The sequence below is a fragment of the Myotis myotis genome, unplaced genomic scaffold (assembly GCF_014108235.1).
Source record: "Myotis myotis isolate mMyoMyo1 unplaced genomic scaffold, mMyoMyo1.p scaffold_m19_p_11, whole genome shotgun sequence".
In the NCBI taxonomy this organism is placed as follows: domain Eukaryota; kingdom Metazoa; phylum Chordata; class Mammalia; order Chiroptera; family Vespertilionidae; genus Myotis; species Myotis myotis.
This window is the reverse complement of record NW_023416315.1, coordinates 36583281-36648246: the sequence shown is the minus strand read 5'-3', so window position 1 is coordinate 36648246 and position 64966 is coordinate 36583281. Positions and strand designations below refer to the sequence as shown.

At 41.3% G+C, this 64966-nt stretch overlaps 2 protein-coding genes across 5 annotated transcripts in view; both read right to left on the bottom strand.

The window, feature by feature from the left end:
• PON1 (paraoxonase 1) overlaps positions 1–24279 on the bottom strand; it is a 33165-nt gene extending 8886 nt beyond the window's left edge. The window contains exons 1-6 of the mRNA XM_036328142.1: positions 24119–24279; positions 9968–10038; positions 8182–8237; positions 6837–7005; positions 4181–4307; positions 674–874 (exon numbers count right to left, since the gene is read on the bottom strand). Coding sequence (XP_036184035.1) covers positions 674–874; positions 4181–4307; positions 6837–7005; positions 8182–8237; positions 9968–10038; positions 24119–24192 — 698 coding nt within the window. The 5' untranslated portion in view covers positions 24193–24279. The remainder of the gene's footprint in view (positions 1–673; positions 875–4180; positions 4308–6836; positions 7006–8181; positions 8238–9967; positions 10039–24118) is intronic.
• A 14399-nt stretch (positions 24280–38678) lies between these two features.
• Positions 38679–64043, bottom strand: PON3 (paraoxonase 3). 4 transcript variants are annotated; one of them, XM_036328127.1, is made up of 9 exons: positions 63886–64043; positions 62234–62304; positions 58238–58293; positions 51968–52133; positions 47478–47604; positions 43935–44135; positions 42813–42894; positions 42131–42259; positions 38679–38991 (listed from the first exon to the last, which is right to left on the bottom strand). In XM_036328127.1, the coding sequence occupies exons 1-9, from the start codon at positions 63957–63959 to the stop codon at positions 38806–38808; spliced, it is 1092 nt and encodes a 363-aa protein (XP_036184020.1). In that variant the 5' UTR covers positions 63960–64043; the 3' UTR covers positions 38679–38805. The 4 variants fall into 4 exon arrangements, with proteins under 4 accessions (XP_036184020.1, XP_036184024.1, XP_036184022.1 ...); XM_036328128.1 differs by having other exon boundaries at positions 38848–39526; XM_036328131.1 differs by lacking the exon at positions 62234–62304 and having other exon boundaries at positions 63886–64001.
• Positions 64044–64966: the final 923 nt, after the last annotated feature.

The following is a 64966-nucleotide window of genomic DNA, read 5'->3' as shown; positions in this document are numbered from 1 at the left end:
CAGTGCTACCCAAAGTGTGGTCACCAGATTAATGCTGGTCTGTGCATTGTTTCAGAGCCACCGCCAGCTAATAATGTAAATCAGCTACATCACTAAGCCCATTGCTGAGTTGGCTTTTTCTTCCCATTGTAACACTTTTTTGATGAAGGAAGCAGTACCTTGATTTACATTTTGGTGCAAGCTCTTTAACTTGTCAGAAACCAGCACTACTGGTATATATATATATATATATATATATATATATATATATATATATATATACACCTACGTACTATTAATCTCATTATACACTAAAAAATCTTCCCTCAAAGCAAAGCTATTCAGTCATACTAAGTGATTATCACAGTATTATTTAGTAGTTCTAAATATTGCAGTATTTTTTAGCAATACTAAACAATAATCACAGTAATATTTACTAATACTAAATGCTTATTCACCCTTTTGAAATGTACTTCCCCTACAAAAAGATTTTTTTAAGTATGTCTTCACAAAATAGGAAATTTTGATTTGATAACTTTTACCTTCTGAAAATTTGCTATTTTACATTTTTCTTAATTTCCTCTTACTAAGATAACATGTTAAAATGTATCACATAATTTAGAAAAAGAATATCTTCAAAAGGTATCTAATGAGAATATGGAGAAATGCATGACATTTTTAAAAGATTCCGTACTTGCCGTCAGGTGAAATGTTGATTCCATTCGCAAAATCAAATCCATCCACCACCACTTTAACTTCATTTGGACTATAGTAAACCACATATGACCATGATAAACCCAAGTAGACCTCCCAGGATCTCAAGCAGGGGTCAACAAAATAGTGATCATTTGTGGCATAAAAGTGCTCGGGTCCCACCGCAACAATATCATTCAAACTGCAATTCAAACACACACATAGGACATACACAGATGAAGGGATTGTACATTACAGGGTTATGCACAGGCATTCCTTAATGTCTATTCCTAAGTCAAGATGTGGGATGGAGCCTTCACATGACCTGTTATGGAAGAGAATTAATATGAAATCAGCCCCACCTATACAATCCTCAAAGGCAACAATTACTCTAAGAAACCCTAAGAGGGCCCACGTTTTTTCTCAGTGGTTAGAGCGTCAACCTGCTGACTGATGGGTCTTTGGTTCCATTCTGGTCAAGGGCACGTACCTTGGTTGCAGGCTTGATCCCAACCTTGATTGGAGTATGTATGGGAGGCAACCAATGGATGTGCCTCTCTCACATCCATGTTTCTCTCTGTCTCTACCCCACCGTTCTGCTCTCTCTAAAAAATGTCCTCAGGTGAACAAAAAAAAAAGAAAGAAAGAAAAGAAATGCTAAGAGGTGATTACAATGCAATATAAAAGTCCTATTTACTGTATCTTAATAGTGCTATGGGGTGTGTGTGTGTGTGTGTGTGTTTAGATACTAAAATCAGTAGACATTAAATTAGGCCAGGAATCATTATCAGGGCAAAACTTATTTATGCTCATATAGCACTTATTCTCAGAGAGAACATCCAAGGCATCCTCAAACAAGAGAAAAAACAGTGGCATCACTGTGACTTGCATTTTAGTTAAAGCTCTGCTACTCTTGCTGTGTGACTTCAGGAAAATCAATCATCTCACAAGTCAGGGCCTCAGTTTCCTTATCTGTAAAAGGAGGAAGAGATGGACTGATCTCTTTCCGCTTTACAGAGTCACTTCCAGCTTTAAGGTCTCATGATTCTAAACTGAGTAAAATGTCCGTGAACAAGGCTACTCAGAAATAGGATGCTATGGTGTGTTTCTTTTCCTTTCAGATTTTGATTCTCTCTATGTTACTGAAAATCTAAGATATATGAGTCTATTTCTCTGCTTTAATAGGTACAACAGCAAACACATAAGTGAGTCATTCTTTGCTGATTGAGGTGACAGAAGCTTCCTGGAGCTATTATCTGGGAGAGAATAATCTCTCCTCTATTGCGGAGGCCCTAATGGCCAGCACATCAGCGCTGACGTTGCTCTGGGCTCCTGGGCGAGTTAGATAAGTGCACAAAGCCTCAGTTTTCTCATCTGTAAAGAGAGGTTAAACGATTTTCCCAAAGTCATACAGCTCATTAGTATAAGACTAAGGGTCAGAATCTTAATTTGTGGAGTTGCCGTGGGAATTACAATGAACAATGCCTGGCGTGCGCTTTGCAAGGAGCCTGCCACTCACTAAACCCTCAATCAATGGCAGCCACTATCACTAAATGAGAAAAAAAAAGAAAGGTCTAGGAATTTAAGATTAGTCTGTACAGGCTTCAGGCATAAACCTGCAAGTTAGAGGCTTTCTCTCTCTCTCTCTCTTTTTTAAAAGGACATTTCCAAAATTAATATGCTTTACAATCACTTGCTGATTTTCATACAAAGGAGCAGAGGAGAATGGTTTCGCATCCATTTGAATCCTGACTTGCTTGCTATCATCTGTGGGGTCACAGCATGTCACTGAACTCTGAGCCTCAGTTTTCACTCTATACCTTCAAAAGCTGCAGTAAGAATAAATTGCAACAATGAATGCAAAGCCCTTGGCACCATGCCTACCATATAATTAAATGACCAATAATGACCATTGTGTTCTTATTAATAATAACATGCTTAAATCAAAAATTAATGCTATAAACAATGACTAAATACAATGCGGAAAACATACAAGGGTAGTCCTTGGGTGGAGAGAGCAATGAATTGGGGCACTGGAGTTATTTTCAGTTTGGTTCTACATTGCCAAAGACCAATATTTTTGCAATTGGCCCAGAAAAAAAATCCTGGGAAATTAGACAAATCTGAATCTCCAAGATGAGATGGTGAAACAAATAGGTTTTCACTATTTCATAGTGGCCCAGATCACCAGCTCCAGAGTCAAGCTACCAGGAATAAAATCTCAGCTGTACCATTTACTGATGGCGGCATCTGGGGCAAGTTAAATACTCCAGGCTGCAAGTATTTAAAATCCAAACTGGTAAAAGAATGAAACCTAAACAAGAAGGCATTTGTAAAAAGTTAATAAAATAACCTGTTTAAATTGGTTTATTGCAGCACCTAACATAGTTAAAGCTCATTATGTTACTCCTACTATATATACTTTTCCCTAATTTAGATCTTGGTATTTGGCACATTCTCAGTGTCCTCATTCTCTTTCTAAAACATATTAATGGAACGATTGTATGAATAAACTCTCCCATAAAAGCTCTTCTCTGAATTTCCACTCATCCCTGGGATGCAGAAGAAGACCTGGGCCATAGTTCCTCATCGGCCACTATGTGATTGATTGACCTTCATCCAGTGACTCAATTTCTCTCCAATCTGTTTCTTCACCTTCAACACCACCAGGTAAGAAAGGAGAGGAAAGGGCACTGGTAACACTGAGTGCAAATTATTTGCCAGCTTCTTGGCTAGGTACCTGCATGTAAGTAACAGGCGGTTTAGAAGAAATCTAGATTTACAAATACTGAGGTAGTTGAATACTGCATGTAAGTCATTCAAATAGAGTTTGGGCTTCTAGAAAACCATAATGATTAGAGGATAAAAATTGTTTGGGAAGCTAGTGTCAGATTATTATCCCAAATCCATCACTTGCCTCATGAATCAAATCCTAAGGTAAGCAAAGAAGTAGGGTTGATGGGGGTCCTTGCCTGTGTCCTTTTTCCATTTGCTATGTGGTCCGGGAGCCCAGGATGGAGCTGAGTGTTACCACAGACCTGCAATTTCATCAATCATGTGCAACCTCACTGAAGTAGAGGCAGTGCAGGAAGGTCTTGGAGGCCTCTGCTTTCAGATCTGCTCTTAGGCATGTGTTTCTAATTCATATAAACATCTAAGATTCCATTTTTTAAAAAAACATAAAAATAAATAACAAAAATAAATACATTCAAGATGCAAAATTCACCTACGAAACTGGTTTGGGTTTGAAATACTAAGTCTGTTTTTGGCAAAGAGCAGAGGCCAGGGGTCATAAGCCAGTATCCAGCCTGCCTGGGAAAGGGGCCACAGGGAATGGATCTTCTCTGAGGGGCTTGGAGCCTCAAAAGTTTCTGCAGAACTGAACATTTGGAGGAGTGTGTGATAATTAGAAGGGAGGGGTGAAGAGCCATTATCCTCCTTATCCCCCAACCAAAAGGAAAAACTAAAAATGAATGAAAGGGAAATAGAAATAGATAGATTTCAGTACCTAGTTAGAAGTTCATGTCTGATAGTTTTGAGATGCAAAAGTGATTTTTCTTCTTTTTGAAATTTAAACAACTCAACGGTGGACTTAGCATCTGGATGGTTCACAACCAGCAGGTAGACGGTATTATCTGAGAAGAGATTAAAAAACAAAAATCGAAACATTAACTGAGCTCTCAGCTGTCAGAACTATCTCCAAAAAGCAATTTCAACCCACCTCCAACTGGTACTTAGGGTGTCAGGCAGATGGACTATTTTCATCTCTTTGTAGAGAGAAGCATTTGCGATTGTTCCAAAGAGAAATGACTAAAGGGGGAACCAGTGACAGTCTCTGAAAACTCCAAACTCCACCAGGGGAAAAATAACCTTAAATTAAGAATGAGCAGTGCTTGATACTAAAACTCCAAAGAGCTTGTTAAACTTTCTCTTGCAGATGGTCTCAGTGAGATGCAGAGTTGAGATAAAAGAGGTGGGGAATACTAATATGAGAAGGTGTGTTCAGGTATAATTTACACAGTGAAAGATGATAAATTCCATAAAAAGAACACCTGCAAGATAGTGTCAAAGGGAAGCCACACTGTGAGTCCGTGTGACTTTGGGACATGAAAGACACCGGTTTAAGTGGCCAAGAACGTGGCAAGTGAAATTAGATTATAGTCTTTGCCTTAAGAACCAGTAAATCTATGGAAACCTTTGACATGACCAAGTAGGTTTTTAAAGGAAAACAATGGAAAATTTAGTAGGTTGAACTGAACAGACTGGAGCAGAGAGGCCAGCTAGGGGGTTCTTCATTCCACAAACAAGTATTTATTTTAGTTGGTGTTAAGTGATACAAAGAAAATAAAATGGAATAAAGGGATGGAGTGTAATGAAGTTTTCTTCATGGGAGTGAAGGAAGTTCTCTCTGAGGGCTCCCAGACTATGAGAGGGCGCAGGCCGGGCTGAGAGAGCCCCCCTCCCCTGAGTGTATAATTTTTGTACACCGTTCCTCTAGTTTTTATTTAAAAGGATGAACACACAACCCTAGCTGGTTTGGCTCAATGGATAGAGTGTCATGCTGGGGACTGAAGGGTCCCAGGTTTAATTCTGGTCAAGAGCACATGTCCGGGTTGCAAGCTCAATCCTCAGTAAGGGGCATGCAGGAAGCAGCCGATCAATAATTCTCTCTCATCATTGATGTTTCTATCTCTCTGTCCCTCTCCCTCCCTCTATGAAATCAATAAAAATATATTTAAAAAATAAAAATAAATGAGAATACACACACCAAATACTATATTTCTTTGCACTTAAAATATGTTTTTAAAAAATATACTGTTGATAAATACATAGAGAGATCATTGAAAGGGAAAATATATGAAGGGAAGTCATATGGGATAAAAGTGAAGAAGGGAAGGTCAGAAGATAGAAAATCATTTTGCAACATTTGAGTTTAAAGTGGCTACAGCAAAGTGGCTATACCAAATAGAAGTATCTAGTAAGGTGAAGGAATGGAACTGAAGAGCTGATTAGAAAAAAAGAAAAAAAAATAGCCCATTGGGGTGCTCTCCTAGAGAGAAGGCACAGTTTAGTTGTGACGCGGTTGACCTTTCTGACATGGAGAAAATAAAGAAGAGGCAAAAGAGCAGTCTTTCGGAAAATGCTCAGAGATTTCTAAAACAATGAGCAGGAGAGAAAACCTGCAGAGAGAAGCAAGTTACTTGAAGAAGCAAGTGGTAAACAGCATAAAATAAGGTGGAGGGAGGGAGGGAGGAAGGAAGGAAGGAGATAGGAAAGGAGTGGAAGGAAAGGAAGGGAAGGGAGGACATGAAGGAAGAAAGAGGGGAAGAGTTGAAAGGGAGAGAGGTTTGTTAGTAAGGACTGAAGACTTTCAAAGCAGTGATTTTAGCCACCCCCAATGGGTAAAGTCTGGAATAAGGACTAAAGAAGGGATTGTGTGATGAGGAGGTAGAGGCTGTGGGTGTAGACATGGCCCTCAGACCTAGCCTTACATTTTTATCACCAGTAGAACTTTTTGGAAGTACTGCCTCCCAGTCTCCCCTCAGATGGACTGAGTCAGAATATTAGGGGCTGGGGCCTGGGCATCAGGCTGTTTAAAACTTCACAGGTGCTTCCGTGTGCAATTTGGAGTTAAGAATTAACGTAGAGACCAAGGCAATGGCTACACACACACACACACACAAAGGAAGAAATTGAATTGAAGACGTAAGGGATGGAGAGAGGGGTGGCAACATATTAAAATGTGGAGACACAGTATGAAGACAAAACAGTAACCAGTGGACAGGGAGCCAAAGCTGACCACGGTGAGTTTCTGTCAGTGGATCTACAGGCTGCAGGTGCCTTATGTTAGACAATCTATTCCTGTACATGCCTGTAAAATGGTTTAAAATGGAAAACCCATCCTATTAGGGCTGACTACAGTAATTACAGGGATGTGAATTTTGGTAGTAGTTTTAAAAATTAGGTGCTTTAGGAAACGTAAATATTTTAACATTCTCAGGTATTGAAGTAGTTACCATACATTTATTTAATGTAGGGGGTAAGTTTAAAACGCATAATGAAAACATTACCCATGATTATACTTTAGTTGGCTGAAAAGAAATACTCATGGGTTAACTTTTTAAAATCTGGTTTTATTTCTAAGAAACATTACATATTGTTACCTTCATCTGTGAATGTGCTGATCCCATGCGGGTTAAATGAAGACATATTGAATTTACTTCCAGAGATCCTCAATTCTAACACTTCTGGATCTTCCTCATTCAGGTCCATCAAAAGTATTTTTCCAGGCTTATCAGGGTCAAAGCTCTTTATTCCAGGGTATTTTAATCCCTTATAAATAATGAAGGAGAAAAAACAGGCCCATTACAAATGGTGATGGAGGTGGTAGATGGCCCGTGATTTCACTTTGTCTGCTTCATGCAACAAGGTCACATGGGGAGCCCCTTGGGTGGTTTGTGCAATGGGCCCACAAGAGCTCTGCAGACATCATGCTCCATCAGGGAACCCCCTCACCCACAGGCACAGACCCATGATGAGCAGCGAAGTCATATGTGTCTCATATCACAGCTACCAACCTCTGAGGAAGATAGAAGATGGAAGAGCAGGCCACAGAGGCATTTACTAAAGGCGTTTAACAACATCAACAAGGACTATGGAGAGAACATTGTTTATGGTTTTCAGACCATCCCCTGCAGGTTCTTGAAAGCATCTACGCACAGAGGTGTAGGGGAAGTCTAGTGAGCCTTCCCTTCAGTGAGGCCAATGCAGCTCTTGCTTGTTTAGACATTGGGGCCCTATATGAAATTTTGCTTAAAATCTGTATTCTGGTGCTTTGAAAAAGGTTTGCCAGAGACTGTTGTAGAGGCTGACAAGTCCTCCATCTTCTTAAGAGAAAACTAGACTAAATAAATTACAACTGGCAGCAAAAGGTCTTCAGCAGCTGGATGACTTGTATACCGTATCCTCTGAACTCCCTCATCCAAGCCTCAATGGTCAACCCCTTTTGTTTGAGCTGTATGACTACCACAGTGAACTGTACGCACGTTTCCACAAACATGGTGGACTCTCTCTTCAAAGTCAGGAAATGATGGAATAACCTATCAGCAATTTTAAATTAAAGAACTTACTCTGAAAAGTATAAAAAGCTAAAAGTCTAATTGACATGTGAAGAGGTATAAAAGTACTCTAACTTAGCCAATATTTGAGGACACCATTTAAGTGCTTCGAGGGATAGACAGTCGAATGGGGAGCCACTGTAACTCATTGGGCTCACAGATTGTTACAATGGAAGATAAGATAAAAGAAGAGTTCAGTGTGCACACCAGGATACAAATGTGCATGGAACACATGTGGTCATAATTATAACACCAGTGTGAATGCATATACAGTTTGCTTTGGGAGCCATAGGGCTGCTCATTTTATTTGAAGTTAAGCATCGGTATAGAGAAGGCTTAAATGAAAGACTTAAGCTACTGGTTCTAGAAAAGGGTCTATTGAAACACTTACAGAGCTAATCAAAGCCAGTCCATTAGGAAGTATCTCCAAGTCTTCAGAGCCCGTTTCTGCCAGGAAAGGGAATAGATAACATATTGTTTCACACTCTTGCAGGAAGCTCGTGGTCCTTTTTTTTTTTTTTTTAATCACTCCTAACTTGAAAAGGGGGCAACATATTTAGCTCTCTTTCAGAGGGTCAAAATAAGTAATCCTTTCCTTTATTTGTCTAATTGACCAATGTGATTATATAAAAATTAAAAGACATTAATATAATTAAGTGTAATTAAAATTTACACTTAATATATTTGTTTTAAATAGATAGACTAGAAGTTTTTCCTCAGAGTCTGAAATCTCATATAAAGTTCATGGAAATTCACAAAATGTGCAAAAGGTGCAATAATTTGAAAAATGCTTGCTGTTTATTTTAAAGACACAGAGTAAACTACCAATATATATTGATTCTTAAGAATTCCAAATCAAATAAACTCTTTGAAAAACACATTGGAAACATAAGCAAAATCTAATTGTGTCCGTTAAAATGGGAATATATTTTGTATGCAGAGTATACATTTACTATTAATTATAAATGTCGCGCCCTAACCGGTTTGGCTCAGTGGATAGAGCGTTGGCCTGCGGACTGAAGATGTCCCAGGTTCAATTCCGGTCAAGGGCATGTACCTTGGTTGCGGGCATATTCCCAGTAGGGGGTGTGCTGGAGGCAGCTGATCGATGTCTCTCTCTCATCGATGTTTCTAACTCTCTATCCCTCTCCCTTCCTCTCTGTAAAAAAAATCAATAAAATATAAAAAAAATATATATCGGTAAAATATCACTAAGTCATACTTTAAATACGTGTACATTTTAAACATTTCAACCAGTCTAGAAACAAATGAGATCTTTTAGTTTTGTATTGATACTCTTAGTGGAGAGTTTGTTTTTCAAATATCTAGTAATATTTACTATCAATATTGTATTTGTTTTATAGAAAAAATTGCACTATGAGATATCTGACCAAGCTTTACATGCTAACTGAATAAGTCATTTGGTCTAGCCTTTCTAACCTTAGGCAACTAACGTAAATAATTCTAAAAGGAAAAAGAGAACAAACAAACAAAACAGAAAACAACCTAAGTATGGATCTCAAACAAGCCGTCCACGAATAACAAAGCTGGTTGGTTGAAACCAGATGGGAACTCAAGTCTTGTGACACTCCCTGTTGGTTGCCTACCAGCTGCTCTTCCCTTGCCCTTTTATGTTTGCTGACTGAGCCTGCCTCCTAGAAAGGAGGCCTGATAATTACTTTTCCAGCTTCCTTTGCAGCTAGGGCACCAGTCAGGTCGTTTAGCTCTGACTAATGAGATCCAAGGGGAAATCTGCTGAGAGCTTCTGGGGAAAATTTTCCTCCCTGATATTAAAGGAGAGAAGCAGGAGGAGAAGCCTTGTGGTAATTGCAAAGGTGTGGGAGGGCTTTCTAAAAATCGACCCTTTACTCACTGCTGTTTCTCCCTCTTCTATCTCTCCTCTGCCACGTCCTCAGGCTATATCATCATATAATCAAACATTCCATTGTTTTTGCTAAATGGACCAAACAAAAACAAATGATCAAAACACCACCGTCCACACCTTGGCAATGTGTTAGTGAAGGCCAAAGTAATTTATTTTAAATTACCTGATTTAATAGTACTCTTCTGGTTCACAGTTTAATTTTTGAACAAACTTTAACAGGTGTCCTAATTACATAAATGGCAAGATCATACTGCAAGTTCAAATAAGATACTTCCTTCTCTCACATACTTACCTATTCCTTTCACTAAATTACAGTTCGGAAGGTCTACTGGTTCTACTTCTCGAAAAGCTGTAAGCCGTTTTCTGGGGGGGGAGAAAAAAGGGAATAAAATATACATAAAACTATTCAGAAATTACAACTAAGTTGCAAAGGTAAGTAGCCAATAAATTTTTCCTTAACTGTACTTTGCCTTGGTTTCAACACCAGGGTTTTTGGTCCTCAGAACTTGAGCAATTCTATGAGGCAGGGCCAGAGCCAGACACATGGGGTTTCTTGGCACAATATGTAGTATTTATTAGGCTGAGGTAAATAGATACACAAAGAAGATACACAATGAGTATCCTCTCTGGGGCTCTGTGCACTCTGACGGGAACAGGGACTATTTCATCAGCCCTGTAAGGAGGCCTATGTGGAAATTTGAATTAAATAAGCAACATGGTTCCAATTTATTTCATTGATGTTTTAGAGCTGCTGACAGATGGGCCTCCAGCCCGTCTGCCCAGTCTGACTCCAAAGTCGGGACTGGGCATCTGCTTTCAGGTGTGTGACTTGAAAAATGCAGGGGTGCTTAAAAGGATTTATAACTTCAGAAAATCATACCCCAGGCCAGCATATAAAGAGGCATATCACACAAACATACCCAACGGCAGTGTATTAAATCTGAGTTCACAAGCATCAAGGGGGACATTGGAGTGAAGGACAAAGGAAAAAAGAACAGTTGTGAGAAGGAAGTACCAGCAGGCTGCCTGAGTAGAGCAAAGCTATTGATGAGGCATTTGAAAGAAATGGACTAGAACATTAACATCGACAAGATTTAAACAATAAACATTCTTTATAACTAATGATACAATATATTATCATAGCCATAGTGAGCAGCAACAATTACCTAAGAATCCTGGACATCTTATTTGGCTAAAGAAATTATCAGTAATTACCTTACTGATAATTTAGTCTCACAGAAGGAGGAGGATGGGCTAGAGGGCAATGAACAATTTGGGTAAAATACCTACCAACCTGGTGCACAATGATAGGGATTTGGGGGCAATTGATCTTTCATTATTCATTCAGAAAAAAAATGTAGCATGGCCCTACTACAATACCATTGGCTATCAATTTCACCTTCTAAGAGGGTCTGACCTAAAAGGCTAGGAGTGAGGTCCAGAAACTGGCTTTGTTAAAGCACCAAGTTCGTCCTGATGTACAACCAAGGCAGAGAACCACCAGCCTGGCTGCCAGAGATCCAGAGAAGAGGAAGGCCTAGCCTGCAAGGAGCTGGTGGTTCCCTAAATGATGAACATAAACTTAGAAAACAGACTTTAGCCTCGGCCAGTGTGGCTCAGTTGGTTGGGCATCGTCTCCATACACCAAAAGGTTGCTGGTTCCATCCCTGTCAGAACACATGCCTGGGTGGCAGGCTTGATCCCCAGTGTGGGAAGTACAAGAAGCAGCCATGATGTTTCTGCTGTTTCTCTCTTCTCCCTTCCCATCTCTCTAAAAATCAATAAACTATTCTTTAAGAAAAGAAAGAAAGAAAGAGAGGATGAGAGGAAGAAAGATGAAAAGAAAGAACTTTAGGGAAGGTAGGCATCTGCCCCAGGACATGAGAAACTAAAAGGCATTTCAAAAATGGGAATCTGACATACAAGCACAAAAATTCACAATAGAGAAATAAAAAGGGGAAATGAGGGAACAGTGGCTTGAAAATTTTTAGACTGAAATCCACATTAGGAAAAGCATTTTGCATAGTAGAAACACACATCACACACATCCACATACCACACCCATCTGAAATAGGTTCACACACGAATTCTTACCCTAATATATGTGCTAGGTACATCCTTAACTTTTCTATTTAATTCTATTTCGTTTATTTGAAAATACTGGTCATAATCTGCTGCATGGATTTTGTGACCCACCATTTTTAAAAACACTGGACTAGAGAAAGTTCAGTGAATATTCATACAATGCCCCAAGGAACTCAAAGGACTGGTACAAGATGTTAAGGGAGAAGATATAACCAAGGGCAGTACAAAGAGTGGCATGGAAGAAGAGAACCAAGGATGTGAAATTGCTGAATGGGCCAAGTCTTGTGACAAATGTCCAGGAGAGCCAAATTAGTTCTTCTTAGAGTCAAAACCATACCAGAAGAGTGGGCATGCTGCCTGGCCCCTATTCTAATTCTAGCTTCTCTTTCATGGAAAATCATCTCAAACCTGGAAAACAGAATGATCACATCAAAACGAGTCCTGGGTAGGTAAGGAGGCATTAACTCAGCACTAAGTGGCTTTGAGTTCAAATCTGTGGCCAAAACAAATCATATCTCAACAGGAAAATCATTGCTACTACACTTCAAGTATGTATATTCCTTAATTTAATCCACAAACAACTTGCCAAGGTATTACTTTCCCTATTTTACAGGTGACTACGATTAAGTGGCTTTCCAAAGCCGCAAAGTTATGAAGTGGCTGAACTGGGATTGGAGCTCAAGTATGAATGCAAAGCTCACATTCAGCCCTCTACCCAAGCAAATTTTACAGAGAACAGTGCGTGAAAGCTGTCGGAAACACAGGAGGACAACTCTGCCTTGTGTTGCTATAATCCTTCTCATATTTTTCTCTTCCTCAATGATTAGAAAATATCTTGTCAAGAGCTTGATTAAGTCCAAATGTTCCAGGTCTAAGGGATAAAGTGCAATGGCTGAGATGTGTCCCTGATTCATACCCCTCTGAATTCTGGCTGGAAATCACATACCCCTGCTGTGAATTATTCTTTGCAACGTGCTTGCTCTTACAAGAGAAAGTGAGGATCTTTAACTGTGGATTAAGAAATTCAATCTGGAACTTCCCTTGGGGCCAGACTCACCCTGATCAGTCTATTTTCTGCATACTCCTCATTCATTCATTCAATGATTCCCTATTGGGGCCTACTATGGGCCCACCTGCTACGCTTCATCCCAAGGGCTCGCTAGGCTCACCGGGCTGGGCGTGGTTAAGTACTGGGGGGGTGATTGAGTACTCCTGGTGTGTGATTAAGTAATTATGCTGAGGAGGCTCTGGGAGCCGAGCCCGCCAGGTGCCTGCCCTCGGGGTGTTCGAAGAACGAGCTGGGCCAGAGCCTCCGCTCCTGCCCAGGGATGAAGCTGGCAGCCTGGGCTCCTCACAGGCCCCCCCATGGCCAGGACCCTGCCCCCCTCACTCCCCCTGCTGCCAAGCTGCTGTGGCTGCCATGACAGGGGCACTGAGCTCAATCCCGGATGGCTGTGACGCCATTGCCCCATTTTGCTTCCATTAAAAATGTCTGTGTATTTCCAACCGTCAGCAACCAGCTTCTGCCAGCGGAGGCAGCCTGCGCTCTGGGCGAGGTCACCTCTGAGGAGACCAGGGGCTGCGACAAAGGTGATTGTGAGCACAGGGGCTGAGATTGGGGCCACACGAAGGCTCCGGGGTCTTCACGGCCAGGCAGGCCACCATGGGACCCGGCTCAGAGGAGAGGGATGCCGACCTGGGCGGGGAGGGGCCCGGGTGCTGAGATGGCGCCCCGAGGATCGCCCTGGCTCAGCCTGACTCGCTCACGCTGGCATCGGCCAAGCCCCCTGGGCCACCGCTCAGACACCAAACAGGAGCAGATGAGCCCGCCTCAGCGGGTCTCCCGTGCTGTGCGCTCCCCCTCCTGCTCCAGAGGGAGCCACCGAGGCGGAGGGGCGGGGAGGGCGGTGTGCAGTGTGGTCTCACCAGGCTCCTCCCAAAGCCGGTGCTGGGTGTTCGGGTGGATGTTGGACGAGAGGTCCGGATCGTTCTTCCGGGAACACACAGTCCAGTGGCTCTTCGTGGTTCCCAACAACAGGAATGCAGCTGAAACTGACACCCATTTCTCCCCCAGATGAGCACACCACCCGCAGGCCAGAGGCACTGGGCTGGCTGGGAGCAGGTGCTGCACCCCGAGGTGGGTGTGGAAGCGGCAGCATCCGGGAGAGATCTGTCTTGTCCCCACAGGTAGGGAGACACAGGGACCTGGCCCGCAGCCCCAGCTCGGTAACTCGGTCACACCGGCCACCTGCACAGCGACCTACATATACCATGGCTCCCGGGGCAGATCCCGCAGGGCGGAGGGTGGGAGGGCCTGGGTTGTTGCGCCCGGGCTGCTGGGACACCAGGCAGCTCCGAGCAAAAGCTAGAACGAGAGCCAGAGCGAGCTGCGTGCTGCTGTGAAGGTCTTCAGAGCATGAGGCTAAGTGAGAAGCAAAATACAGAGCTGCAGGGGTGGGGGGAGGAATGTGTCAGCATGTGCTTTTATTACATAAACAAACAAAAAATGATACAGCTGATGAGGGAACTGGGTGTGGCAGACATCTTTAAGATCATGCTGAGCTTTGAACTTCAAGCTATCACCCGGCCGGCTGGTGTGGCTCAGTGGATTGAGCATCGATCTGTGAACCAAGAGGTCCCTGGTTTGATTCCCAGTCAGAGCACATGCCTGGGTTGTGGGCTCGATCTCCAGTAGGGTCGTGCAGGAGGCAGCCAATCAATGAGTCTCTCTCATCATTGCTGTTTCTAGCTCTGTCTCCCTCTCCCTTCCTCTCTGAAATCAATAAAATATATGTATGGCTATCATCCAGCTCATCAAAAAGTTAAAGCCTCGGTAATAGCTTGAGATTCAGGTCAGTGTTTGCTGAGGGTTGGAAATACACAGACATCTTTTTGTTTTTTTGTTTTTGTTTGTTTTTTAAAAAATATATTTTTATTGACTTCAGAGAGGAAGGGAGAGGAAGAGATAGATAGAAACATCAATGATGAGAGAGAATCTTTGATTGGCTGCCTCCTGCATATCCCACACTGGGAATGGAGCCCACAGCCTGGGCATGTGCCCCAACTGGGAATCGAACTGTGACCTCCTGGTTCATAGGTCAATGCTCAACCACTGAGCCATGCTGGCTGGGCCTCACTGTAGTTTTGATTTGCAGTGCCTTAATGACCAGCGATGTTGAGCATCTTTTCATGTGTGTATTGACTATTTATAAATCTTCTTTGGAGTGATGTCTATTTCGATCTTTTTCCCATTTAAAATTGGGTTATTTATCCTTTTTTTTTGAGTTGTAAATTCTTTATGCATTATGGATATAAGGCCTTATCAGATTAAATAATCTGCTAATATTTTCTCCTATGTGGGTTGTTTTTCCACTCTCTTGATAATATCCTTTGAGGCACAAAAAAATAATTTTGATGAAGCCTAATTTACCCATTTTTTTTTCTTTTGTCACTTGTGCTTTTGGTATTATATCTAAGAAACCATTGTCTAATCTAAGGCCAGGAAGATTGACTCCTATGTTTTCTTCATATACTTTCATTTTTGCATTTAGGTCTTTGATAAGTTATTTTAAAAAAAATTTTTTCCTATTTATTTTTATAATGTTAATAGAAAATGAATGTCTTTTATTTTCTTAAATAAACCCAAAGATTTCTAAAGTGCCAGTTTATGGAAATCTTTTTCCTGGTGTTAGGGTAGCCTGTTGTAATTATTTGAATGCATCCTCTTTAACAGTAATATAACTAACTTCTTTTAGCATCCACTCAACTGAGCGCATGTGTGTTTTTTAGGATGTGGAAAAGGGATATTACAGTGACCGAGATGCTGCAGATGCTGTTAAACAAATCCTGGAGGCCGTTGCTGTAAGTATGAAGTGACAGCTGTAGTGCAACTCCCGGTAATATCTTCCTTCCTTTTCTAGAATATTTTTTATTTTATCTTATTTTTTTAATCTTTAATTTCTTTATTGGTTAAGGTATTACAAATGTGTCCTCATCCCCCCACTAACCCCCACCCCCACCCTCCCCCCCACTCATGCTCTCATCCCCCTGTTGTCCGTGTCCATTGGTTTGGAGATCTCCTCCCCTTACCCCCTCCCTCCCCTACTTTCCCTCTGGGGATTGATAGTCTGATCACTGTTTCTCTGTCTTTGGATCTGTCCCTGTTCATCAGTCTATGTTGTTCTCTATATTCCACAAATGAGTGAGATCATGTGGTATTTATCTTTCTCTGACTGGCTTATTTCACTTAGCATAATGCTCTCCAGTTCCATCCATGCTGCTGCAAATGGCAAGAGTTCCTTCTTTTTTACCGCAGCATAGTATTCCATTGTGTAGATGTACCACAGTTTTTTAATCCACTCATCTGATGATGGGCACTTAGGCTGTTTCCTAATCTTAGCTATGGTGAATTGAGCTGCTATGAACATAGGGGTGCATATAACCTTTCTGATTGGTGTTTCTGGCTTCTTGGGATATTTTCCTAGAAGTGGGATCACTGGGTCAAATGGGAGTTCCATTTTTAGTTTTTTGAGGAAACTCCATACTGTTCTCCACAGTGGCTGCACCAGTCTGCATTCCCACCAGCAGTGCAGAGGGTTCCTTTTTCTCCACATCCTCTCCAACACTTGTTGTTTGTTGATTTGTTGATGATAGCCATTCTGACAGGTGTGAGATGGTACCTCATTGTTGTTTTGATTTGCATGTCTCGTATAATTAGTGACTTTGAGCATGTTTTCATATATCTTTTGGCCTTCTGTATGTCCTCTTTCAAAAAGTGTCTATTTAGGTCCATTGCCCATTTTTTTGATTGGATTGTTTATCTTCCTTTTGTTAAGTTTCATGAGTTCCCTGTAAATGTTGGAGATTAAACCCTTATCGGTGATATCATTGGCAAATATGTTCTTCCATGCAGTGGGCTTTCTTGTTGTTTTGTTGATGGTTTCCTTTGCTGTGCAAAAGCTTTTTATTTTGATGTAGTCTCATTTGTTTATTTTCTCTTTAGTTTCCATTGCCCTAGGAGGAGTATCAGAGAAGAAATTCCTTGGGCATATGTTTGCAATTTCACTGCCTGTGGATTCCTCTAGTATTTTTATGGTTTCCCATCTTACGTTTAAGTCCTTTATCCATTTTGAGTTTATTTTTGTGTATGGTGTGAGTTGGTGGTCTAGTTTCATCTTTTTGCATGTATCTGTCCAGTTTTCCCAACACCATTTATTGAAGAGACTATCTTGACTCCATTGTATGTTCTTGCCTCCTTTGTCAAATATTAATTGAGCATATTGGTTCGGGCCGATTTCTGGGCTCTTTATTCTATTCCATTGATCTATATGTCTGTTCTTGTGCCAGTACCAGGCAGTTTTGAGAACAGTGGCTTTGTAATACAGCTTGATATCTGGTATTGAGATCTGACCTACTTTGTTCTTCTTTCTCAGGATTGCTGCAGCTATTCGAGGTCTTTTTTTATTCCAGATGAATTTTTGAAACGTTCATTCTAGATCTGTGAAATATGCCGTTAGTAATTTAATGGGGATTGCATTGAATCTATAGATTGCTTTGGGTAGTATGGACATTTTGATGATGTTGATTCTACCAATCCATGAACACGGTAAGTTCTTCCATCTGTCTATGTCTTCCTCTATCTCTTTTTTTCAGTGTCCTGTAGTTTTTCGTATATAAGTCTTTTACCTCTTAGTTAAGTTTATTCCTAGGTATCTTATTTTTTTTTGGTGTGATGGTAAATGGGATTGCTTTTTTAGTCTCACTTTCTGTAAGTTCACGATTGGTGTAAAGAAATGCCATAGATTTCTTGGCATTCATTTTGTATCCTGCTACATTGCCAAATTCATTTATTAAATCTAATAATGTTTTTGATGGAGTCTTTAGTGTTTTCTATGTATAGTTTCATGACATCTGCAAATAAGGACAGTTTTACTTCTTCTTTTCCAATTTGGATGCCTTTTATTTCTTCTTCTTGTCTAATCACAATGGCTGGTACTTCCAGTACTATGTTGAACAGGAGTGGTGAGAGGGGGCATCCCTGTCTTGTTCCTGTTCTTAGAGGAAATGGTTTTAGTTTTTCCCCATTGATTATGATGTTGGCTGTGGGTTTGTCATATATGGCTTTTATTATGTTGAGGTATGATCCTTCTATTCCTACCTTGCTGAGAGTTTTTATCAAGAAATTGTGTTGGATTTTGTCAAATGCTTTTTCTGCGTAATTGATATGACTATGTGATTTTTATCTCTCAATTTGTTTATGTGATGTATCACGTTTATTGATTTGTGGACATTGTACCATCCTTGCATGCCCGGGATAAATCCTACTTGGTCATGGTGTATGATGTTTCTGATGTATTGCTGGATCTGATTTGCTAGAATTTGTTGAGTATTTTGGCATCTATGTTCATGAGGGATATTGCAGACATTTTTAATGGAAGCAAAATGGGGCAACGGCATCACAGCCATCCGGATTGAGCTCAGGCGAGGCAGGGCGGGCGCTGTGCTGGTGTCATGGCAGCCACAGCAGCCTGATGGCAGGGGTGGGGGCCTGGCCGTGGGGGGGGCCTGTGAGGTGTCCAGGCTGCCAGCTTCATCCCTGGGCAGGAGTGGAGGCTCTGGCCCAGCTGGTTCTGTGAATACCCTGAGGGCGGGCACCTGGTGGCTCCCAGAGCCTCCTCAAGGTAATTACTTAATCACATCCCTGCCAATGAGTCTTGGGAGCGGCGGGTGAGCCTAAGCCGGGTCTGTACCCAAGCTTTTAATGCTGAAGCTAACCCCCTTTTATCTTGTTCTGTCAACAGTGGAGATAGAAGTAACTTTCCTAACTTAAATAACCATCCTGGAACATAGTTCTGAGGTTACTCTTTAGCTTTCTCATCTTTTCCCCCTCTCCTCCCCCTCTCCTTCCCCTCTCCTCCTCCTCTCCTCCTCCTCTCCTCCCCCTCTCCTTCCTCTCTCCTCCCCATCTCCTCCCCCTCTCCTCCCTCTCTCCTCCCCATCTCCTCTCCCTTTCCTCCCAGTGTACAATCTTTAAGCAGTGTACTTCTGACTTTGAGACATAAACAACAATTTCTATGTTTTTAAGTTTTTATTTATTGATTTTAGATAGAGAGAAAAAGGGGTAGATAGAGAGAGAGAGACTTTGATGCTCCACCTATCCATGCACTCATTGGTTGATTCTTGTTTGTGCCAAGACCAGGGAGCCAACCCACAACCCTGGTGCATCAGGACTATGCTCCAGCCACAATCAATGGTCAGGGTCAGTAACAATTTCTTTATCACTCAGAAAGACAAACATATTTCTGCCCCTATCAAAAAGTTGGTTAGATAAAATTCAAAGCTTATTTTGTGAATCAGGAAAAAAGAAGTCAAGATTTTTAAGTCTATTGAAAATAAACTTGATTTTTATTTTGAACTAGATCAATATAAACATACTGGAGGCCTAGTGCATGGATTCGTGTACCAGTGGGGTCCCTCAGCCTGGCCTGTGCCCTCTTGCAATCTAGGACCCATCGGGGGATGTCAGGTAGTCAGTTTCAGCCCAATTCCTGGAGGCCCAATCCAGAGAGGAGGGAACCCGATCCTGTGCGTTGAGCACCTGTCCCTTGGTGGTCAGTACATGTCATAGTGACCGGTCGTTCGGTCGCTTAGGCAGTTATATATAGAGATAGATGGAAGAAAGGAAGGTAGGAAGAGTAGAAAGATGAGTATATTTCTTAAGACATGTGTGAATTATGTCATTAGTTTTTCCTTATTACCATGTCAATTATAAATATAAATTTATGAATTATATTACATTGATGTTTCTTAAACTTGCCTTGCTAACACCAAGGGTGATTATTTAAACATGTAAATTAATAGGTTCCTTTTCTGCTTCTATTGCTTTGAAGATCACCCAAGAATTTGTGATTCTTATGATAGGCAGTAGAGGAAACATTTCTTAAGACATCAAAAACAAAACACAGATTTAAATTGCTTAATTTTCACATATTTTTTTCAGTTTAAATGTTAACAAAGGACTTACTATATGCCAACTTACACATTTGAGGGAAATGTGAATTTTATAAGTCAGTACCTACTTTCCAAATAGACTATTCTAGTTAAGGAGATAAGCTAAATATCTCAAGAATAATTATATAAGGAAGGTAATATATTCGATCTTGCATTTATTAAATCATTCACTTAGTGAATATATATTCACCAATTACAGAATAGGCATTGTGTCAAATTAGGGGGCTACACTGGTGAGCAAAAATAAGCACAAGTCCTACCTTTTTGGAACTTCTAGTCTAAAAAGGAGAAAGTCGCCCTAACTGGTTTGGCTCAGTGGATAGAGCATCGGCCTGTGGACTTAAGGTTCCCAGGTTCTATTCCGGTCAAGGGTATATACCTTGGTTGCAGGCACATCCCCAGTGGGGAGTGTGCAGGAGGCAGCTAATGGATGTTTCTCTCTCATCGATGTTTCTAACTCTCTATCCCTCTCCCTTCCTCTCTGTAAAAAATCAATAAAATATATTTTTAAAAAAATAATAAAAAAATAAAATAAAAAGGAGAAAGTCATTACACAAATTTGTAACATAAAATGCGGTACACATTATGAAAGCAATGAATGATTCCATTAGTATGTACCACACAAACAGTGATTTAGTCACAGGTGCTGAGAAATTTTTTTCTGAGTAAATAAATTTGAGGTGAGGATAAGGAAACAATAACAAGATGAAGGAAGGAAGGCAACTATTCCAGGTCACAGGAAGTGCATGTGCAACATTCCTGGGAAATCCTGGTGCACATAAAAGACTACGGTGCTTTAAGAGGAAGGGGACAAATAGTGTGGGGTGAGGTTGAAAAGATCAGATTACTCTCTTAAGGTACATCAGACCCTCTTGGAAGGGTCTCTTAAGATACATCATTCATTTTTTTATTTTTTATTGATTAAGTCATTCATTTTTATCTTTATTTTTTAAAAAGTGTTCAGAAATGGGATGGCTTGTTAAGATTTGCATTTTAAAAAGATTATGTTGGCTATGGTGTGGAAAAATGACTAAAGCAAGGAAGTCTACATTTGAACAGGTGAGTGGGAAGCTTCAAAATGTTCCAAAGGGAGAGCAAAATAACCTAAACTAGGACAATTGAGATGGAGACTAAAACAGACAGACAATGTGTTCGATAGCCAAAGCAACAGACCTGGATGATTAATTAGTCACCATCAGCTGTGGTAGGGGTTAGGGGAGGAGGACATTTCAGGGATGGCGGTGACTGACTGAGATAGGGAGTGGTAGCAGAGGAACAGGTTTGAGGAACAAAGAGGAAGTACATGAGGACAGTTTTGAACATGATAAATTTGAGATGCCTTGGAGATATCCCAGTAAAGCTGATTAGGTGAGTAGAAATTCTGATCCAGAGATCAGAGAAATCTGGAATGAAAATAGGTCATTGTGAATCACCAAGAAATAGATAGTAATAGAAACTCTGATGCAAATGAGATTGTCTAAGGATATAAAGAAGTAAAAAAAACAACAACAACAAAAAAAACACCTTGTGATACAGTTGGTAAAGAGGAGGCGATAGCAAAGACTGAAAAAGGAAAGAGAAGTGCGATTCAGGGCAGGGAGTGTACAGGACAACACAACATGGAAGAATTATTTAAAAATGGAAAAGAGCAATCAACAGTTTTACATATGAAAAAGGTCAGTGAAGATGAGATCTGAAAAACAGCCATTGGATTTAGAGACAGGAATGTCACCGATGACATTTTGTCAAAGTGATATGGCTGGAAGTCAGTTAGTCATGGATTAAGGGATGAGAGGTTAATGGCGACAGATTTCTAAAATAAAAAACTTCTTTTTTTCTTTTAGAAGACTGATTATAAAGATGAGAGGTAAGGCATGGCAGTGCTGATTTCAAATGCAAATCAACATCTCAAATACAAGATTTCCCAATAAAAACATGATCTTTACTTTGTTACTCATCCTTTTAACTTCCTTTTACATTTCTCTCCTATTAAAATACACCACATGCCTCTCTCTTACCGAAGCTAGTAATCTTGCTCTAACATAATCCCTCTACCAAGCTTTCAGTAGTCCCATCCCTCCTTGCAACAGGTTGAATGGTCTCTAATACTGTGAACTCTCCTTCCCCTCTCCCCAGATGAACACATTCTCCAGAAGATCCACCACAGTTCTACCATTTAGTTAACAACTTCAGTGAATAATTGTTTCTTAAACATAGTTTGCTCATCTAAAAGGAAAGAATTATGAATTTCCATGAAAGGTGAAAGAAATAGTGAATATGAAGTGATCATTACATTTCCTGATCACTATAGATGTCAATAACTATCAGTTAAATTTATGCGTGATGTCCCTTGTGACATATTAACAACAAGATAAACACTGGCTAGGTGACTCAGTTTAAATTCTTGGTCAGGGAGCATAGCTAGGTTGCATGTCTGATCCTGTCGGGGCATGCACAGCAGGCAACTGATTAGTGTTTCGATGTTTCTCTCTCACATCGGTCTCTCTCTCTCTCTCTCTCTCTCTCTCTCTCTCTCTCTCTATCTCAAATTAATAAAAGCATATCCTCAGATGAGGTTTACAAACAAATAAATTAAATAAATAAATAATAGGCTCCAAATAGAATGACTTATGTTAAGCCCTTCAGGGGTCCTCAAACTACGGCCCGCGGGCCACATGCAAATACAAATATTGTATTTGTTCCCGTTTTGTTTTTTTACTTCAAAATAAGATATGTGCAGTGTGCATAGGAATTTGTTCTTAGTTTTTTTTTAAACTATAGTCCGGCCCTCCAACGGTCTGAGGGACAGTGAACTGGCCCCCTGTTTAAAAAGTTTGAGGACCCCTGCATGTTATTAAACTGAGACAATTAAGGCTTCAGCTTCTTCTTCTTTTTTTTTTCTTTTTAAATATATTTTATTGATTTTTTACAGAGAGGAAGGGAGAAAGATAGAGAGTTAGAAACATTGATCAGCTGCCTCCTGCACATCTTCTACTGGAGATGTGCCTGCAACCCAGGTACATGCCCTTGACCGGAATTGAACCTGGGACCTTTTAGTCCGCAGGCCGACGCTCTATCCACTGAGCCAAACCAGTTTTGGCAAGGTTTCAGCTTCTTAAACTAGTCCATCAGGAGTCTCCTAATAGACCTCCACCATCCCCTAAAAGAAAGTAACCTTGCAATAATCAACCTGCTTTTCTGCTTACTATAATTTCCTTGTTTTTGCTCCCATCTACCTATAAAAGTCTTTCATTTTGTATTACTCCTTGGAGGTACATTCTATCTGCTAAGTTGGATGCTGCTAAACTCCTGAATCAATGAATAAATCCAATAATATCTTTAAAATTTACTTAGTTGATTTCTTTAACGCCAGTTTCGATTCAGTAACTATGTGTAAAATGAGTAAGAATGATACAAGATTCTGGTGAGAAAATTAACATATAAATAGAATTCAGATTAGCTTGGGGGGGTATTTAATATATTTTTATATTAAAAAATAAAATAATAAAAAATCAATTAATTTTTTAAAAAACCTCTTCTGAATGTAAGCTTCTAATTAGTCCATAAGGTTATATAATTTTTTTTAAAATCCAAAATGTTCAATTTGACTTTTAGTAATGTTTTACTTCAAAGTCAACAGCAAGGTAGGGATTAAATGATCTCTAGACTTTGAACCCCTGTAAAAAGTTACCACAAAACAACTGATACTTTCTTAAAACTATCCCCCTACCCTCAGTATCTAACAACATAAAAATTCTTCAAGGGAAGTAGCGCACTAACATTCATCCGGTAGTTGCTATGTCCCAGACACAGTGTTAATTGCTTCCTATATGAGTGAAGCAGCATGTTAGGGATGTAAAGTGATTTGTCCAAGATCCCACAATGGAAGGGACAGAGTGAGAACCCAGGATTTCAAATGCCAGTGCCAGGGTTCTCCCCCTCCCTACCCCTTCTCCTCAGTCCCCACTGGAAAGCATGGGCCATGGTGGGGGCTCCTTTCCCTGATTCACACAATATCAGGGCGCCCCCCAGTCTGGTTATCTGTTTTGAAGGGAGATTGAGAAGTGACTCTGTAGCCAGGCACACAGGTCTTCATGAAAAATTAGTTCTTATATGCCAACTTACCCCATCTCTCAGACCTTGAGCAAGGAAATGTTTTCAAGTGTCACACAAAAGTTGGACAATCATTTACAAAACCCCTGAGGGATGTCCATCCAGCATTTGCCTGCAGATTTTCTGTTAAGAACCTGGACCCCACGTTGGGGGGAGGGGGGCAGGGTTGTCCTGGGCTGGTAGGGGTTGGGGTGGGAAGAACAGGTGCTGCAGCCCCCAGCACAACCCGACTTACTGGTAAGAAGATTGGTGATTCTTGAAGTGTGTCATCGCCAGCCCCAAGAGGGTGAGCACCATCAGCTTCGCCATGGCCTGGGGCAGACTAACAGTGGATGGACTGATGCTGCGACGACACGACCGACCTGCGAACCTGCCTGCCTGCAACCTTACACCATGGGAAATTGTCCCCCGCCCCCGCCCGGTCCCGCCCCTCCGGCCAGCCCTGGGGGCTGGGCACACAGAAGGTGGCGCTGGGGTTGGCTCAGCACTTGCCTGAGGCCGGGAGCTGCGGGCTCCCTGAGACTTTAAAAGGAGGAAACCCTGAACAGCTGCTGAGACCGGGAAAGGAGAGGAGAACCAGTAGGTCGTAGCTAAAGGAGAGCCAGGCTTTAAAGGGCGCTCACTTTGTGCCAACCAGGTCCTAATCCTAGTGGTTCAGGGGGGCTTGGTAACTTGATGCCCCCGACTCAGCCAGAAAAGGCATAGAAGGAAGGGATGGCACAGAAGGTGACCACTGTGTGTCCCCTTCAAACATCTGGGTATCAAGCATCTCATTCTTCAACACCATTCCTGACCTTACAGCTCATCAAGGACATTGCTCCGGTGTGCATAATACACGTATTCTATGGAGAAGTATGAAGCAGTGGGGAGAGATAAGGAGCGCTGAGGTACCACTTAAGGAAGGGGGGGGGGTCATGGAAGGTCTCACTGATAAGGGGACTTCTGAGCAAAGCCAGCTAGGAGTTGCCTCTGCAAACCCATCTCTCCTGTCTAATGAATCAGGTGTTTCCTGCTCCACTTGTGGCCAGCCCCTCCCCTTCTCTGGGTCCCTTTTCTTCTTTCCTTCTTAAAGATTTTGGTCCCAGTTACATCTTCTCTGTCCTACAGCATGTATTCTTCCTCTTTTCTGGAATATGGCCATCAGACACCAACATGCTTTATTGTCACTCACAGTTTTCTGGGGAAATGCTCTTTGACCCCGCATCCTAATGACTGCCCTCTTTCTCTGCTTCTGTGAAAAAGTAAAATCTCTTCGAAAGACTTGTCCACAGTAGCTGCTTTCATCTTATTACTTCTTGTGACAGATTAATGATGGCCACCGATACTTTGACACTCCTCCCATCGAGAAGTGGGTAAAGAATCCTTCCCTTCAAGTTGGTGCTGAATCTGTGAATGCTTGGATTCATAAAATAGAGTGGTACTGTTTACTTGTAAGTGTAAAGGCACAGCCTTGGATACTAGCAGCTTCTACCTCCTGTCACTTGGAACACTTGCCCTTTAACCTTGAGCGTCTGTGTAATAAATCTGACCACCCCACTGGACTGTCTTTGTGAAAGTCCCTGAAGACATGGAGAAGGAAAGTGGCCAGCGAAGGCCAGCCTTCTAGCTAGGTCTAAGGCAACAGACATTTACATGAGTGAAGCCTTCTTGGACACTCCAGACTAGTCCAGCCACCAACTGAATACCACTGATGCACCTCAGTTGACACAATGTGGAGCAGAAGAATGGGCCTGCTGAGCCCTGCCCAAATTCTTTGCTCATTGTTTAGGAGCATCAGAAAATGATTGTTTGGCTTAGCAACTAACCTTAGGGAATAGCTCTAATCTCCCATTCTTTACTTAACCCATTCTAATATAGCTTGTGTTCCTTTCACTTATCTGTAGAATTTGCTCATACTAAATTGCCCATATATGCATCTATGTTATAAAATCCAGTGGTTTCTTCTCTGCTGTAATTGTATTTAACTTATAACCACATTGGGCACAGATCACCGCTCCCTTTAAAACAAAACAAAACAGCCCTAGCTGGTTTGGCTCAGTGGATAGAGAGCATCAGCCTGCGGACTGAAGGGTCCCACGTTCGATCCCAGTCAAGGACACATGCCCAGGTTGCGGGCTCAGTCCCCAGTGGGGGGCATGTAGGAGGCAGCTGATCAATGATTCTCATCATTGATGTTTCTATCTCTCTCTTCCTGTCCCTCTCTGAAATCAATAGAAATATTTAAAAAAACAAAAAAAACAAAAAATAAACACCTTTCCTCTCTGGTATTCTGTGATCCCATCCTCTCCCAGTGTTTCTCCTACCTTGTCGGTCTTCTTTGCAGGGTCCTCCTGACTCTGACCTTTAAATGATGAAGCCCTAGGGCTGGTTCTGAGATGTTTTCTCTTTACACATTCTCCCTCAAGAGATCTCATCAATTCCAGTGGCAATTTAAATGCCAACAGGATGCTGGAGTTCCTAAAATGTACACTTTTAGCTCAAGCCCCTTACTGTGTCTTTAACAAATCATCCTTAATCTCTCTAGCATGCCCCCCCTACAACCTTTGACATTTTTCCATTGTTTTCATTACTTATTGTTTCTGAAATCATCTTGTTAATTTGTGATCTGTTGCTGACTAATGGAATAGAAATTGATTGAAATTTGTCTTGTTTCACCCTATGACCCCAAGGCATAGAAAAGACCCTGACCAAGAGTGATCCCTTATTAGGCATTTAATGATGATTGCCTGGTGAACACTCACTTTGTATTCATTGACTGGCTGCCTGGTTGACATTACCACTGGGGATGTCTCATAGTCTCTTAAAAATATGTCCAAAGCAGAACTCTTGACGCCCCCGCCCCCATCCCAAAAGGTTATATTTTCTAAACTCTCCACACTTCAGTAAATGGCACCACGACTATCCAGTTTCTCAAATCCAAAATCTAGACATCTTCATCCATTCCTTTCTCTCAAATCTTCTTGCACCAAATAAATCAGTCAGTCCCATGGGCTCCACTTCTGTATTAATTATCTATTGCTGCACAACAATTAAGTCAAAACCTAGCTGTTAAAAACAACAGACATTGTTATTTCATGGTTTCTATAAATACTTCTGGCTCAAGGTTAAGGTCTCTCAAGAACTGGCAGCCAGAGCGATGAGAGTTAATTTTATGTGTTAACTTGACTGGGCTAAGGGATTTCTAGATAGCTGGTACATTACTTTTGGGAGTGTCTGTGAAAGTCTTTTCAAAAGAATTAGCTTTGAATCAGCAGGTTGACTAAAGATCAACCTTCATCAAAGTGGTTAGAATCATCCAATCCTTTGAGGGCCTGAAAGGAACAAGAAGGTGGAGGAAGGAGGAATCCCCTCTCTTTAGTTGAGCTGAGATATTCATCTTCTCTTGCACTTGGCCGTGGAAGCTTCTGGTTATTTGGACTTCGGGACTTAACATCAGCATATTTTATAATCTATGCAAAGATTTTTTAACAGGATGATAAATTGAATTTCATTACAGTTATAAATTTTCTGTTCATCAAAATAACATGATTGAGAAGGTGAAAAGACTCACCAAAAAGTAGAAGAATATATTTTTAATACAGATATCCACAAAGGACTCATGCCTACAAATCAATAAGAAAAATAATGTCAACCAAAATTTTTAAAAGGCCAAAAGTTGAACATTCACTGCACAAAAGAAGACTCCAAATGGCCAGTAAGCATAGGAAAAGGTGTTTAATTCCATTAGTCATCTGAGGGTTGCTAAATTTCACAATGAGATATTTCTACATACCCATAAGAATAGTTAATTTAAAAGAAAAAAGAAAAACTGATACTATTAATTGTTGGCCAGGAAGTAGAACAACTAGAACTCCCAAGCATTATGAGTGAGAGCACATGTTGGTCCAGCCACTTTGGAAAACTGCTTAACAGTACCTACTCAAGCTGCACATATGTATACCCCATTAGCCAGTAATTCTAATTCTGCATATATTTCCAACAGAAATTGTTATATATGTGCGTTAAAATACATATTACAAGAAAGTTCATTAGCCCTGAGTTCATAATATTGAAAAAAATACAACAAATGTTCATCAATAGTAGAATAGAAATAGAAATTGTGGTATATTCATACAAGGAAATGCTATACAGAATAAATGAAAAAGAATGAACTACTGGAGGCTTACAACAATGGCTTATTTATTTATTGCTCATGCTACTATATGTCCACGGAAGGTTGGCTGCAGCTCTGTTGCCTATCATCACCAGACCAGGATCCAGTCTGGCACACAGACTATACCTAGAATATTACCAGTTTGGGGGCAAAGAGAAACAGTGAAACACATACCAACTCTTAAATTTCTACCTGGAAATGGCATATATTACTTCCAATAACGTATCATTGGCTAAACTAAGGTCTATGGCCACTCTTAAGTTCAAGAGCATAGAGATGTATCCTTGGCCCACTGAGAGCAGCATGCCAAAGAGAGAACCAGGGTGTTTGGGCAATAGTTGTCCAACCTACCATAGAAGTTGAGAAAAGTGACTATCTGGCTTTTCTCTTAGGCAAATAGAAATCATGCTGAATGCCTGTGTCTAGTGTCTTAGAAGCAGATGCTGAGAGAATTTCAGAAGCACATAATTTAATGAGTGAGTGCCTATCAGAAAAAAATCCTGGAAAGAAGCGAGGGCAGCAAGATAAAGATAAGGAAAGGATGGCCATATTTAAATGTGTTAATGACAGAGCACATCTGACTTTATTATTTCCACTAATTATGTATATATTGTGTGTTTGTGTAACTTTCCTATATAATAAAGATGTTATATGCAAATTAACCTTCACGCCCTCACAAGATGGCTGCCTATGACCAGGACAGCAGGTGGGTTAGTGAGGGACGACCAAACGACTAAACAGCAGGCTGCATGGGGCAACCAGGCTGGCAGGGGGATTGTGAGGGGTGACCAGGCCAGCAAGGGGGGCAGTTAGGGGCAACCAGGCCAGCAGAGGGGGCAGTTAGGGGCAACCAGGCTGGCAGAGGGGGGCAATTGGGGGTGACTAGGTTGGCAGGGGAGGCAGTAAGAGGAGACCAGGCTGGTGAGGGGGGGGCTGCAGTTGGGGGCGACCATGCCAGCAGGGGGGACACTTGGGGGGCAATTAGGCTGGCAGGGGGGGCAGTGAGGGGCAACCAGGCCAGCAGAGGGGGGCAGTTGGAGGAAACCAGGCCGGCAGTTGGGGCAGTAAGGGGTGAACAGGCCGGCAGGGTGGCGCAGTTAGGAGCGACCAGGCAGGCAGGGAGGGAACAGTTGGGGGCATCCTGGCTGGCAGCAGGGGGCAGTTAGGGGCAACCAGGCCAGCACGCAGAGGCAGTGAGGAGTGATCAGGCTGGTGGGGGGGCAGGGCAGTTAGGGGTTACCAGGCAGTCAGGCAGGTGAGCAATTAGGAGCCAGTGGTCCAGGATTGTGAGAGGGATCCTGGATTGGAGAGGGTGCAGGCTGGGCTGAGGGGAACCCCCCCCCCCACATGAATTTCATGCACCGGGCCTCTAGTTAGTATATAATATGATTGCTTTGAATATCAGTGGGCTTCTCATAGAATTCATTCAAGAACAGCTTATTTTCCAAAAGATCTTCATTTACATTCTACCCACAATCTTCAGATTCATTGCAGAAACCACTATTTTTTTTTTCTGGAGTGGAAATTGCTAACAGTCCATAGAATGTTTCGTCTGTTCTTCATTTAGGTTTTACTTCTTAATGGAATCAATGACATTCTGCAGGTTTATGTGATTCAGCTAAACTGTTTGAAACCACAGGATTCCTCTGCTGGGCAATGCCTAGAGATCAGTGAACACAATTTTGAGGTAAGTATTTATTTCACCCGATCCCAAGTCATCCCTGATGGACTGAGCTTTTTATGCTATGCCTGTTCTAGCCAGTATCAAGCTGAGTGTTAAAAGTTCCCATTGCATTCTCTGCTCCTACTTAAGCACGTTCTTCTTGGTTTTCCTCAATTGGATAACTTGCCTTTGACTGTGCTAATTATGGTCTTTCACATTTCCAGTAAATTGCTTTTCTGAATACCCTCATTGCATGGGAAAATAAATTGCAGCAAAAGGTAAGTGATGTGTTTTCTTGCTATAGACAAATGCCTGCAGTATTGTGACAATACGAACACAGTACATCAATAATAGCAAGGGTGCACCAGGTGTTCTAGAATGGTGTGGTGGAGTCACTAAATCAGCACTTTCCACCTCTTTTCCAATATCCTTTGGGTGCAGTGTTTTAAAACAATGGCTACATATTAGAATGGTATAGGGAGATTTTATAAAATACCCACGCCTGAACCCCAACTGGGCTGGAGGTGGTGGGACTCCATTTTTCTAGTGCCTTCCTGCCCTAAGAGGTAGAAACTAGAACTTATATTTCCACAAATCTCTTGAAGCCACAATACAGCATGCAATTGTGTGTCTATAAATCAGAATGGCTTGAGCAGCACTAAAATTTGAAACTAATTGAGGGAAAAGGCAGTATTGCAAGTGTGATTTGCTAGTATGGACCTTGGTACAGAGATGGCTCTGAACCCTATGGTGCTTATGATTCCTTGAGCTCTGGTCTTACCTCTCGTGCCTGCAACTATCTACGCTCTTACCAACCATGCACAAGGTTCTTTATATACCCCCCTCCCATTAACACTTGGTAATATCTAGCCCAGTGGTTCTCAACCTGTAGGTCGTGACCCCTTTGGCAGTCGAACAACCCTTTCACAGGGGCCACCTAAGACCATCCTGCATATCAGATATTTACATTATGATTCGTAACAGTAGCAACATTACAGTTATGAAGTAGCAACGAAAATAATTTTATGGTTGGGTCACAACATGAGGAACTGTATTTAAAGGGCCAGAAGGTTGAGAACCACTGAACTAGACTTTTAATTTCTGCTAGTCAAATAGATTTAAAGTGATTTAAGTGTGCTGTTTTAATTGACACTTCTCTGATTACTAATGACTCTCAGCATATTTTTCTGTGCTTAATTCCCTCACCCCCTTCTGTAAATTGTCTCTTATTCCTTGGGTTTACTATCTCAATTTTGTTATTCAATCCTCTTGAATTTGGATAGACTTTGCCTGTGTCCCAATATGTGGCCTATCTTTGAAAATGTCCCATGTGCACTTGAGAGGAATGTATATTCTGTAGTTTTGGGGTGGAATGTTCTGAAGATGTTGATTAAGTCCATCTGATCTAGTGAGTCATTTAGGATTGAATTTTCTTTGCTAATTTTTTTGTATAGAGGATTTATCCAGTTTGTTAATGGGTTATTAAAGTCTCCTACTATGATTGTATTGCTATCAATCTCTTTCCTGATATCTTCCAGAAGTTTTTTTATGTATTTGGGAGCTCCTGCTTTGGGCACATACATGTTTACTAGAGTTATATCCTCTTGTTGTATTGATCCCTTTAGAATTATGAAGTAGCCTTCCTTGTCTCTAGTTATAGTCTTCCCTTTGAGGTCTATTTTGTCAGATATAAGTATTGCTACCCCTGCTTTTTTTTTTCATTTGCATTTACCTGATAGATATTTTTCTATCCCTTCACTTTCAGTCTGTGTGAGTCCCTTGTTCTGATATGGGTTTCCTGTAGACAGCATATATATGGGTCATGTTTTCTTATCCATTCAGTCACTCAATGTCTTTTGATTGGAGCATTTCATTTATGCTTAATGTTATTATTGATAGGTACTTGTTTGTAGCCATTTCTGTACTTTATGCCTGTGTTCCTTCCTCCCTTTCTATTTCTTCTTTTTACAGCATTCCCTTTATCATTTCTTGCATCACTGGCTTGGTAGTGATAAACTCCCTTAGCCTGTTTTTGTCTGCAAAGCTCCTGATTTCCCCTTCAATTTTGATTGATAGTCTTGCTGGCTAGAGTATTCTTTGATTCAGTCCCTTGCTTTGCATCACTTTGTAAACTTCCTTCCATTCCCTTCTAGCTTGATGTATTTCTGATGAGAAATCATTTGATAATCTGATGGGGGGTCCTTTGTAGGTAACTCTCTGTCTCTCTCTTGTAGCCTTTAAGATTCTCTCTTTGTCGTTAATATTTGCCATCATTATTATGACGTGTCTTAGTGTGGGTCTTTTGAGATTCATCTTGCTTGGGACGCTCTATACTTGTGTACCTTTTTTTCCCCTCATATCAGGGAAGTTTTCTGTCATTATTTCTTCAAATAGATTCTCTAGTGCTTGCTGCTCTTCTTGTCCTTCTGGCACCCCTTTTTATACATATGTTACTTCATTTTGTGTTGTCCCAAAGCTCCCTTAGGCGCTTCTGCTTTTTAATTTTTTTCTCCAGTTGCTGTTCAGATTGGGCTTGTTTCTCTACCTTATCTTCTAACTCACTAATTTTGTTCTCTGCTTCTTCTAGTCTACTGTTGAAACCTTCCATCGTGTTTTTTATTGTAGCTATATCTCTTTTTATTTCTTCCTGATTTTTGCATAGGTTGTTGATTTTCTTGTCCATCCGGTTTATGAACTGTACAACCATTACTCTGAATTCTTTTTCTGTCATGTTGCATGCCTCTGTTTCACTTATTTCCTTTCTTGGCAATTTCTCTTTTTTTTTCCTCTGGGACTTGTTTCATTGTTTCCCCATTCTAACTATCACCAAAAGGTCCAATCACCGAGTTGTGGGGGCCTGGGCCATGTGCAGTGGGAGCTTTGTGCCACCTAAGTGTCACTGAAGAGCTCTAACACCAAGACATGTGGCTGCCATGGGTCTGTGGGAGCCACGCTTGCCCAGGATCAGAGTCACTGGTGCTCAGTGCAGCCTCATGTGTGCACCTAGAATCAGAAACCCCACCTGTGCCGTGCTGAGAAAAAGACCCCGCTGTTGTGTGCCAAAAATCAGAGTCCTCTAGCACACGCCAGGAGTCCCCCTGTGCCCACAGTGAGAATCGAGTATTGGAGTCTCTGTTGCTGGGTGCAGCCTTGTGCCAAGAATCAGAGTCTCTGTGTGTGCATGCACTGAGAATTAGAATCACTGGCTCTTAGTGTGCGTGTACTTGGAATCAGGGATCCCGTGATCAGGTGATGAGAAAAAGAGTCAAGTCACTGGTGCTCAGTGCTGCCTCTTGCAAGGAGAATGACGGTCCCTGGTCTGCTTGGGAGACTGGGTTGCACAGCTGCCCTGTGTTGGTGGGAGGTCCACTTCTGTGCTGTAAGAGACAGACTTCCGTGTGCCCTCACCCAGAATAAAAGTGGGCCTGGGGTCTGGTCGTATGAGTGTGCGCTGCAAGGAACAGATTCCCTTTGTCTGCGTGCCCAGGCTCAAATTCAGCGCAGCCTCCCTGTGTGGGTGTGGGGTCTGGTCACACGGGTGTGCACTGCAGGAAACAAATTCCCTGTGTCTATGCACCCAGTCTCAAATTCAGGTAGCGCCGCCACCTCTGTGTGTGGGCAGGAGGCCTGCTTGCATGGAGAGGGTCTAGCAGTTCCTATGCTGCTGCTGCAGGCCAGTGGGGAGGGGGATGGCCTCTGTGACTCACAGAAATCCGCGGCCTGGATGCCTGGAGTCTTGGTGTTCATGGGTCTGCAGATATGGTCGCAGGTCTTTTACCTGAGTGGCTGTAGGGTCCCGGTTTGCACCTGAGACCAGATTGGGTGGTGGTGAGGCAAGGATCCTAGTCTCAAACAGTTCTGTTCTTCAAGATGGTGTGGTTTCTGTGCCGGCGGTGTCCTCCCCAGAGTGTTTGCGTTGGCAGCGGGATTTCGCCATCTAAGGCTGCCCAGTTTGGCAGCCCCCTGGAAGACCTGCAGGATCTAACTGTCCCTAGCTCTCTCCCACACACACACACACACACACACACACACACACACCACACATCCACACACTCCTCTATCGCTCCCTTACTCTCTCATACACTCTCCCCCCGCTACCTTCTTGGTGGTCACCATCTTTTTCTTCCTTCCTAAACCATTTTTATTATTAGGCATATCTCTGCCCTTCATTTTATTTTTTGAAGATGACTTATCTTTTACATGTACATGAAAAATCTATTGTGAGATATATCATATATACCTTAAGGTTTATAAAATACATATGTGCAGTTATGGAGTCACTAGAAGCCCAGTGCATGGATTTGTGCACTGGTGGGGTCTCTCGACTTGGCCAGTGCCCTCTCACAATATGAGACCTCTCAGAGGATGTCGGATAGCCAGTTTTAGCCCAACCCCTGTATGCCCGATCCAAACAGGAGGGAGCCCGATCCTGTGCATTGAGCATCTGTCCCCTGGTGGTCAGTGCGCTTCACAGCGACCGGTCGGCCGGTCATTTGGTCGTTCAGTTGCTTAGGCTTTCATATATATAGACTAGAAGCCTAGTGCACAGGTTTGTGCACTGGTGAGAGTCCCTTGGCCTGGCCTGCAGGGATCAGTGGACCTCTGCACCACCACAGCCCAGCCTTACCTGACAGCTTGTCGGGCTCCAGCCCGCTGTCCACAGTGATCCCGCACAGTACTAAGTAGTGTGTGAAGCAGCAGGTGGCTGGGGAGGAGCCTAAGCCTGGGCGGGGGCGCCACACCACTCCTGCTCATCCTGGCCCCACTATGACTGCGGCCGCCACTGATCAGCAGGCTCACTGCCGCTCCACTGCAATCTCCATGCACCCATCCTAGGGAGATACCAGCATGCCCATGACTGCACAGCTGCTACTCATCATCACACCCTTTCTCCTCGCACAGGCTCACACCCAGTCAGTTCTGAACTGGGACTGGGTTCCAATCCTGGTCCCAGTTTGGATGGGGGAGGGGTGTGCAGAGGGAGTGTCTGCAGGAGAGGCTCACAAAGCCACAGCTGTGCTCACCAGCTGTGAGCCCGATGCCTGTTGGTCAGCTGAGTGGCATTCCCGCTGTGGGAGCGCACTGACCATCAGGGGGCAGCTCCCGAGTTGAGTGTCTGCCCCCTGGTGGTCAGTGCACATCGTAGCTACTGGTCGGTTGTCCAGTCATCTGGTCACTTAGGCTTTTATATATATAGACTAGAGGCCTGTTGCATGAAAAGATGCATGCAATAGGCTTTCCCTTCCCTGGCTGCCGGCACCAGTTTTCCTCCGGCACCCGGGACCCAGGCCTTCACTCCGGCTGGAGCTGCCTTCAAGCCTTCGCTGCCCCGCCTGGCCGCCCCGGGTCAGGTCGCACACGGGACGACCACAGCCCCGGGTCGCAGATAGCAGTCCCGGATGGCGGCAGGGCAGGTGGGATGCTGCTGTCCCACCCTGCCTGCAGTATTCAAATTAGCCGCCATCTTTGTGGGTGGTTAATTTGCATATCGTGCTGATTAGCCTATGGGAGGCGTTGTGAAGGTACGGTCAATTACCATGTTTGTCTATTATTAGATAGGATTATAAAGGAAATATTGATGTAAGCCACAATCTAGGTCAGCAAATGTAATATTGCCAGTATACCAGAAGTTTCCCATGTACCTTGCCTTGACCACAGTCACCATCTTCCCTAGAGGCAACCACTATCCTAACTTATGTGATAACTATTGCCTCCCTACTCTTTCTAACTTAACCACCTATCCATGTGTCCTCAAACAACACTGTCTAATTTTGCCTGTTTTGGATTTCTCCCCAAGTAAAATTATACACATATACTCATTTTTGTTTACTTTAGCTCATTATTATTTGTTAAATTTATACATGTCATTGCATGTAGCTCTAGCTGAGGTATACATTACTGTATAGTATTTCATTGTATGAATTAACTACAGGTTATTTATCCATTTTAACTTTATCAACACCTGATTGTCTCTTGTTTTTAGTTTCTTTCAATGTGAACATTTTTAAATTACTAACTCCATTTCTTTAGTGGTCTTAGAATAATAATGATTTCCAAACTCTTCTTGAGTCATTTTAAGGAGCAATGGTTGTAGACACTAGCTGCTTACCCAAATCCCTCCTTTCTGGGCACAAGGCTACTCAGATAAACTAAATTTCCCAGCCTCCCTTCTAATTAGGTATAGCCATATGACTATGCTTGTATTAATATAATATCAGTGGAAGCAATATTCTATATTCTTTAAGCCACTTTATTTGGGGTCACTTTGTTACAGTTGCTTAGTGTGACCTTAAAAATATAGGATTTGAACTTAGAAGTGGGATTCTAAAAACAACATCAAATAGGTGGTTAGATTAGAATTGAGGAAACAGATATCACAGGTTGCACAGTTTTTGTGAGCAAGATAGAAATGGCAAGTATTTTAATGTAAGCTAGCCTCAGACATCACACATCGTTTCTACTGTATTCTATTATTTACACAGGACAGCCATACTTGATGTGGAAGGGAGCTATAGAAGGGAATGAGTACCAGGAAGTAAGAATCCTTGGGGCATCTACCACATTGATTTTTGTTCTTATCTTTTCTATTCTTCACCTCCCTCCCCGTTTCAGCTCAACCACCCCTAATCATTTACCCTAGTGTTCACGCCCACATCTCTGATGATTTAAACAGAAAGATTGGGGAAGGGAAGACAATAAGTCATCAAAATGCAGCATTTATTGTGAGGGCAATCCCTGTCCTGCCCAAGCCAAGTGAGAAAAGAGGCTCAAGATAATCGCATAAAGATTGGAGTGTCTACATGAAGAGGAACCCCAGTGCCTTGTGACTTTTCTAGGCCCTTCCTGTGAAAGCCCACACTGGCCCCTCAGCAATCAGATCCCCCAAATCTCTCTGGGGGTTTTTATCAGCTACTTTCTCTGGGGAGAAGGCAGGGCAGAGCCATTCTCAGGAACCCACTAGCATCTTCAATGCCCTTAGTTTTTCCATCTTTGACTCTTTGTTTTCCCTAATCTGGTAAACGTCCTCTAATATAGTGGGTGTAAAGGTTAGGGACAGAAAAAAAAAAATAACAACACACAACTATTATATTTTTCAAAACTGTTATACATGCCCTTATTTATTATTTTTTTATGTCCACTTGATGGTTATGCTTTAGGAACTTAAAACCTGAGAACTTATTTTATGACATCTGCTGAGTCATTCCTTCCCTGAAGCAATGGACACTATGATCTTACTATCTAAATCGTTTACATGGGCTAAAAAGTAGAATATGACTTTGCTACAAAATGTTTCATCAAAACTTTTATCTAACTGAGCAAAATTCTCTGAAAAATAAAGAGTCCTCCCCAACTCCCCATTCCCATGAGAAAGGGGAGGAAAACCAACCAGTTCCCAGTGAAAGTCACAGACAGGGAAGGAGGTGGGGTGCTTGGGTATGCTGATTCCCTTTAATGATTGCTAAAGGCTGTCCCAATGTTTGACCAAGAAAGGAACAATTCTATTTATTCTAATCAAACTAAGGTTGATTTAGTCCTAGAACAGAACTTTAGGCCAGAACCATGTTATTTATTTTTGTTCCTTAAGGCCAACTCTATGGGATGTTTTATAATAAGTGTTTATTAAGAGCAAGTTTAAAGAACTCCAAGGAAACATTGCTGAGGTTCTGTCTCACGGTCCAGAGCCAAGCTGATTACACTACTTCAGATTCAGATGTCATAAGAGTAGTTTCCCTTATCTCTGGGGAATATGTTCCAAGACCCCCAGTGGACAGTGGATGCCTGGAGCTGTGGATAGTACTGAATCCTGTCTGTATGATGTTTGTCCTATACATACATCCCTACAGGGCTGGGCAAAAGTAGGTTTACAGTTGTGAGTATGCGAAATAGTTTATTATTGTACTAGAGACCCGGTGTATGAATTCCTGCATGGGTGAGGTCCAACCGGCCCACCCAGATAAGAGTGGATGGGGCCAATCAGGGGTGGGGCTGGCTGGGGGAGGGGTTGCAGGCAGTCAAACTCCTGGTCAAGGGGACATTTTGCATATTAGTCTTTTATTATATAGGATTATTATTTATTAATTATCATATTATTTATTTGTATTATAATTGTAAACCTACTTTTTCCCACCCCTGTATAATAAAGTTTAGTTTATAAATTAGGCACAGTAAGAGATTGACAACAATAACAATTAAAATAGAACAATTATAACAATAACCTATATAATGAAGCAGTGATATGCAAATTAACCCTCACGCCCTCACAAGATGGCTGCCTATGTCCAGGCCAGCAGGGAGGTTAGTGAGGGATGACCAAACAACTGAACAAGCAGGCTGTGTGGGGCAACCAGGCCGGCAGGGAGGGCAGTTGGAGGCGACCAGGCCAGCGGGAGGGGGCAGTTAGGGGTGACCAGGGCAGCAGGTGGAAGGGCAGTTGGGGGTGACCAGGCCAGCGAGGGGGGCAGTTAGGAGCAACCAGGCTGGCAGGGAGGGAACAGTTGGAGGCAACCTGGCCGTTAGGGGGGGCAGTTAGGGGTGATCAGGCAGGCAGGCAGGTGAGTGATTAGGAGTCAGCGGTCCAGGATTGTGAGAGGTGTGTCCAACTGCCAGTTCAGGCCTGATCCCAGGGATCAGGCCTGAACTGGCAGTCGGACATCCCTCAATGGGTCCTGGATTGGAGAGGGTGCAGGCTGGGCTGAGGGGACTGCTCCCCCCCTCCCCTGTGCACAAATTTTGTGCACTGGGCCTCTAGTTCTATGATAAAACTTATGTGAATGGCCTTGGGCCCATTGTTAGGTAAAATGAGGGTTACTTGAACACAGTCACTGTGATTCCACGTGACAGTCAATCTGATAACACAGAGGTTTACTAAGTGACGAAGGGGCAGGGAGCATATACAGCATGGAGACACTGGACAAAGGATGATTCACGTTCCGGGTGGCCAGGAATGGATGGCTCAAGATTTCATCACAGAATAGCACACAATTTTAAACTTCTGTTTATTTCTGGAATTATTCCTTTAATATTTGTGGATTGTAGCTGACCACAGGTAACTGAAACCATGGAAAGTGAGACCATGGATTAGGGGAAGACTATTACAAATAAAGACCTAGTACAAAGGAAGAAACCATCTCTGCTTGCAACTAAGTGAGGCCTCCCCAGTCAGAGTTTCAAGAACCTGATTTCCTGTGTCTGTATTGGGAGAATGCAAGTTTGAGGAGGTCTTTGGAGAGAGTCTCATGATGCTAATTCTTGCTTTTATCCATGGGCTGGGCATTTGATAAGCAGTGTGTGCCTAGTGCAATTGGAGAAAGCAAAAGGGAGTTGTAAATATTTGAACATTAGGTTTTCTCCTGGGCTGGATTGCAGTGGGCTCAGAACATGGCAGTTGTAGGAGGCGATTTTGACACACAGTTACCAAGGAGTCCTAGGTGGAAAGAATACTGGGAGTACTGGACAAAAACAGTTGAGAGATTTGGCTCATTGTTGGACTGTCACTATCTTGACTTGCAACTTGGTGAATATTATGGAATCTCTCTGCTTCTTTAATTCTATCCGTAAGGAAAGCCAGACACACTTTTGTTGGTGTTTGTGATTTACTTGCAGTCCCCTCATCCTAGAATTAGAGTTTTACTTTTACTAAACATGTAGACTCTTGGCTCATCTGGAGTCTAGAGCACACAGTACAGAGCTTTGTGAAATATGGTGCCTATGAGAAGTCTCCTGTTGTACACAGAAGCCACAGAGCTGCCCTGAAGCACAGAGCCCGAGTTGGCATACTCCGTGCTTATCCTGGGCTTCTCAGACAGAACATCCTGGATGCGAAGTACCTGCCAAGAAGAGATTACCTGTTAGTGCACTATATGAGCAAACAGCTGCCAGTGATGTTCTCCTTCCCAAATATTCCAGGACTAATATATTTCTCACAAATCAATAAGCTAAAATTTGTATATCTTCGTTGTTTTTTTCTTTTGATGGTGAAAGTATTAATGTCCTAATGATATCTGTGAGGTCTGACAATTAGCCATATCCCTCAATAGAAACACAGGAAGAAATGAAAAAGGGACATCCAGTTAGCAAGCCAACCCAACCTGGTAACTAGTAGGATGGTAGTTGTCACAGCTGGAATCCCTCGCATCAGAGAAGTGGCTAGGAAGCATACAGAATGCATACTTTGAAGAATTCAATCTGACACATCACTACTTCATACTGTTATTGATACCCAGAATTACCACACTTTAGGTTACCAATCAGTAAATATATAAGTGCTCAGGTTTCCAAATAGCCTGGGTGACGTTCACTCAAACAGGACATGATAGGAATTAAAGAAAAAACCAATTCGAAGTTCATGAGTCATGAGTTTATATTGACATCTCTTATTAAAATAGTTCAGTTGACTTTTGGCTTTTTGTCTTAAGGAAACTCCTATAACTTCTCAAATTTCTTACAGGAAAATATTCAAGCTTAGAATTCATGTAGAAAATATTAGGTTCAACCAAAAGGAAAGGATGTCAGTGACTGTGAAGAAAGAAGTCTTATCTAAAATAAACAAATGAACCCTGGCCGGAGTGGCTCAGTTGGTTGGGCTTGGTCCATAGCACTGAAAGGTTGCTGGTTCGACTCCCGGTCAAGCACATGCCTGGGTTGTGGGCTTGATCCCCAATATGGGGTATGCAGTACAGGAGGCATGTTGCTCTCTCTCTCCCTTCCTCTCTCTCCAAAAATCAATACAAAAATTAAAAAATCTTTAAAATAAACAAATGATTAAACTTGGAAATAGAGACATGAAAAAGATCCTAAACAATTATCAAATCATCTTATAGATTGTATTTTCATTCTTTTAATGCAGACGCTGTTAGGTTTTTGTAGTTATATTATCTCTTTTGGGGGCACATATCTGAGGCAAGGGTAGCATGCTATTTACGGTACCAATCCTTTAGGCTTTAGGTTCAGGCTGGACTCTTTTTTTTTTTTTTCAATCCTCATCCAAGGATATTTTCCCACTGATTTTTAGAGAGAGTGGAAGAAAGAAGGAAAGACAGAGAGAAACATTGATGTGAGAGAAACACATCGATTGGTTGCCTCCTGCACACGCCTGATCAGGGCCTGGGCAGGAGAGGAGCCTGCAACCGAGGTACATGCCCTTGACCAGAATTGAACTCTGGAGCCTTTGGTCTGCAGGCTGATGCTCTACCCACTGAGCAAACCAGCTAGGGCAGGCTGGACTCTTGTTTCTTTTTACATTTCTTGCTATTTTTTAAAAAAGCTGTGGCTAATATATTAATTAGAGAAACAATTATTTTTTTAAAATAAACACTGAAGGACGGCAATTTTGGAAGCAGAAATAATTGTATGTTCTAATTTACCCCTGGGCCAATTTCAAGGCTAGGGTTTGAATCTCAATTTCCCAACTCCTCAAACCTAGATTCAAATATTTTATCTTCTTTCAAACCTTACCATCTCAATGAGGCCTACTCTGATCTTTATATTTAATAGTAGGACTTGCCCTTCCCCCTATTCACAGTAATTTTAGTCCTTTTTACTCTATTACACTTTTCTCCATAGAACTTCCCATCTTCAAATTACTATATAACTTACTATTTCTTATGCTTAATGTTTATTGTCTGTACCCACTCCCTAAGAGCAAGGATCTTTGTATATTTTGTTTACTAGTATATCCTAAGTATGAAAACAAAGTCTGGCATATTATAATTGCTCAATAAATTTTTGTGACTAAATATCCCAGATTATATCTGCCAAGAATTTATATCTATATTTAAATTCACTCAAGATTACTTTATTCTTAATCTCAATGCTATAGAAAACGTAATGTATTATTATCCTATTGCTTTTAATGTCATGGAAAATCCAATGGTATATACTGTTATTTCAGAAGAGATATTAAATAATACAAATACCTTCTTTAAAATAATACAAATACCATTCTTTAATACTATCATTTATATACTAGTATTAGAACTGGGTGGCAAAGTTCATTTTGTTTTGAGACTAGTCATTTAAACCCTTTCATTTGAACTTCATGTTTGGTAGTGTGAAAGAAGGTGGTTCCGCATATGATTCTCTCTTTGCCTAACTTCAGGGCCTGTTCTGAGCTTATATCCTTATTGGAAATATGAATACCAATCTGGGTCATTGTGAATAATTAAGCTCATATTTTTCCAATTATTCCCAGTGGCAAGTATAGCCTTTGCTATGATGTGGCACGTTGTCTAGCACTGATGTTAAATTGGTATCTGGTAACCTGAAAAAGTTAATGGGCTATATTTCTTCATTCTAACAAAATCTTTACTCTTTCCATATGTACATTTGTTCAGTTCTGGAACATCGCATGTGACCCAGTCAATTCTTCCAAGTGGTCTCAACAGATGGTCGTACAGCCTTGCCTGTGAGCTCAGAGAAATGTAGGAACTTACTTCTGACCCTGGAGGATCCTTGGGGTTATAGACCAGCAACTTCATGGCATTAGGATGGCATCCTGCCAAAATATCTCCTGTGTCAGGATCGATAGTTAAGTTATCCACTAAGGTGTCCAACTGTATTACCTTTCAACAAAGAGGAAATAGTGAAGATGTTGTTTTGACTTTCTTCCTTACACCCCCCCCCCCCCCCCCCCCCCCCGTCGCACCAGCTTCTGGATCCTGAAATTAATATATATATATTTTTGTTGTTGTTGTTGTTGTTGATCCTCACCTTAGGTTATTTTTTTTCTATTTTTAGAGAAAGTGGAAGGGAGGGAGGGAAGAGATAGGGAAACATCAATGTGAGAGAGACACATCAATTGGTTGCCTCCCACACTTGCCCTGACTAGGGTGGGGATCAAACCTTCAACGCAATTACATATCCTTGACCTAGATGGAATCTGCAATGGTTCAGTGCATGGGCTGACACTCTAACTATTGAGCAGCAATATCCAGGGCTAAAATTAGTATTTTTAATGGGCTTTGTTATTAGTGGTGCAAGAACACACTCTCACCATCTTTTTTTTTTTTTTTTTAAATTACTCATGTTTTCTTCATTCATGGAGCACATTCCCAGGTCAAGCATGGGAGCTAATGTAAGAGGCCATGTTGTGTGGGCAAGCCAGGGTACTCTTACCTTCAGTCGAGTTAAATCCCAGTTATCGTGAATTTTCATTACATGAATGTTCTTAGCCATTACATCAGCTACATAGATATACCTTTGAAGTAAATCACATTTACATTGAAGCAAGTAGTATTAAGAGATGACACTAAATTTTATTGTGGAGAAGGTGTATAAAAATTCACAATAGTCAAAGTACCACTGCACTGCCATTTTAAACCACAGCAAAAATAAAAAATAAAAAAAGATAATGGAGTGGTATTTTTAATATTCTTGAAGTGCTTTATATAAGTTTTGAATACGAGATATGACTGTAAAGTAATGAAATTGGTGTTTCTAGATGACATATAGACTCAATCTCATTACTTGGGAATCTTTAAATTGAATGTCTTTAAACTGAATGGAGGTAAGTGGACCTTTAAATTGAATGGAGGTAAGTGGTTCTCTTATAAGACAAAAAGATACTTCCAAAAACTAGTACTTGGCAAGAAGAATCAGATGACATGAACCTCAATCACCATCATTTTTAAAAGGAGGAAGAACATTTGGAGCTGTTTTCCACAGGGATCATCTCTATTTATTATCTCAAATTTACACTAGTATATCAATACTCATAGTACTTTGCTTTTTGAAACACCTTCCATTTTAAAACACTTTAAGAGTTTTCCATAAAACTGCATGATTCATAAAAAATGTTTTTTCATAGAAAATTCTGCTGCAGAGAATCAGTAAGTCTGAAACTTATACAATTTAATGTCCAATCTAAGTTGGGCCACCCTCTCCAATAAGAACTTCAGGGTAACGGAACTTAGTGTAAGTGGTTAAAGGCCTTCCAGCCTCATAAGAGGCAGAAGCTTATCATGCTTTTATTCTCCATGTTAGTGTGCTAGGGTCACATAAGAAAATTGGGACAAGGACTTTGAGTCCAAATGCCTCATTTATTGCGGGATGGAGTCTAAAGTGCAGGAATGCAAATTGGTTTGGTTAAGACCACACATTTAGTATAAAGCCTGGCCATACCTGATCCCTCCACTCATATTTGACTATTTAAGGTAGGAAGTAACCTACCTCCTAAGGAAAGGAATCCACTAATATGTCAAGGCCAAAGGGTAGAAAAATTATAAAGAGCTTACTTACTTTTTGTCTAGTGAGACTGTGATCCCATTGGCAGAACTAAATCCTCCGGCCACCACTTTGACCTCCCTTGGACTATAGAAAAGAACATAAGTCCACTGAAGACCTATGAACATCTCTAATAGTGACAAGAAGTGGCTGGTAAAATAGTGGTCTCTGGTGGCATAGAACTGTTCTGGTCCAAGAGCCACGATGTCATTCACACTAAAGTGGAGAGAGAGAGAGAGAGAGAGAGAGAGAGAGAGAGAGAGAGAGAGAGAGAGAGAGAGTTTTAAAATAGTGATTGTTGTCAAAATCACCAAGTCTCTACAAAGACCAATATGTTGATCAACTTGAAAAAGTATACATGAACTAGTATGAATTTTAAAAATCCACAGAAAGTAAATGATTTTTCATTGCCCTGATTATTTTTTAGCCATTTGTTCTCATTCCTCTCTTTTGCACAAGTCAGTAAAACTCAATAAATATACAAATAAGCCTCAAACTCCAAATCTTTGGACTTGTAAATGTTTATAATAGCTATCTGTGGTGGTCATAGTACAGTTGGCCAATAGTGCTGGTTCTTCTCTTTCTGCAATTAGGTTTCTCCAATGTCCTTGAAGTTAGGCATGGCCATGCAACTAGCTTTGGCCAATGAAATGAAGTGATTGTGTGTGGCTTTCAGTTGGAAGACTTTAAGAGCTGGTTCATGATCCACCATGCTTCTTCCCCCACTCTTCTATAGTAACCAGCAACTTTCTTGATGATGCATAGTATGGTTCTCCAAGGGTCATACATGAGGAAAATATAAAACTGAGTCCCCATATCACCTGCATTAGAGGCATAGCATGAGTGAGAAAAGAAAACTTTGTGGAGAAGTTAGGGTTTTCTTTTCTGCTATTTTAGCATAACCCAATTCATCCTGACCTTCATATTTTCTTTGAGTAGGTGAAATTGTAGTGCTATTCCTTCCATTTATGTTCTTTAATACCATTTCATTTTTTTAAATGAAGTAAGTCTTATTCTTACAAGATAAAAAAATAAGTCATTTTCATTTTGGAAAAGTAAAAAAGAAGACAGTGACTTGAAAATGTAAAAAAAAAAAAGGTTAAATCTTTTTAAATTAAATTGGGAAAGAAAACTGGATGAATCAGGAAAATATTTTTAGGTTTTGATGTATAATGTCTTTTCCAAGGCCATCTTTCAGGTCTCAGCATAAGCATTCCTTCCTCTAAAAGGTATTATTGCCTGACCCCATAGGTTGAATTCTCTCAAGAATAGCATGTTGTTTTGCCCCTTAAAATGCTTGGTGAATGTGGGTATCAGGGCACTCCTTAAGGTTCTTTTTAGATACTCCTTAGAGCCACACTTGCCCTGTTCCAGTTGGCACTCCTTCAACCAGCTCTTCAAGGGATCTGGCAGACTTTCCACAGCACGGCTTTCTGGTACTTTACCTCATGCCTGTGTGGCTCTCTTGCTCCCACTTTCAGGCTTCTGTGTTGACAACAAAACACAAGCTATCACCAGGCCTGACTTGTGCAGGTACCAAGTGAATAGCCCTTGAGGTAAACCTTTGACTAATGGGAGGTAAGGCTAGTAGATAAGCCCTTCTCCCTTTCTTAACCTTAGACAGGTAAGAAAGGGAGAAGGATAATGTATTTGCTATAGACTGTCCCCCATATGAGTTTCTAGAAATACTACTGTAACAAAGTGCCACAAATGAGGTGGCATAAAACAACAGAAATGTATTGTCTTGCAGTTCTGGAGGCTAGAAGTCTGAAATCAAGGTGTTGACAGGGCCATGCTCCTCCTGAAGTTTTCTGTGGTAGAATCCTTCCTTATCTCTTTTGTCTTCTAGTAGCCTCAGGTGATCCTTGGCTTGTAGATACATCACTTCAATCTCACACTCCATCTTTACCTAGCATTCTCCCTGTGTGACTGCCTGTTTTCTTATAAGGACACCAGTTATATTAGATCAAGGGCCCACCAATATGGAGGGCATTAACTAATGGCATCTACCAATGATCCTATTTCCAAATCAGGTCATGTTCTGAAATATTGTGGTTAACATTGCAACATGTCTTTTTGAGGGAACACAATTCAACCCATATTACTCCCTCTTCCCTGCCTCAATCTGTTCTCTCACTTCTGCATCCTGGTATTGTACTCCTTAATCAATTCGTCATGTATGGAGTTTTCCCTCAGGCTGTGATTTCTGAGGAACTCTTCCTGTGATGTCATATGTTATTGCATCTAAGCCTTACAATCACCAGTGTGGTGAGTTAGACCAATAAGAGAACCACCATTTTGCTCAGGAAATTGAAGCACAGGTTAAGTGATTTGTCCAGTTTCCAGTCACTCCACAGCAGTCCTGGCCCCCACTGTGCCTCAGAACCCAGCACAATTTGTTAAGAGAGGAGTTCAGCCTGGCTGTCATGGCTCAGTGGTTGAGCATTGACCTATGAACCAGGAAGTCATAGTTCGATTCCTGGTCAGGTCACATGCCTGGGTTGTGGGCTTGATCCTCAGTGTGGGGGTTGCAGGAGGCAGTCAGTCAATGATTCTCTCTCCCTTCCTCTCTGAAATCAATAAAAACACATTTTTTTAAAAAAGAGAAAAGAGTTCAGTAACTTCAACTAATCTCACTTTTTTTTGCCCTCTGCTTTTATTGCTCCCAGATTCTATGGGAGAAGTCCATACATGATGTTGAGAAAGAGAACAAAGACAAGAAGGTGAACTTGCATTTATTTTCCCATTCTTCTCTCTCATGAAAAGATTAATCTCTACTGTTTCAGTGTTGAGTCCATTTTATAAGACAAATTTTTCATTGTTTGTTACAGCCTTGAAATAGACACTTCATCCACTAAAAAATGTACTATTGTTTTGCAACACAATAAGAAAGATGTTTAGCATTGTCATTGAGAGCACAGCTTTGAATTCAGACAGATCTAGGTTTACACTCTGGTTCTGCCACTTACAAATTATGTAACATGAGCAATTTTTTAATCTAAAACACTAAGTGTCAGCTTACTCATGCCTGTTACTGAAGGCTGTTGTGAGAATTAAATTAAGTATTTTTGTACAATGCCTGGCACATCATCGAAGCTTGATAAATGTGATTTTTATATGTGCCCACTGGCTTTTTTTTCAAATTCCACTTTAAAGCTCTCATTGAACAAAGAAATAGCCCATCTTGAGGGTGGTTGTAACACCTAGTGGGTACGGCTCTCAGACACAGCCTACCAGGATAACTAGAAATGGGTGTAGGTGTTTAAAGAGAGCCCCATAGTTAGTATTGCATTGTTGTGGAATTAGAGCTGGGAATCTAATTGAGCACTTTCGTAGGATTAAAGTGCTTTCAAGAAGTTGGGAAATATAAAGATATTCAATACTAATACAGCAATTTCTGGTGAGATGCTGGGCAGTGTCACCATAGGAACCGTTAGAAAGCTTCAGAAAACAATGCTACAGAACAATAGTTTGAGGAAGCCCGCTGAACCCAAGAAAACAGAGCACACAGCAGAGGTGCAAAAATAAATAGAAGTGCAAAATGCTTTAAATCCATACCTTTGGAGAAGTTCGTGTTCTATAGTTTTCAGGTGAACCAGAGAACGTTGTTGTTTCTCAAATTTAAATATCTCCACAGTAGACTTCATGTGGGGATGATTCACAACATAAAGGTACACAGTATGGTCTAAGTGGGAAAAGGCATAATTTCCCATAAGTTTACTTCTATTGCAACTGTTATTAGACTTGGTGTGCAACTTGGTCACATCCAAGAGTTTTTCTCAGACATCTTGCATTGGATTCCCACAGTCCACTTGATAGGCAGGTCAGACAAGTGCCAGTATCACTATTTTATTGAAGAAATTGAGACTCAGAAGAATGATTTGTCCGCAATTTTACCATCACCAAATGGCAGAGCCAAACTCTGATGTTTCCACGTGGTCACTTCATCCTCACCTGCATTCCCCTTTCTAACAGGAAAGCACAGAACTACAGTGGTGCGTGGACATGGATATGGTTTCCTCAGATGGCTCTTCAACAGGAGAAGTGGATGCAAGCAAACAAAACCTTGCTGAGAATTCTTTTCGGTGAATATTTCCTACATTGCAACACATGTTCCAAAAATGCCAGGGCTGTATGAATAGCTTAAACTAGCAATACTTCCCAGCTAGAGAATGAACTTCTGATGCAAGTCAACCACCTGAGGTTGCAATAACAATATTTAGTGAGCCTAGTGGACATGGAATGTAAATATGAACGCAAGAGGGAACAGAGTAGACAGTTGTGGGTATTGCCTCAAGAATGTTCAACTATCTGCTTTCATATTGGACTGTGAACGGCTGTGAACAAGGTTGAGGGTAGTAATCCGTCTTCTCAAAGTACTGTTTCCTGACTGCCCAGGAGCTCCAGGTCAGATGAGCTCTGGATTTTTTTTTTTTAATATATTTTATTGATTTTTCAGAGAGAGGAAGGGAGAGAGATAGAGTTAGAAACATCGATGAGAGAGAAACATCGATCAGCTGCCTCTTGCACATCCTGTGCCCGCAACCCAGGTACATGCCCTTGGCCGGAATCGAACCCGGGACCTCTCAGTCCGCAGGCTGACGCTCTATCCACTGAGCCAAACCGGTTTCAGCGAGCTCTGGATTTTTAAAAGGCCTGCCCCCATCCTCCTACTGGACTCTCCTCTATGCCCTCCCTTAATGGGGTTACCAAGCCTATAATGGAGCAAACCCGGGCCCTGAGATGGCCCCTGGAACACATTGATACCTTGACACAAATTAAGAAAAGGGGCTCCCTCACAGATGAGTCTTTCATTTGGTCTGACCCAGCTTTTGTCCAGGGCCAGGGGCGTGGCAAGCAGAACTGAGTTGTATTTTAGTCCTTACGTGGCTCTTCAGCCAGACACTCCTGCCAAACACAGCATGAACAATACGTGTGCTGCCCTGGGCCTACCCTTTGTTAGGCCTCCACGGCCCCTCCTTCCATAAAGCAATGCTTGGTGAGAATAACGTTCTTTGCCTTCTCATTCCATTCCAATATATATGTGATGTTTTGGCCTTATGAATTAAATGCATAATTAAGGGAGGTGACTAATAAAATAAGATGCCAATCATAATATACTGAGCTTCTGAAATCCTGATTAAATGCCTAAGGGTTAATCTGTAAACTTTAAACTGGTCCCATTTGAGGGGAAAAAACAAATACCTCAAATCAAGGCTCACTCTCCCCTCCCCCCACCCTCCACCCGCAAAAAATATCTCCTCCTCCAACGCTATCCCATGAAATAAAATAGCTCCAGGTTAATCTGATTACTCATTACAACTTCTCCAGTGAAGCAATATGTTTAGTTTTGTGTCAGGCAAAAAAAAGTGGTGACTTTGTATTATTCAAGTAGAGCCTGAAGCCCTAATTTTACCCAAATAAAGAACATAGGATTAGAAGTAAGACCCCCGGGGGTTTCAGTTCTGGAACTGCCATTTACTCCTGACAAAAGTGAAGCCACACGCTACTGCATTTCTCTAACCTCCATTTCTCCATCTATAAAATGGAGCATTAATATCTGAACTGCCTGTGCCATAGGGTTCATTCAGTTATTCATTTAACACATGTTCTAGAGCAGCAGATATGGTTCTAGACTCTGGGAATCCAGCAATGAACAAGTCACACATGCTTTTGTGGTGATTATATTCTAGATAGGAAAACAGGGAGGAAATGAATAGTAAATAAAAGAAATGTAAGTAGGAGACGCCTTCTTCATAGAGTGCAGCCACTTGAACAGTGACAGGTAAGCTTGGCTCCAAAGATTAGAAGGAGCTCACGATAGAGCAGTGGTTCTCAACCTTCCTAATGCCACGACCCTTTAATACAGTTCCTCATGTGGTGGTGACCCCCAACCATAAAAATTATTTTCGTTGCTACTTCATAACTGTAATTTTGCTACTGTTATGAATCGTAATGTAAATATCTGATATGCAGGATGTATATTCATTGTTACAAATTGAACATAATTAAAGCATGGTGATTAATCACAAAAACAATATGTAATTATATATTCAATATGTGTTTTCTGATGGTCTTAGGCGACTCCTGTGAAAGGGTCGTTTGACCCCCAAAGGGGTCGCGACCCACAGGTTGAGAACCGCTGCTATAGAGCAATAGTGGGAGAGGGTTAGAAGGTTGGTACCTTTTAACATTAATAAGAAAACATTAGTTGCTATTCTGATGAGTGCTAAAAGAAGTACATCGAGAAGAAATATAATAAGGTTCATGCCCTGAAACAGGTTGGGGAAGGCTTCCCTAAGAAGGTGACACTTAAGCTGAGGCCTGACTGATGAGGATGAGTAATCCAGAAGTGGAAAGATATTCCAGGCACGGGGAACTGCAGATGCAAAGGCCCTGAGGCAGGTAGCATTTTATAGGACTAAAAGAAATCCAGTGTGGCTGGTCTGGAGAGTCAGGGGGAGGGTGATGTCTGGTGAGGCTGGAGGGAGCACCCAGATGCCAGAATGTGTAGGAGTAGCCCCTAGGAACCCAGGTTATTTTGAAGATTTGGGGTTGATCTTCAGAGTAATGGGAACAACATGGAGCATTTTAAGAAGAGAGTGACATGTTTAGATTCGCATAAAAATAACTCTTGATTATGGAAATGGATTGAGGTAGCATTAAAGGGAAGGTGCAGTCATGGGAAAGATGTTTGGCACTGGACTGGGATGGTGGCAGTGAGGATGGGAAGAGCTGGACAGCTTAGAAAGATGGATAAGAGGGAAATTAGAGCATTGTAACTAGTTCACTGAATGGTGCAGGGAGAGGAGAAGTGTCAGGTTGGGACAGGGTTTTATTTTGAGGACTAAATAAATCACATATACATGAGAATGCTTTATAAACTATAAAGCAATACAAAATTATTATGTGACTGGTTAGGTATAATTACCTTTGAAAGAAGGACTTGCTAAGCAAATAAACAGATATACAGGGGTGGGCAAACACACACACACACACACACACACACACACACACACAAATACATGCACGCATGCACCTATGCACTCATGCACTTACAATAACACTATTCTTGGCCCTTCACCCCTGGGGGAGTGAATCGAATCTTCAAGCTTTTCTTAGAATAATCCTTCTATGCCTAAATCTTACTGGAAAGCTGGCTCTCCTGCAGGCCAACACTGAAGCACATCAGAGAAGGTGCTCTGCCCTCTTACATTCTCCTTAAATCACCACACCTAGAGGAGAGAGCAGCATGCCCGAGCTACAATCTTCCAGACCTCATATCTGTTATCATCAATCAACAACTTGTTCCTAAGGAAGCCACACCCTTTGCTTGCTGCCTGCTCATCAAATTCCCTACCAACCCCCTTTGCCCTGGTCCATCTCTTACAGGCCTAGTCTAAATCAGGCGGAAAATCTTAGAAGGTTTACAGTTGTTTGCATGGAAAAAGACATGCAGGTTATGATTATTTCAATAGCTTTATTAACTCAAAAGAATGTCACAGTGGCACAGTAAACCTACTTTTCCCCACCCCTACATAAGATTTCAGGGGAATATTTAACCTACTTCATAAAACAGTATTCAAGCATTTTTAAAGATACCCATTTATGTAAACTTGAACAAGTTTGTTGGTGCAGACCCAACTTATTGGATAAGTGGATGGAAATAATTATGAATCATTAAATCAGTCCAGCAAATTTATACTTAGCAATACATTGTAATTCCATTAGGTATTTGGAAGAATTAAAGCACCATTTCTTCAAACATTCTAAATTGCAACACTTCCATTTGGTCTTCCCTTTATGTAGTTACTATTAAGTTTCTCTGTTCTTACTTTCTATGTGTTCTATGGGCTCACAGGTGCTTAAAAATTAAATTAATTTGGAATTAGGAACCATCAACAACTAAAAAATAATATTTGAAATTGTTTTAAAGCATAAACAATGTATTAATACATATGTTTTGTTTTTATAACAGCTTTTTTGAGATATAATTCCCTTGCCATTTCCCTCATTCTCCCCCTTATTCTTAAGCATTCAAGCTTTACCTTTGTCAATGAAAGTACTGATCCCATGTGGATTGAATGATGTTTTGTCAAAACCGTCACTGATTGTCAGTGCCTGGGCCCTTGGGTTCTGCTCATTCAGATCCATCATGAAGATTTGTCCTGGCTCATCTGGTGCAAAGCTTGGCATGCCAGGATATTTTAATCCCTTTAAAAAACAGAGAATAAGTATGTACATATATACATATCAAAAAAATGTTTTCATAAGGAAATGAAAAGCTCAAAGTCTAGCAAAGATATTAAAAACCCTAAACTTCTTTTAGATTTCTGGGACATTTTTATCTGTCAGCTGTTGCCATTATCTAATCTGAGGGGTTAGCAATGTCATCTAAACCATTGGGAATGGGAAGAATCCAAAGTCAGTTTTTGATAAAGAAAGAAAGCGTTTAGACAAAGTACCGTGCAAGAGATGAGAGGCTGTGTTACTTTGTGTGGGTCCCTTGCCTGTCTGTGCCTAAGGTTCCTCTTTTAGAAAATGAGGACATTAAAATGTGTGACATCTAAGACTCTATCCAGTCCTGATATTCTATAACTAACCTTCCTCAAAGTGGAGAGATGGGGTGTGTAGTGTCATTGTATTGCTTCCATCCTGACATCCATTACATTTCATAGTAGAATTAGCCAAGAGTTAACTTTGGGGAACTATTCTCAAAAAATTGACTATTTCTGACCTATTTTGTTCTTATAGATATGTCTGAAAATTCAAATGTGAATCTTTTTCTCTAAATAATGCAAAAAGTTCTTGGAGAGTGGCCCTATTTATTGAAGGACCAGGTACTTATAAACCAATCATAGGCACCCTGAATGTCTTGGGCCTTTGCTGCATCTCTGATGGTCATTGTATCAAATCTTGGGGTTGACTTATTCTACAGAAGTTGCAACTTTCTCCCCACATTCCATCCCCCATCACTTTGATAATATCAACCTTAATATTAACAACCCTGTATCATTTCTTGTACCCTCATTTTCCATTTATACTCAATTTAAATTCTTTCTTTCCTTCTCTCTCTCTCTCTCTCTCTCTCTCTCTCTCTCTCTCTCTCTCTCTCTCCTTTTCCCCTCCTTTTCTTATAAACACACACACACACACACACACACACACACACACACACACTCACATACTTACAATAACACTATTCTTGGCCCTCACCCCTGGGGGAGTGGATCGCATCTTCAAGCTTTTCTTAGAATAATCCTTCTACGCCTAAATCTTACTGGAAAGCTGGCTCTCCTGCAGGCAACACTGAAGCACATCAGAGAAGGTGCTCTGCCCTCTTACATTCTCCTTAAGTCACCACACCTGGAGGAGAGAGCAGCATGCCCAAGCTACAATCTTCCAGAACTCATATCTGTTATCATCAATCAACAACTTGTTCCTAAGGAAGCCACACCCTTTGCTTGCTGCCTCCTTATCAAATCCCCTACCAACTCCTTTTGCCCTGGTCCACCTCTTACAGGGCTAGTCTAAATCAGGAGAAAGAACTTAGATACAAAATTATCATCCCAACTTTAATCAGACATCCAATGATGTTTATCAGCTTTTTTGTTCATCCTAATAGGCAATCTATTGCATTTCTCCAAATGTTTATCCTAAATTTATTTCTTTATCTTCCTCTTTATTCTCAACGAGTAATTTTACCTCCTATATCTCTGGTGGGAAAATCACAAACAAATATGCCATCCAACATCAATTTCCTCTGACTCCCTGCTTTCCGACTCAATAATTCTTCAATTTTATCAATTCTCTTCTTTTCTTCCTCTTTGACAGAGTTGAACTTTAATTTCCTCAAAATAATTTCCAGATGGTTAAGAATGTCTTTCTATGTATGGTATTTTCAGGAGCTCAATAAAAAGCCATCCATTTGCTTACGTGGTAATTTTTCAGCAACATGCCACATTCGTTTTAAATGTTCACTGCTAACATTAAAACTTTGATGTTCAAGACACCTGTATGGGGGCCAATAGCACACTCTTTATCAGCATGTCAGAAACTGTCACCAGGACCTGGCACCTGGGAGAGAGGGCTCTGAGACATGCGTATGTAGCAATTCTGTGCTGTCATGCCCACTTTCCTTCTAAAAGGAGAGCACTAACCCAATGTCTGAAGATGTTCTCCTTTCTTCTTTCTGCAGCTATAGAATGTAAGCAAGGAACTACTTCGGGGGAGAAGAAAGGACGATATTAAAGAGGGAAGTAAGGTAGAATGTCTTGATTCTCCTATCCATCTTCCTGGGAACAGACCCAGACTGGAACTCAGAGGACCGACCGAAAGCTCATCCTCAAGCATGTCTCTTTGCTCAGTTAATGAATCCTCTGTACCTCAGTTTTGGTCAGCCATCCATTTCATGTGTATGTATGTATGTATGTATGTATTTATTTTTATTATTGACAGTATTATAGAAGTCCCCATTTTCCCTCTTTTTGCCCCCCTCCATCCAACCCCTGCCCCACCCCAGGCCTTTCCCGCATAATTATTTGTGTTCATGGGTTAAGCAATCATTAATTGCTTCGCCTCCTCTCCACCTCCCTTCCCTCTGAGATATGTTATTCTGTTCCATGCCTATGGATCTATTTTGGTCATCAGTTTATTTTGTTCATTAGATTCCACATATAAGTGAGATCACATGATATTTGTCTTTCTCTGACTGGCTTATTTCACTTAGCACGATACTCTCCAGGTCCATCCATGCTGTCACAAATGGTAAGAGATCATTCTCTTTTACAGAAGAGTGTCTTCCATTGTGTAAATGTACCACACCTTTTTTATCTACTCATCTACTGATGGGCACTTAGGCTGTTTTCAAGTCTTACCTACTGTAAATAACGCTGCTATGAACATGGGGGTGCATATATTCTTTCTGAGATATTTCTGGATTCTTAGGATATATTCCCAGAAGTGGGATTGCTGGATCAAATGGCAGTTCCATTTTTTATTTTTTGAAAACTGTCCATACTGTTTTGCATAGTGGCTGCACCAGTCTGCCTTCTTCTGTTAACTCCACCACCTGTTTATTTGATTTCTTGTTCTCTAGGCCCTGTCTTCAGAAAGTACATCCTCTCTCTCTTGCTTTAGCACTTATTTTTTACCAATGTCCCCTTCTTTTGCTTGAAAAATTGCTCGTTTTTCATTCCTTGAAACCAATGGACTCCTAACTTTACTACTTCTTCAAACATGCATTTATTTTGTCTTCTCGTCACTGTCAAATTTCTTGAAAACTTAACTTGATCTTGTTACCAGATTTGATTTGTTCAAACTTTCAGAAATCAGTATTCTGTAGTTTATAGAAATGCCTCTTAAAGGTCATATGAATGGCCTCCAAAATATCCCATGTGAAAACCCCTCTACTTTCTCTTGCTTATATCTCTGTGGCATTTGACACTATTGTATATCCCTTTGTTTCTTGTCAAAGGAGAAGAAGAAGAAAAAGGAGAAGACAAAGAAGAAGAAGAAGAAGAAGAAGAAGAAGAAGAAGAAGAAGAAGAAGAAGAAGAAGAAGGAGAAGAAGAAGAAGAAGAGGAAGAAGAGGGAGGAGGAGGGGGAGGAGGAGGAGGGGAAGGAGAAAAAGAGGAGGAGGCAGAGGAGGAGGAGAAGAATTTGCTGATATAAGTCCTACTTCTCTTCTTGCCTCTTCCTCCTTCTGTCCTCATCCATCCTTCTTTCCTTCTTGCTCTATACTCCTTCCTTGCAGATCTTAGTCATAAGATTTCAGATATTTCTTCTATACCAATGATTTTCAAATCTACACATTTAACAAGAATCTCTCTCTGGAGTTCTAGCTTGCATTCCCAACTTCTTCCTAAGGGCAGCCCATAATCAAATTGTCAAAACCAATATCAATATTCTCTCCTCAAATCCTGCCTCTCATTCATATCTATTATTCTCCTTTGAAGGCATCACTATTCTCCCCAATATTAGGCCATAAAATCCAGTCTTTAAATCTACTCTTTCTCAAATAGTCAATTGGTCACCAAGTCCAGTAGCTTAGATAATGGCACCATTGAGGGGAAAAATGTCAGAAACATATCATCCTTCCCTTTTTACCTGGAGAAAATTAAGCCCAGGGAAGCCAATTTCCTATATTACTCAGATTATTAATTATACAGCCTCATTACCACACCCATAAAGAAAGGTTTGGCAATAGAGAATATTGCCCAGGAAGGCAGGTCAGGGCAGAACATCACAGCATGTACCATGGTAGCTTGGGGAATGTGAGGGCATTGCCAACTAGTACAAAGATTTGCTGTTCTAGACATGAAGGGTGAAGCATTGCAAACAACTTGGCCTAGATTAAGTGTCATGATTAATGAAACACCTCTGATAAAATGCCTTCTCATTCACTCGGTTTTCTGTTTAAGGCAATTGGGTAAGAATTTGTGGCAATTGACTACAAGCAATTGTTTTTATATCATTCACCACTGAAAATGGTGAAAATCACCTGGAGATGCAGGCATCTTATTTTCCCCAACATACTACAGGTATGTGTGGACAGGCACTGAAATCCTCCACTGGCCTCATTTATGAGCACATGCATTCAGTAAATAGTCAAGCACCTGTGTATGCCAGATAGTGTGTTAGGTGCTGAGCATGGTTATGAACACTCCAAAGTCCTGGCCTGGAGGAACTTGAAATCTAGGGAGACAGCACCAAGCAAGCCCATCAGATGTGGTATTGAATGTAAGGGTCTAAGCACAGGGAATCCAAAGCACCAGAGAAGAGGATCTCACTCAGCAAGAGAGTGTTAGGAAAGAGTTTCCTCAGGAACTGAGGTGCCACTACAGTGAAACCTCACAAAGAACTAAAAGTTAGTGACATGTGTAAAGAGGTAGAGTAACCTTGCGGGCAAAGAGAAGCATGCCAAGAACCAAGGTAAGGAAGCAGGTAGACTAAAAACATCTACCGCACAGAATTACCCTTGAAATCAGCAGCTTCCAAACATGTTCTAGGATGGCAAGGAAGGGTGACAGGAAAAAATAAGAACAAGGAGTTGACTAATCTTTATTATAGTCATAAAGATTAAAAATAAGCAACAAACATCCTCCTTAGCCTATAAGGATGAGTTGTTTGTTAGTTTACAAAAAGACCTCCATTATTTAAAACTTTCAGGTTAATATTTCTCATGGCATAATTTGTGATGAAAATCTCTATTTTCTATATAGCAGCAATTTAGTACGTTCAGTTCCAATGAAAATAGAAAAAGGTATACTGTAAGAACTACAAATATTATTTCCTAACTGCAAAGAAATATCCTAGCTATACAATCATCATTTCAAAAGATCTATTTGGCATAACATTGAAAATCTAAATTGGCAATAGAAAATTTAAGTCAACAAAGAAAAAGATTTTCTAGACAGCTTTGTTTTATCTTTGGTTTTGAAAGAAACCTAAAGAAATAAAATCCCTCCCACTTGCCCACCCCTATACATACCACCACCAGAAGTAGTTTAAAATAAAAATGAGACCTTAATGATATGATGCATATTTAAGAATTTAGAAATTCAGACCAGGAATGATTATTATATGTGCCCACCTTTTTTGGCCAAAATGATATAGATCTAAAACTTCATTTTATTTGGTAGTATTTTCTTGGCTAAAATGGAACATTAGGACTTGCAATTCCAGAAATCAGAATTTACATTAAAAATGTAGTCAGTAAATCCCTTTCAACATACTCCATCTCATTTCAAATTGCAACTGATTTAACAAATTTATGACAATTTTCAATCTCTTCGGTTCCTTACAGTATCCTGATCATCCCAAACTGTGAAAGGTAATGGGAATAACATGCAGGCTTTTCTCTACTTCTCTATAAAGTGCTGGAAAGAATGATAAGGAACCTACGACAGAAAGTGTTTAAGGTTTTGAATCGAGTAACATGGTCAACATTCAATCTACAAACATTTACTGAGCTCCAAACACAGGCAAGCATGGTGAAAGGAATAGTAGTTACTGAGAAGGTGACTACTAGAAGCTGAGGGACAGATCTGGAGATTAGTTTAGGAATTGAACGAAAATCATTACACATTTAGTGAGTCCCCATTGAGTATGAAACTGCCCACAGGGAGCAGGCCTGAGCATTCCTGTGGTGTCCTGATTAGCTCTCCAGAATCCTTTTTTGGCCTTTTTAGTTGACTGGTTTACCCGCAGGTGGGATGAGTGTGTAGGGGTCCATCTGTCAGCTTTAGTCAGCAACATTAATGTGCTGTCTATACTGTTATTGACATGAGTATCCGAGGGGTATGGAAGATACTCACACTGGAGATAAAAGCCAGCCCACTGGGAAGTATATCAATATCTTCAGAGCCATTTTCTGCAAAAGAAGTAGAGGATCAGAAAGATACATGTTTGAAAGCTTAAAAGATAAATCTCACAGTCAAAACTTTAAATTTCTTTTGGAAACTCCATTGACTTTTTGCAACTATTTACTTGGGAAACTATATTAACTGTCAAGAATCCCACAGGCAGGCTGCTCTACAATGAAACCTGAATCAGACTCCAATTTTTTTCTTAGAATTCCATCTCAGTAGAAAAAACAAATAACTATAAAATAAATTGATATCCTAGATTTACTCTTTAAATAATGGCATCTAGCTGGGAGATTCAGCTTTACTCCCCATAGAAAACTTGATCTACAGACCAAGTGATAACATTTGGAAAGTCATCATTTTGAAGGTCTCTTAAAGGCCTCTCTCCCAAGCATTTCTCTTCTTCCAACTTGTTGAGGCTTAAAAATTCTACTATTATCTAATCATATGGGAAATTTTTGAGTAATTTCTCTCTTTTACAAAGGCAATATGTCTTAAGATGGACTATTAAATGTAAATGAATGCAAAGAGTTTGGTCAGATCTCTTTCCATTGAGAGCTGGTCCTGAGTGTTTTTCTTTGGGAAAAAGCATATAATCAGTAACTTATGACTGAGACCAGGATTAAAAAGGGCCTTGCATGTGTCCTAGTAGAGAGATAGAACCACAGGTGATATGGTCCAAGCAGGCAGGACTGAGAGTAAAGGCATTGGTTATCTAGTGTGGAGAAATGTATGTTACAAATATGGTAGAATCAATATGTATCAAGTCCACATGCTCTTTTTAAAAATGTGATGTTCATACTCTCCCATCAAGAGGTAAAGTCTATATTCTGTTCCCTTGAACCTGGGTAGACCTTTGTAACTGCTTTGACAAATAGAATGAAGTGGAAGTGATGCTACAGAACTGACATACAAGTTTAAAGTCACAGCCATAGCTTTTGCTAGTGTTCTCTCTCTCTCTCTCTCTCTCTCTCTCTCTCTCTCTCTCTCTCTCTCTCTTCCTCTCCTCTTCCTCCCTCCCTCCATCAATCTTGGGAGCCCTGAACCTAAATGTAATAAGTCTTGCTACTTTCAAGCTACTGAGGAGAAACAGAGAGGTCACACAAAGTAGAAAGAGGATACCCTAAGGCACCCTTAGAAAGGGTTATGCCAAAGCATGACTACCAATTAATCCTATAATCGTGTCACATTTTTGGAACAACGGTTCTGACAGCCAGCTAAAAAAACAAATGGAACCTGCTATGGAGTAATAAGGCATTTTTCCCTTCTATCTCAGCCAACTTCCTTTAAATCATTTTCTTCAAAATATTTGGATAATCAGTATGTTGATTTATGTCTTACAACATTAGCTGTAGTTTCAACTTCTCAAATCTGTTTGAATTACATAATCTGAGCATAGACCTGGATATCATTGAATTGAGCGATTTACTTTTCTTTTTTTAAGTATAGTTTCATTGATTTCAGAGAGGAAGAGAGAGGGAAAGAGGGATAGAAATATCAATGATGAAAGAGAATCATTGATTAGATGCCTCCTGCATGCCCCCTACTGGGGATCAAGCCCACAACCCGGCATGTGCCCTTGACTGGAATCAAACCCATGGACCCCTCAGTCTGCAGTTCCAACACTCTAGCCACTGAGCCAATCCAGCTAGGGCTAATCCAGTGTTTTTCAACCATTTTCATCTCCTGGCACATATAAACTAATTACTAAAATTCTGTGGCACACCCAAACATATATTAAATTTTTATCATTCTAACAACAAAAGTAGGTATCATTTTGATTCATTCATAGTGGACAGCTATTGTTGTGTTGACTCTTGTCATTTTTTCATTTGACAATCTAAGGGAAAAGAGGTCAGTGACCCTGACTAAATAGTCAAGTATTGTATGTTTTAAAAATTCTTGTGGCACACTGGTTAAAAATCACTGATTTAGACAATTCTGCCACTTCCATGACTTACATGGGCACCTGACTTTGGTTGAGGCTGGGAGACACAGCCTCTTAAAGATGCCTTGTTGCCATTCCTTCCCAGGTCTTGCTTCTTCCCCAGGATACTGCCAGGCAGGGGGGCAAGGGTCCCTGTTATTTAAAAACCCCACATTTTCTCATTCCTTCTCTATCAGAATCCCTTGCAGGAACTCAGAGTTTGAAAATGAAAATCAGGAAGGAGTTGGTCTCCAGCTCTTTCTGCTTTCTAGCCAGCAGCACAAACCTCCTTTAAGACCAGGGTACACAAGGGCCAGGAAACTTTTTGTAGAAATTGAGGGGGGGGGAACCCAATTAAAAATCAGTATTCTTTCTGATTTTGTATATCTATGTTACAAACTCTTATCACAATAAACTATGCTGTCATCCTGTCACATATTGATAAATAAGGCAAAGTCCTTGACCCTAGGGAGTTTGCAATCTGATATTGAGAGAAAGAGAAAACACTGCTAGATATAAAACAAAGCATGTGATAGGTGTCATAAGTGACCCAGACTTTCAGAGTGCTGTGAGAACTTAGAGGTAGGAGGGAAATTTGTGGCTGACTTCAGCAAGCAGAGATGAAGAAATCAGCAAAGGGAATTGCATGAGCAAAGGTGAGAGGGTGAAAAACACTCGTTCCCAGAACAGTGAACAGAATCTAACTGAACTATTTTTTCAAGTAGAAGTGTTGGGAAATTGAAGGCTCGGAGCCCAAATAAGCAGTCTCAGCAGTCACTAGCAGGTGGGATGAGCCCTGTGTAGGGGACACTGCTGCAAGCCTGTGTCAGGTGAACAATGAGGCACAAAGGAAAGCAATGCTTCCTGGATTGTGAACTGAGTCTCTTTGAGAATGGGGGTGTCATGCAGGCAGGACTAAGGGTGGAAGTGTTATCTAGAAGGAGCTGGTTGTGGATGAGGGTTCAAGGGAGAAAATGCCAGAAGTGTGAAGTAGAATCAAGTTGATTTCAGACTGGAAAAGAAGGCCTGCCATTTGAGAGGTTTGGGATCTAGCTATGGATTTTCAAGTTTCTTTCTTTCTTTCTTTCTTTCTTTCTTTCTTTCTTTCTTTCTTTCTTTCTTTCTTTCTTATTATTTTTTAATCTTTATTGTTGAAAGTACTACATAGGTCCTCCTTTTCCCCCCATTAACCTCTTCCAGCCCATTTTCACCCCACCCTCAACCCCCTAGGCCCTCACCACCCCATTCTTTATGTCCATGCGTGATGCATATATGCACACAAGTTCATTGGTTGATTTCTTCCCACAACCCTCCCCTGCCTTCCCTCTGAGGTTAAAGACATCTCAGTAGGCTGCGAAGTCCTTCAGGATAAGGGTTAAGGGATATTCTTCTTGGTACTTGCAGGTACATTTTGAAGGAAGTGACAATGAAGCCAGAAATATCAAGGAGAGGGAAGAAGAAAAAAGATAAGTAAGATGAGCAACAAAAGAAGACAGGGAGGGGAATGAAATATCACAGAAGGGACAGGAGGAGAGTTTGGCAAAGTATGGGCCAATGACATTCTTCACATGATAGAGAGACATCGGTAAGAAAGAGAACTGAGAAAGAGCTGCTGGTTTTGACATTGAAGAGACCCCTTGAAAAGCTGGGATGAGGTAGCTTGGGTAAAGTGGAAGGTCTAAGGCAGTGATGGCGAACCTATGACACACGCATCAGAGGTGACACACGAACTCATTTTTTTGGTTGATTTTTCTTTGTTAAATGGCATTTAAATATATAAAATAAATATCAAAAATATAAGTCTTTGTTTTACTATGGTTGCAAATATCAAAAAATTTCTATATGTGACACGGCACCAGAGTTAAGTTAAGGTTTTTCAAAATGCTGACACGCCGAGCTCAAAAGGTTCGCCATCACTGGTCTAAGGAGTAGCAGGAGGTTAAGTCAGTTGGCAGCCTCATTCAAGTGGAAGGTGACCAAGAAACTGTGCTGCCCTCTTGGTACTGTCACATACATACCAATTCCCTCAATGAGGTGGCAGTTAGGAGGTTCTACTGGCTCCAAGTCTCGAAATGCATTAATCCTCTCTCTGTGGAAGTTAAAAACATTGGAGGTCAATGTGCCACTTCCAAAATTGATGTCTAAACATTGGTTTTTAATTACCTTTATATTCATGAACTCTCTTTCATCATTTATGGGTAATATAACAAGTAAGTAGGCAAGTCCTTTTATTTAAATTTATTTACCTAACATGGACATTATGTGGGTAATATGCCTATGTCAGTTAACCTCACCCAATTATTGTTGAAAGACTAAAATGCAATTATACAGGGACAACACTTTGCTGCCCAAATAAATGATAATATTTAATAGTATGGGTAACTTGCACAGTATTATTAATTTAAATGTACAAGTTGTATTATTTAATTTGATAAAGCATTGTCCATTATAAATCTGCACTTTGGCTCCCCTTAATCCACTATGTCTTTGCCTTTTAACCCACCTCCCCCTCTCAAACTGATTTCCCCACATTCAAACCCCCCTAATAACTAAACCGTGTAGCCTTTGCTTTAACTTTATTATTTTAAAATTTTAATGCTGACTTACTTTGCAACTTATCCAACTGACCAAAATCTAAACAACTGGCCATATTATTTTTCAATACAGTTTTCTTGTTTCCACAGTGAAACTTTCTTTTAAATACCAGGGATAAGTTTAAATTTGTATTAAACAGTATTCAGGAAGACTCTACACACAGACTTATCTTACTGTTACTTTTTAAAAATACACCCTAGATATACTTTATAATAATAATTGTTTTTATGAGTCTCTCACTCAGGTGCACTGGGAGCAATGTTACAATGAACATACTCAAGCTGAACTAGCAAGTATTACCAAACGGCACCAGCCTCCTCAAGAGATTCCAGCTTCTACTTAGAGAAATAAATAAAAGCTCCCCTAAGACAACTGAAGACAAACGGAGCTTTGAGATCTGCTCAGAAATGTGCAGCAGCACCTAACATTTCTTCTTCCGAGCCCAGTACTGACTCTTCCTGAGACAGTGCTATCACCACTAGATCTTCCACTTCAAAAGGTCAGATAACCTACAAAATGCCAGTTAACATATGTAAATTTCAGCTCCTTCACCTCAATCTGAATAGCTCTTAATCTGGGATGAGTTCAGCAACCCAGCCCTCCTCAACCTGTAACAGGCCATGTCAAAGTCTGCCTCAAACATCCATCTGGTAGCCTGTCCCTTCTCTCAAATCCAGCGCTTCCCACGGAGTTTTTATGTATTTTTATTTTTTCTTAATGTATTTTTATTCTTGATAGTATTCCAGATACCTCCCATTGAGATATCTCCCATTATCCTCCCTTCCCTCCCCCCCTTCACTCCCTCCCCTCAGCCCCTACCCACCCCCTAGGTCTTCACTACCCCAATGCTGAGAGCGACTTGGAAGGAGGGCTTGGGCGGGTGACTTTCAGAAAACAAATGGGGGCATTCCTGACCTGATATCTTAGGAAAAGCAAGTACTTCGCTCACTTTCCACATCAGTTTGCTGGGTGGCATTGAAGAGTGAGGTCCCCAAAACGGTCCATTCCTATTCCTACTGGCTAGGAAGCCGGCACCAGGCAGCCCTGACCTACGTCACCTGAGGACTCAACTCACCTGAACGCCACAAACCTCTCCCCGACCAGGGCCAGGCCGACCCCCAGCAGGGTCAGCACCACCAGCTTCCCCATAGTCCCCGGTACCCAGTGCCAATTGCCGGAGCTGGGTCCTCCGGGAGGCGGGGCGGGCAGGCTCCCAACCCGCCCCGTGATCGCCGCCCGCCCCGCCCGCCCCGCCCGCCCGCCCCACCTGGCAGGTGCGCTGCCCGGACGCCGGCTGGGCTGCCCTGGGTGTCTCGGCCACTCCCCGTCCCACTGCCCCAGGTAAGGCTATCTTTCCGTGGGGGTGCGGGAATCCCAGGCTGCCTTTACGCAGGAGATTCAAGGTCATCTTTATGCGTGAAGTTCAAGGAGAAACCTTGACTAGCGGGATTCTTCTTTTTTTTTTTTTCAGGGCGCAAAGTACAGGGATTCTTTTCTCTTTTTCTTCAAGGCTCAAAGTACAGAGAGGGAGCCCGGAGCCGCAGGTAAAAGTCTGGTGTTCCTTCTCGTGGCAGCTTTGCCAAGAACACACCCACTGGTGGGTGGATAGAGGGAGTTTGCTGCTAAAAGCTGCGTAATTCAAGCTCAGCTCCTCAAATGAACTGCCGGGAGCTCCGGGAACGCGTTCAGAGCCCCAACGTCAGGTTTCTGGAAGGCAAGAAGTGAGTTGAGCTGGAGAATTGCTCTCAAGACAGTAGGAGAGCTGACAAATGCATATAACATAATCGAAGCGCAGAGCTTTAACACACCCTTCTCCAAGAGCCCTAGAACAAGGCCTTCGCGTCCTGCTTCCCAATCTGAATAGGGCAGACACCCAGGTCAATTTGTTGAATGGGTGGATTTGTGGCTCTCAGTAACCCTGCCACCAACACCATTGTTGATGGAATAATGAAAAATTAGGAAAAGTGGGGGGGGGGGGGAATAGACTAAGTTACAGAAAGTTGAGCAGAGTAGGTGGGGGGGGGGGGGAGGAGGGGATAGCTTTGGGTGGAAGTTAGGCTATCAAAAGTCTCCTTGATCCTTCTTTCTTCTGGGTCTTCTGTTCCTGCCAGGTGAAGAATGCATGTCCCCTTCTCCCTAAAGACGACCAGGCTGGA

Bases quoted from the DNA above. Each gene is read 5' to 3' on its own strand.
- PON3 (XM_036328127.1), bottom strand. From the start codon at position 63,959: ATGGGGAAGCTGGTGGTGCTGACCCTGCTGGGGGTCGGCCTGGCCCTG. The intron at 42,260-42,812 runs GTAAGAGTACCC...CTTTGTTGAAAG, and splicing joins GGGATTTAACTCGACTGAAG to GTAATACAGTTGGACACCTT. The intron at 38,992-42,130 runs GTAAGTTCCTAC...CAATTGCACTAG, and splicing joins AGGATCCTCCAGGGTCAGAA to GCACACACTGCTTATCAAAT.